Genomic DNA, 71613 nt, shown 5'->3' on the forward strand with positions numbered 1-71613 from the left:
AAACACTACCTTTAGCGGACTGGAATGGGACTCCGTCTTCTAAATTGCTAAATAGCAATCTGGTTGTGTTTTAACAGGTACCACAAAAGGCGAAAGGAGCAGCTGGTTCTAATAAATAGCGATTTTAAAAGTTCCCTCAGCTTTCTCGCAATTCTCAATCTTACTAAACTAGTTTAAATGGGTATAAATGGGAAACACCAAGCTCACATACCGAACAGCTTCGGTGTCTGCGCTGCTCTCACGCGGTGGTTTATCCCTGAGCTAGCCCATCACGATGGCTAGGTTTCGCTGTCTCACCCTTCGAAAGGCGCTCCTCTCCGCTTCCTTTCGGCCGACGCACGGCCGGGATACAGCGGCGTCCGCCGCTCTACGCCGGCCGTGGCCGGTGCTGCTGCTTCTGGACACCGCCCCCGCTAATTCCAAGCAAGGGCTGGCAGAATCTCTGGCTTTACTCTTTGCAGAGCCACGTTTGTGGATTCAAGTGAAGTCGCATGGGTATTTTTTTTTTGGTTGGTGACATTTCACAGCCAACACTTTATTATCAAGAACTTGCATACATCTTAGCATCTTTACGATAACGACAAAGAAGAACGCCTACAGGGAAGCGTATAAAGCACAAGACACCCAGAAGCCAAATCGTGAATCCTCATAAGCAGTTCGTTTTGCAGTCTCTTGGGCGGTTTTCTTTCCACTGCTTCAAACTCCATAGCAAAGTTCAGTACTGAAATCGGGGTATCCTTTCCCGCATATCCTATGAAAAGCGTCCAGGCAATCCTTAGGTATGTTTGTTGCTGCCCACCTCTTTACCCACAACGCACAGACTGCAAGGGAAAGAAACGAAAAGAGAGCCGAACTTGTTGTAAACTGTTGTTACCCCAACAAGTTAGGCAATGCCGAACGCATTTACAGGAATAGAAATATGGAAAGCAAAAAAATGTACGACTTCTGCATTTTGTGTTTTCTGGTCTCGCTTTGATGCTGTGGTTTAGACAAAAAAGTCAAAGCGTACTACATTTCGCCCCGCTTCCCTGTCGGAAAACCCAGCGCGCCGGAACCGGCGCGATCCAGCTAATGCCTGATTATGGGACTAGCAAAAGCTGGAACGCGCCGGAGCACGGAGATGCGCCGGAACACGATGGACGCCGGAATGCGCCGGAACGCGCCGGGCTGTGGACGCCGGAATACGCCGGACTCGCGCCGGAATGCGCCAGGTCCTGCACGCCGGAATGCGCCGGATTCCCCCTGGAATGCGCCGGGTCCTGCACGCCGGAATGCGCCGGACGCACGCTGGAATGAGCCGATTCCTGTACGCCGGACGCCCACAGGAATGCGCCGGACGCCTGCTGGAATGCGCCGGTTACGGCCCTGAAATGTGCCCGACGCGACACTGCCTTGCGCCGGAAAGGTTGCTGGGATACAGCGAACGCGCCCTGCAGGCATGCTCCAGCAAATGGGGGGCCCTAACTTTAAAGCAGCCACTGGGGTCGCTTTTAAATGCATTGATACAGTAAGGCCTCCAAAATGAGCAGCTCCAGTAACTTTTATTTCCGTTTATTTCATTGGTTTCTTGGGTGCCCTTGCTGGTCACTCTGGTGCTGCTGGTGCCTCTGCTGCAGGGGCCTTTGATGCTGGGGCCTCTGCTGCAGGGGGGGCCGCTGCTGCAGGGGGGGGCCCTGCTGCTGGTGCCTCTGTGGCCATCGTGCTGGCCTCCCCAGGAGGCGACTTCTTGGCAGGGAGCTTACGGGCGTGCCGCCCAGCTTCAGCGAACAGGTCGCGCAAGGCCTTACGGCCATTCGCCACCCTCTTTGCAGCCGGCACATCGGTTGGATGCTCATGCACCATGTTCTGGATTACGTCTGCAAAGTAACACCAAATATACTTTGTTTTCCACATGATAAATGGTCAGAATAATAATAAACTACCATGTTTATGCTCATACACACCACCCCTGCATATGAGCTGAACCACGATGCTGCCCCTGGAGGAAAAAAAATATCCCCGACCATTGACAGCATAATACTTTTCAAAATTTTTGCCCGCGCTTTCGGACTAGTCATATTTTTTTCAGTAATGAACACATTGAAACCTGTGGGATGTGTGCAGTGCAACTTGTTCCTCACATACAAATCTTGAAAAACTGGCCCATCACAACTGCAGACTTTACGCTAGCCTAATTCTAGAAACGCATGAGTGGAACAAAAACCAGCGGTAAACACAGGACACAGAAGAAAACGACGGGACAAGCTGGCACTAACAACTGAACAAACAAGGCACTTCAACGCATAGAAATACCTTCCAGCAACAACATGCGCATGTGTGACTAGGCATGGGTCACCAAATGTTAACTATCAACCACAGCGTTTGGAAAGTTCATCTCTTTGCTGGACAGGAGCAATGACATGTCACTGACACAATTGTTACCCCCTTTCATTATATAGAAAGCTTCCAAAATTTCCCTCTGGGTTTTTGTGCTTTCCTGGCCTAATATGGCAGCATTGCTAAAGACATGACTGCACCCGCATTGTCTACAGTGCCTCGGCAGATGAGCACCGTCACTCGTGGAAAGAGAAGCTTGTGCTCTCTGAGGCAATCACTGATACAGCAGCCTGTCTGACCGATGTACGCTTTGCCACACGGTGACAAGGGGATGTGATAAATCACACGTGTAGCGCAAGGCACAAATTTCGAAACATGGTTAGTGCCACACTTAGCCCTTCGTTGCGTATGCCAGTCAATGGGGACAAGGCTAGCTTGTTGTTATGCCTTTGTGCACAAACGTTCACACAATGTCAAAAGGGTGGGTAAATAAACACGGCATACGCTTTGTGTTCTCAGCCCCACAAAAGTTGGGCGGTCTGTGCAGTCGCATCGACCGGCATACGCAAAGAAGGGCTACGTGTGGCACTAACCATGTTTCGAAACTTGTGCCTTGCGCTACACATGTGATTTATCACATCCCCTTATTCCCGTGTGGCAAAGCTTACATAGGTCAAACAGGCCGCTGTATCAATGATCGCCTCAGAGAGCACAAGGCTTCCCTTTCCACGAGCGACGGTGTTCATCTGCTGAGGCACTGTAGACAATGCGGGTGCACTCCTGTCTTTAGCAATGCAACCATATTAGGCCAGGGAAGTACAAAAACCCAAAGGGAAATTTTGGAAGCTTTCCATATAATAAAGTTGGGTAACAATTGCGTCAGTGACACGTCATTGCTCCTGTCTAGCAAAGAGGTGAACTTTCTAAACACTGTGGTTGATTGTTAACATTTGGCGACACATGACTATTCACACATGCGTATGATGTTGCTGGAAGGTATTTCTAGGCGTTGAAGTGCCTTGTTCGTTCAATTGTTAGTGCCAGCTTGTCCCGTCGTTTTCTTCTGGGTCCTGTGTTTACCACTGGTTTTTATTCCATTAAAAATGTAACAACTAGCCCAGTCCAATGCCTTGGTATCTAGAAACGCCTGCATAACATCCTTCTTGAAGTCAGCAAGAGTCGAACTTTCCGCAGCTGCAAGAAACAAGGTGACTCTTTCTATGGTGGCATCTTTGAGTTAGGAATATGCAGCTTTGCAACGCTGTTAGGGGCACCAGGTTCATAAAAGAAGCTGAGCAGCTAATTAGTATCAGCCAGCTGTATGGCAACCTTAAAACAGAAGATGTATTACCTCACCCCAGTAGCTAGGTTAGCAAAGGCTAGCTGTGGTAGACGTGTGCATGACTTACTTTTCAGTGGGGCTGTGCTGCCCGTTTTGGGTTGCTATTTCAATTAGATGCTTTTCATCTGCTTAAGGTAGGTTTCTGCTGCCAAACGTGCCCCAATAAGGTGCAAGCCCCTATGGGATGTGGATTGTAAATACGCAGACAGGCCAGGCTGGCCCGTCTGTCCTCTTTGTCAGGAGGGGCCAGGTGTACTGCAATAAGCACCAAGCCCGGGCACAGATTCCGGCCCGTGCACAGCTCTAGTACAACACTCACTCATTATGGCATCCAGTTTTGCTGGCGTAGCCCGCTCCCTCGTCACTATCGGGCCCTCCGGGTTCCGGGAGGGTAATCCTGAAACGCAGCGCACCTCCATCTGGGCCGGGGTCCAATAGTGACGAGCCAGATCCCGCGCCACCTTCATCTCTTGCCGACTCGCCGTTATGTATTTTAGGCGGGTTTCCTTTATTTTCAGGCCGGAGCCAAGGTGCACCTGCAAAACACACAAAATACACAGAATATTGATACTGGGCACAGAATACACTATAAAGCTTAAAGGCCAACTGCACTCAAATTTTTCTTTGCCCAATTTTGATCCAAACAAGTAGTCTATGCTCTGAACATCCCCATGGCGAAATCCTATGCTTCATAAGCACACAGCACACTAGGTACCATCGCTTAAAGTACCTCTGAGCAGACGACGTTTGCACCTGCGGAGAGACACGAAACAAGTTCTGAGTGGCCAGTGTCGGGAAAGAGGAACCTGCCCTGTGGAGCACACACTTCTCTGGCGACTTGCACGACGCTCTGCATGGCGCTTTGCTACACCACCACGCCGTACCATCATCACCATCACGTTTAAAACTAACCAAATAGGTAGCAATATCTGCTATTTCTTTAAATGCAATAAGAGAGATTACAAGCCTACAAACTATACATGCGCTTGCGAACATTCCAAAGTTGTCGAAAGGTTTTTACTTCAAAAGGATATTTTTACTTCGAAAAATAGTTCAAAATGTTCCCGTTGCATCTACCCCAGAAAAAAGAGGATCTCTTATAAATGCTGACCCCTTGCACTTCCACGTCCAATATTTGCCATATTTGGGCTGGCCGAACCTCACCTTTGTCCCTTACACCTTTCCAAAAGTTTGACGACCTAACTAGAGTTATACGCGCGGGTATAAACATTCGTGCGACTTTTGCCTGACTAGCTAAGTGAACCAAAATCAGCCTTGCTCATGGTGGCAAACATCCGCACAAATATCGGTCATGATCTTCGTGAAAGGCGAAAGTTAACGAAACTGTTCCTCTCCTAAGCGATGAACTATATTTTGTTTTTCAATTTCCAAGTGATGTATTTACTTTAGTAGACAGTTAGATGTAGTTTACTTGAAAGTAAGATGTTTTCAACTGCACATATCTCTGTTGAAAGTAGAAAACGGTGGAAGAGTGGTCACCTTTTTGGGGTTTTAGTGCATCTTCAGCTGTGGAAGCTGACCTATGGTTTCAGACCAATTTTATAATTCGATTCTCGATGTGCAGCGAGGTGAAAAATGCTGGGCCAATACTCATGAAGCTGTCTGCATAATGTATAAAAAAAATAATTAGTGCTTGATTTCCACCTGTGCAAGGTTTTCTCCCCCCCCTCCCCTTCCCCGAAAAGAAAAAAAAAACAGTGACATGACAGCTGAGGCACCAGCTAACCAAAGCTGCTTTTCGATATCATACAAGCGAGTAGCTTTGCGACTAAAAAGCGGGCCCTGATTTGCAATGCCAAGGATTCCTACAACGGAAGTTATTCTGATGCAAAAATAACTGTCAAACGACCTCCTTCATCTCGATTGATAGCAAAGCGATGTCAAAATCACACCCAACTCCATTATCCTGGGCAAACGTTAGTCAGTTTTTCTGTGGAAGTGCGAAACGCAACGCGAACGCACGCATTTGAAGGCGGCTCTGAGCGGCCACCAGTTCTGGCGTGGCCGCTTCAGGTCCATTACATTTATCACCTCTGGCAACCGTCAATGGCTGCATTTTTTATTCAGTTTCGTTTCCGAAAATGCCAATTGTACAAGCCATTTGCGATGTGTGTGTTCATGTTTGAAACGCAGTATTTTGCATTTTGCACTCTCTTTATGTGTACTGTTAGCTGACATCGTTTTCACGCTGTCGAAAATTTGAGTGTAGTAGAGGCTGGCCTGAATGTGGACACACAAGTTTTTAATAAGTTAGGCTTACATGGTTTAAAATTTATTATTTAAATCACGAATGATCTAGCCATTACAACCTAGCCCTTTAACTGATGTGCTTATTGGCCTTTTTTTTCACATTGCTAATCTGTCACAACACAGTTACAGCATGACAATTTTTCCAGCACCACAGCAGCACTGCTAGGTAACAACATAAATAGGCAGGTCTTGTGCCACATCTGTTGTTACAAACATGCTTCCTGCTAAAAAAAAACCTTGGTATAGCAAACTTTTTGCGGTGATTCATTAACTGAGCACAGGTTCATAGCTTTAATGTTTGCAGAGTTACAGTGACATGTACCTTAGCCATCATTATGCCAACAGCCCTGTATACATGGACTCAATGAAAGGCAGTTGAGAAAAAAAAGGTTTTTGACTCAATTCAAGGAAGCAAGGTGAGTCAAAAAGCCGTTGGAGTGAGTCTGTTCAACCCGCAGGCAGGGGGTGGGTCGACTTTCTCATCTGGCTGAGTTGGCGGGCCATGAGGTGCTGATCAGTTCCTTTCTTAGAAACCCTTCAGTCATCTCACCTCAATTCTTTGGATGGAGTTCGTATAAATGCGGGAGGGGTCAAAGTAAGCTAAACCCATCAGTCGACCTTACCCTCCCTCGTCGAGCCGATGTATCTAGGGCTAATGATACCAATTTTCATCATGAAATATGATTAGCACACTACAGAATGGGATGAAAAAACACAAGATAACCACTAGTTTGTGATTCTTCCATTCCAATCCATAGCATGCTAATAATGTTTTGCAATAATTAGAAACTAGCCTACACTGACACACTGACAATTCTCATCGTGGCTGTGATGAGTGGCTCGGAGGGGGCACGGTGAAAGTAGTGAAAGAAGATTTCACATCGCGGGAGACACCAAGCGGCCGCTGGGAAAAAGACACCACCGAGAAGAGGAAGACGAAGGCGTGGTGCGTTCACCAAGGCGAGCCGACGTCTGGGTGTGGCTACCTGCTCGGGCACGAGGGATCACAAGGCCGTGCCGCGTCGTCCCGTTCCGGCTCGAGCCAGGGCTCCTGCTGCTGTGAGACCGACGCTCGTGGTGCGTCAGCGGCCCCATGCTCCTGCTCGGACCGCCGGTTTGTTTGGTCGCGGAGGGTTCCGGAGCGTCTCACACCAGCTCGCTGGTGACCTGCCTGTGAAGTGGTCGGCCAAGTTCTGCGACCCTCACCATCGACGACCACTGCGCTCTAGCAAGACATACCTGTGAGCTGTGCTATACGTAGCTGTTTTGCGGGCCTAGTGCCAGCCAGTGCCGCGGAAAGCTAACTGAACCCGCTTTCTGAACATTAATTTTGAGTTAAAACCATTTTCTTTGAGTGGCTGAATATGTTGTAAATACACTTCGTCCTGTGTGTGCGTCCGGCATTCCTCTCACTGAGTTCTGCACGATCCTAGCGTAACAAAAGTGGCGAGCCTGCCAGGATCGTGCAAAACTCAGTGAGAGGAATGCCGGACACACACACAGCACGAAGTGTATTTACAGCATATTCAGCCACTCAAAGAAAATGGTGGTAACTCAAAATTAATGTTCAGAAAGCGGGTTCAGTTAGCTTTCCGCGGCACTGGCTGGCACTAGGCCCGCAAAACAGTTACGTATAGCACAGCTCACAGGTATGTCTTGTTAGAGCGCAGTGGTCGTTGATGGTGAGGGTCGCAGAACTTGCCCGACCACTTCACAGGCAGGTCACCAGCGAGCTGGTGTGAGACGCTCCGGAACCCTCCGCGACCAACCAAACCGGCGGTCCGAGCAGGAGCATGGGGCCGCTGACGCACCACGAGCGTCGGTCTCACAGCAGCAGGAGCCCTGGCTCGAGCCGGAACGGGACGACGCGGCACGGCCTTGTGATCACTCGTGCCCGAGCAGGTAGCCACACCCAGACGGCGGCTCGCCTAGGTGAACGCACCACGCCTTCGTCGTCCTCTTCTCGGTGGTGTCTTTTTCCCAGCGGCCGCTTGGTGTCTCCCGCGATGTGAAATCTTCTTTCACTACTTTCACCGTGCCCCCTCCAAGCCACTCATCACAGTGGCGCCACTAACACACGAGATAATTTAGGTCTCCAAGCTGGTCGAATACTTTCCTCACTTGTTTTAAGCACCAGTGACCTCCATAATTTTAGTTAATGCAAGCTTCTCTGGTACTTTTCAAACTAATTATGCCCTCTTGTTATTTTCCCACCAGCAAAGGTGCCCACACTATTATCTGAAGTTTTTAATTTTGCTACAGAAACAGAAGTCACACAACAGTTTAATATGCAAGAAGCTATAAAATTATGAGGCTGCTCTCACAGCTTCAGTTAAACTTACCTCTCCATTCACTACAGCAAAAAGAGGCAGGTCCTCCTCTTCTGGTTTGCCAGAGTCCTGGCTGGAACCTGAACACATCAATCACATTAAATGGAACACATGAAGAAACAGTAAAGTTGCACTTATCAATAGTTGATATGTAATGAAAAGTTGAAATTACACACCATACAATTAGCTAAAATGATCTCACCATTCTCAGTGGCCGGGCTGGTATGTCCTGCTTCAGCCCCAACAATGTTTAGGACAGCATTTTCTCCTGAAAATGACACACCACTGTAACACATGATGCAGAAAAACTTTTTACCCCATTCTTACTGTGCGGCATAATACTAACTGCTCAGCAGAACTTCCCTTAAAGGGACACTAAAGGCAGAGTGAAATCTTGACTGAAAAATCATAGGCTTCTTAGCTCTCTCAGCGTTTCTTTGACTAGCGACAATGCGTTATTGGCAGAGAAATAAGTAAGCAAACAAGAAGCACCTGTGACCCGCTTCCCATTCATTTTCTCATGATGTAGCCATTGCATCAAAAACTAAGAGCGAAGCATTGGCAGCGCCAGTGCGGTCCACAGTGTAAACACTCGCAACAGTAGCTTTTACGTCGTCTTTTACGTCGTCTTCAAGCCATAGCGAACTACGGCAGCATTTCTCGGGCCACGAAGGCTGGTCTGGACGTTTACGATTTTTCACCGACAGAATAAGAAACACTTTCACATGCTCGGGCGGCCAGTGTGCCCGCCTACTCCACATTTCCAGACTCCATCGAGCCAGCTGTGAGCATTGAGGGCTGTGGCAAAGCCGCTTTTGAAACAACAAGTGCTGATTCGAATGTCAAGAGCAGTGTCCCCAGCTCCCGGCTGGCGCCAATCAGAAGGGCGCCTTCACTTCACCTCATCTGGAGATCACAGCCATCGCATTCCTTCTCTCGTGCAACGCGAACCTAGCATGAAATAAATGCTATTCACGGAACCCATGTCCAGTAGTCGTTGCCCGTGTTCCCCCTGGCTCAAACATAACAAGGGCAAAGAAACACAAGTTTTACAGATTATTAACGGTGGCTTGACGAGAACAGAAAAGCCCAGGGACAGAAAGGTCAGCTAACCACTCGCAGTAAGCTCATCTCACAGGCGATTATGTTCAAACCAAGCACGTTTTACCGATAGTATGATTTTTTTAAATAAAGTGTTACTTAACCTTTTACTCCTCCTCCCCTGCACGCAAAGAACGGGTGACTACATGGTCAGGCGGGTCGCTTAACCACTGCAGTGCATCTTGTTCCTTTTTCCTGTTGTAATGAAGGGTCTTAGGCTTCTTCCTGCCAGGTATACTGCTTGCATAAGCTAGGGCGCTCTCTGCCGTAGAATATTGACTTTGCTACTTCCGTAGTACCCAAAAGCGTACGGGGCGTTTTCCCCTGTTTTCAATTTTTAAGCATTTTCTGCCTTATTAAGCAATCGCTAGTTGCGAGAATGGTGTATTTTGGCTCTCGGCACCCTAATCCATCAATACAGGCCAAGCTGTTTCCAACAAGTGCCCAAAAGTTACACCCAATTGTTACAGGTTTAGAATATCCAGCAAGTGCCAAGCTTGCTGCTGACTGTTCGAGATTATGTAGCACCCACTTCATATCAGGCACTTATTAAATTTGCAAATCTAAAAAAATCAGCATTACGTTTCTTTAAAAAAAATTTGGAAAGGGCTCTTTGTGAAATTTAATACACTTCACAGTGGTTACGAAAATATGTCACCTATCATCAGCCAACTACAAGCCACAACATAGCCAAAGAAACCACACAAGCATACAGGATTTGCATGATAACCAATACAGAAATACGGAAAATTTATATGAAGTACGCTTGCCTTCTGAGGGGCCATGTGCCAGCACCTCGTAATAGCTCAGCTCAGTACCTGTATAAAAAGAAAATTTCACCAAGTGTTATACATTCTTCGTGAGTGCACTGCTTCTGCGGCTACAGCAAGAACTATGGCATTACCGTGTAAAAGGTAATGCAGGTGAAAAACAAGCACCACTGACTTTCTGTAAGCTTTTCCACCACACGAGAAACAGCCACTGTGAGCTTTGAAGTATCATTTGCATGCTAGGAACTTCCCTTCTGGTGTTACATGCCCTGTTCATTACCAACACTGCTGTCAGTTGCGTGTATTAGGAATAGCCAAAGACGCACTAAGTATGTAAGCATGGTGCTACGCCAAGTAAGAACACTTACACCTGCAGTGACAGTCAGGAGACACCACAGGGTTAGGCAGAACTGTCTTATTGTGAACCCGCAGTGGTTGCTAGCCAGCATGTACCAAAGGCCATCAACTCCATAACCTTTCTACACAGGCTACATGACTACATGCACAGTACAGTGCGGTCCACTGTTAAAGGGAAACAGCGAGTGCGTGGATGCTGCGCTCCACGAAGCGTCGGCGCCGAGAAGTGGAGAGAATCCACTGACCGCACGAGGCGGGAGAAGCCGCTCTGTCATCTGCTGCGGCGCTTCGCCCGGTTGCTCAGATCCTTCGAGTGCGAAATCCCTCAGCTATTCCAAGCTGACCGGCGCAGCGGAGCGCTGTAGCAGACGACAGAGCGGCTGCTCCCGCCTCGTGCGGTCAGTGCACATGTGCCGGCTGTCTCCGATTCTCGCCACTTCTCGGCGCCGACGCTTCGTGGAGCACAGCATCCACGCGCTCGCCGTTTCTAACAGTGGACCGCACTGTACATGACTGCGTTTCCTGGTAAGCAGAGTAGAGCCCGTGGATACCCACTTAGGGAACGCCCCCAAAGTAGAGTAAGCCTCCGCAAAGGAAAACTTGACACGTATTTGAAATGCAGCCGTACAGCTAAAATGGGAAGCTCTGCAGCCTCCTAAGAAAACTTTGCGGATGACCGAAAATTTATCCCGATTTAGAATACAAACCAGGACTAATACATACCTAGGGCAGTCACTCAACCAAACAATACAAGGAGGAAGCTAGCCATTTGTAGCTTGACAACTTAATCGGCCATTCTAACATAGCGCAAAAAAAAATCTGCCGGTTACACTTTGTAGAGTAGTCCACATGCTTAAAAGGTTAAAAACAAGACTTCTGTACTGAAGCCAAAGTGTATCTTTTTGGATGAACAACCTTTGATCTGTGCTTTTTTTTCTTTTTTCTGTGACTCCTAGTCCCTAAAAGACGAAATTTGGTCAAACCTCAGATTTTATTTCATTTAAGTAAAGCACGAATGCTGGTCAGCCAACCTAGGGGAAATTCAAGGCCGGTGAAAGTTCACCTATCTCTTACCTTAAATGACACTTGAATTCAAGCATGCTACATACGGCTAGGTAACTGCCTAGGTTAGCTGGTAGAGTGACTGCCCTAAATACCGGTTGGTCCAAGGCAAATTTTTTTTACAACCTCTGTTTTTTGAGGAAGCTGTATAGGCTTCCTTCTTAGGCATACAGCCATATTTCAGTTGGATGTTATATTTTTATTATGGTTCTTTTTATAAGATTTTTCCCACTTTTCTTAAGCTACACCAAAGTAGCACACTTTTTCCCACTTTTCTTAAGCTACACCAAAGTGTCGTGGCTATAAATCTTATTAACAAAACAACAAAGCACAAAAAAAACACAAAAGGGCACTAACCTGGGGCCACATGTTCGGGAACAAATTCCGCAAGAACTTTATGTGGGGCTGGGTTGGTCCGGGCAACTTCTGCAAAAGCATAAACAAATATAATTGCACTTGTGGCCAACACAAGTTCGTCACATTTCTTCTGCTTTTTTTATGAATGCCTTCTCATACTCACTCGATCATAACATGAACTCAATTTTCACAACCGGAAATCAGAAGACACTGACGGCCACTCTCGACCAGTTCCTGAACACTGAGAACTGGCGAAGTTAGGGGACGGGCAACTCTCACTGAACACAAAGGGAACACACAGCACAGGGTTGCATCCAAGCGACACAAAAGTGTGAAAAGTTTGCCTGCATTGTTAGGTCGGAGTGCTATGCATGAAGGCAAAGCACAGATTTGTCCAATTTAAAATAAGTAATTGCCTTTGGTAACCCACTTGGCCCCACTCCAGCTTTTTCATGGGAACAATGCAAGATATTACATTAAAATTGTGTGCTACAGTCACGTAACATGTGCAGGAATGACATATTATGAGCAAGCATGAAAAGTTATCCCTGGGTTAAGAGCACGTTACCATTTTAATGATATGATTAAACAAAACTAGAGGACCCACTACAAGCACCCACTCATATTTCTTGGCAGTGGCTTAGGTAAGCGGCTGCAAATGCATAAACAAGATTGTGCGACAAGATTGAGAATCCGCCCGAAAATGGCTGGTGAGTCACCATTGCTTTATATTTTTTCCTTTAATATCTTGATTATTTGATGGTACTACTGATGTCAAGACAAAGCAGTCTTTTTAAAAGAACCAAACTTTTATTTCGTCTTCTTGGCCCTTTTAAATTGAGACCTAAAAATTGCATCATTCAGCGTTAATTTAACCCTACTTATTACAAAGACAAACTTTGACTTTCCAAAGCATTACTCCCAATTATCCTACCTCCCTTGACCAGCACAGTGTCAGAGTGGAGTGAGCCGGTGCATTGGACTACGCAGCCTTCCGTTGCTTTTGCCGTGTTTGCTTCGGTGTTGTGAATGTTCTGGTTATTTTGTGAGCGGATATCTGCGGTGAAACAAAGTCCAGACAAATGGGCTGGGTTCTTAGATGCAATAACGGGTACGTAAACTTGTCGGACGCTTCTAAAGTTAGGGTACAGGCTACAATGACATGAGCGCTTTTTGCAGCGATCTACGCTTGGCTCCATCCGATCTGAGTTTGAATAAACATGCTATTATTAGAATTCATTTCTTCTTAAATGCACTAACGGCTACATAAAGTTGTTGGACGCTTCTAAGTTTCGGAATGGGGTACGTTGACATGGGCGCTTTTTGCAGCGCTCTGCGCCTGTCTCTGCGCGATCTGAGTAGAAATAAAACTATTAATATTAGTATTCATTTCTACCGCTTTTAATTATTTTCGCTGGTTGCAATGACTACGGTTTCCACGCCAGCCTTAACGATGGGATACCTTTTATTTGTATTTTATAACAAAATATTTGATATTGTTAGTGCAAACCAAGCGATGTCACTTTCAGCTTTGCTCCTTCAAAAAACATGCAAGCAATGTTGCCACTCACCAATCTTCTCTACAAGCACATCGCACAATCTGTTGTTTCGTTCTTGTGTTTCAGCGAGCTTTTCTTCTAACTTCAGGATTGTATCCTGTTGCTCGTTCAGTTTTTTTTTCATGTTTCCACATTTTTCTTCCAGCTCTTTTATTTGTGTGTTTTTTTTTTGGAGTTCTGACTTCATCTCTCCCAGCTTCGCACTGGCCTCCCTGTCCACCTGAGGAATTGGCTCAGGCAACTGAAATGGAAGTGCATGAATATTTAAATTTCGAAATGTGAATACTTCATTTCGGTTAGTGAACATTTCATACTGGTTAAGTAATGTCTATTTATCACTATTTATCTATTTATCACAAAAAAGAGATTTAAACAAATTGGAAAAGGCTGCAGGTTTTCCTTCTTTGGGATACATACTACCGTGCCCCCCTTTCTCATTTTTTATCTAAGCCGCAAGTTGTGCATGGCTCTTACTGGCTAGCTACTAAGGCCGCTGCCTAACGATGGGCCATGTTTCTGGTGATCCAGAAGCAAGCCAGGTGTAATGCGCAATCCCTTCCACAGCAAGAAGTAGGTCGTCACATCGCTCCCTGTTTCACTTGCAAAATCTCACCATATGGTTGGAACTTTACATTTTGAGTTACTTTTATATAATGGCACACAGCTTCGAAACGTAACACTGCAGAACCGAAGCAAACCAGAAAATGAACATATGTACTGTCCGGGGGCAAAAACGGTACTCAACTCACCAGCTCTGCACCATCGCATCCCTTAAAGGCTTTGATTATGCTTCCAAGCTCCTTTCTAGAAGCCTTCCTCTTCTTCATCCTGCTTTCTCTTTCGGAAAGGCTTTGGGGTGCCTTAAAAAATAAATGCAGTTAACATTAGCCACAATGCAATCTTTACATATTGAAGTGGAAGTTTCCCTCAGCTGAGAACTGCGTCTCGTACAGTCAGGGTCAAAAATTGCCAGGACGTGCAAGCAGCGGGTCAAGCGAATCACCATTACCTGGTAGTGGTGGCTTGCCTGATTTCGATACCGCAGAAAAGGGAATTCACATCTTAGGTTTACTGCCATGTTATAGTGCACCCTTATGCGAAGGACTTGTTGGCCAAGAAACTAGCTGACAAGCAGCTGATCAAACAGATGTAGTAACTTTCACATATTTTGTTTTGTTTTTTTTCCTAATGTTTTTCCCGAGTTCTGGGTTAGTTTCACATTACAGTACGCTGCTTCAAGTATTGAATTTAGGTATTGAAAGGAAGAGGTAGAAAGAAAGCAAAGCATAAACAAAAAAAAGGTTCCTTCAGTTCACAAATTTACTCGCATGATGCAGCTGAAAGCCTATAAAATTTTCATTAACACCCATAACTTGTTGTAGTACCTGCAGCATGGACTCAAAAAACCCTGAAATAACTTTCAGGCGTGCCTCAAAAAATTCCCACTCTGCTTCATGGCTACCTGAATAGTGTCTGCAATGACACTGCTGACTTATTTCCAGTAGGGGCACTGCCATTGTGTTGTACACCCGCCGAATTTTGAGTGTCGACCATTCTTTTCATCGGCGCCGTATGACGGAGTGAAATGGCTAACTCAGCGAGAGTAGCCGCATGCACACAAAGCACTGGCTGCGGCAGCCGTTATCTGCTAGGCTGTTCCAAGAGCAGAACGCTGGCCCTGATTTTTTCCTTCGCTTATCACACTGCCTGCAAAGCAGCTGCTACCCGTGCAAAGAGGGCAGGTGAAAGTTACTGATAGCAGCAGACTAAGCATTCGATGAACAAGTCTCAAAATCTCCATTATTGGTGATTTACGAAGTATTGGCACAACGGGCCTTCTCGTGAACAAAATGGCCAGTATGCAAATCACTGTGATGAGTAAACAAAACGATTTCGGACTGTGCTCAGCTGCTGGACTGTAGAAGCAAACATCGGCTTATGCTGCATAACATGACACAAAATTAGGAAAGAAGGAATCTCACCGCGGCAGTCTTGCTCAGCTTTGCCATGATGATCCTTGGAACAGCCGACCTCGAGCTTTTGAGTTGTTTCGTTATGCCCTGCAGTGAGTCTAGTAGACGAAGTAAAGCAGATGTTTCTCAGTAAACAGGTGACACATACAAAAAAAGCATAATTCATTGCATAACTTCTTCCTAACGAATTACAAGTTAGGCGGGCTGGAATCTAATGGCAGGCTGTACTATCCAGTGTGTAACAGACAAGCGTGTGCGCTAAGGTCCCAAACCTGGAAAAATGGCAGGGCAATTATGCTCAAACTTTGCACGAAGGTCGCATTACGTGATATATATATTTTTATTTTTTAATGCAAGCCACAGCAATGTCCCTTTTTTTTTTTTTTTTGCAAACGAATAAAAACCTGGTGTTGTCCCTCGGTGCTGAATCGGCCTGTTTTAATTTTTACATGGGTGCGCATTTAAGAATATCATTCAGGGTAGACAAAAAGTTTTTAAATTTGCTGCTAGACACACAGGACGTTGCTGCCACTTCTGTTTTTTTCAAACAGAAGAAACGATAAAATGCGACCTTTACACAGGAATTTTGAACTTTTTGTGCCTTACATGCGGATTCTCCAATACAATGATTTAAATAAGATCATTTATTGTTGTAACACCATGTACGCCACATGAGTGAATTTCTGGGCTTGTACTGCATGCCGAGCACGACGCCGACATCCACTGCTGGATCGTTCCAGAGCTTTAGGCAATGTTACAGACAAACATAAGAAACGACGTCAACCACAAACGCTACGTAAATCCTACGGTGCACCCAGAAATGCTACGTAAGATGCTGGTACTCTCACCTGATAGGGCTGTGACGTTGGCGGGGTAAAAATTTTCACAGTCCCCGGTTTCGCTAATCCAGTATGCCTGTACGACTGTCTGTCGTCTAAAGTCCTGCACGCTCTTCGGATTGAAATCCTTTATTAGGGTGACTGGCAAGACAGCACGCTGTTGATCTTGCTGATACTGTACGCAGGCGTACATTTCGTGCGCGTCGACAAAAAGCACGTTTTCACACTGACATAGCCTTCACAGGCGTCAACAAAGCACGACACAAACGATGCACAAAAAGGGACAAAACCAATAAAGAAGTCCAGGTCTGGCACTACGCTACAAAAATTGCACCCTGCGGCGCTACAAGCTAGTCATTTACCAGATTTATTAACCAAGTTTTATGGTTTTAACTTCGGTACAGAAGAAGTTTAAACTTCGAGCCGTTCCTCACATTACTTGGTTCTATTTTTTTCTCTTTAATTGTACTAAACAACGTAAAGAAATGAAGACCTGCATATGTGGTCTGATGCATCATTAGGCCTACTTATTTAGATTTTTATGTCGGCAGCCGAATATTGACATACATTTTTAGTTACATTTTTCTGAAGGCGAGCACAGTAAGGAACTTTACTGGAAAAGCACGAAATTTACTACATTTGTGTGTGCTTTCTACGAATTAACTTCATTTGTAAGTGTAGTGTATGCGTCATTCTTCGATTCTGTCTCTGTACCATAATTTTGTTCTAAAGCGGTATATTTTTGCGTCTGCACTACGTGTTTTCTCTTCCAGCACTTATTTTTCTGACCAGGAGGATGGTGTTCACGCCGGCTGTACGCTCTGCTGTCTTAATATGTCATGACTGAGGTTGATACAGGTTTTGAAATCAGCATGGAATGACGCCTAGGTTTTAGCAGCCTCACCTAAACCCGGTCCTGTTCCCACAAACGGAAACGAGCCCGCCTTTGGAATTCGGTTGAGCAGCCAGGGTTAACGTGCTCGAACTTTATCACTGAAGGGAGGTAGATAGATGTCACACGGACGTATTGGACTTGTAAATTTTAAAGCTTATGAAAAGGACTCTCTTATGAAAAGAACTTCCTGTGGGCGTACGTGGACCACAGGAATTTCATGGATCGATAAAAGGTCGGGCTATAAAACATATATCTCTGTTAGGTTCTGTTATAACACCGCGAACTGTTTGTAGTACACGTCCATAACTACGCATTCGTGCACCGAGCGATTTAAAACCGCGGCCGTTCTTATCGCGGGCATCACTGCGCAAGCTTGCATGGCCAGAAAATGCAATGGTTCCGAATCTCCTGGGCAGCTTCAACAAAGAAGTTGTGCCTTCAGTATAAAAATAGTGCAGCCGGGGCACACACTCTGGGAAAAGAGACGTAAATTTCGGGAGGAAAGCTAGCTAAGGTACAGTCGTCCACTGTGGCAGTGCTTCAAATTCACTTATCGTGTCTTCCTGCTTTGGTGTAATGAAGCTAATTAATTTATTCCGTAATTCTGCATTTCTTCCAAGTGTAAGGGGCACTTAAGTCCCCCCAATCGCTTGAATTATTTTTTCCTGGAACTTCAGATATTCCACACCAAGGTCGAACCTGATGTGCCGGATAAGCCTGTGGACGACTGTGAATGAGTTTACTAAAGCTGCGGTGGAAAGTAAGGCAAAGAAAAAAAGTACCACACAGTCAGACGCACGAGACACGTAGGGGCACTATAATACACTTGTTTGCCTGCATTGTGTGAGCGATTTTGCTCATTTTAGCTTGTAGTTAGAGCCACAGAGTAAAAATTAGTGTCCGTAGTCATTGCGCCGTGATGCACACGAATGAAATAAATACATCGCGCCCAGCGCAGTATCTACATAAAATGTCATAGCGCATTTTATTGCTTATTTTACATACCACTGAATTTGCACTGTGTTCTTTTTCTTTCTCATGAAGATATTACATCATCACTTAACGCAAGGTGGTAGCACAGCACACACCAATACGAAGAAGTTACATTCTGCTGCTCGTATTTGTCTGCAGTCAAGACTCAAGGGCAGAGTTTTATATAATTATAGCTCTATGCAGTCTAGGATAAGAAAAAACCACAGAAAAAACCAATGGGAGGCATTGGAAAAAACGCAGTGCCAAATATTACGCCACCCGGCGTAACCGAAACTGTTTATTAAATTTACGTCTGACACCCTTTCCCACAATTAAAGATACGTCCGCCGCAACCCGAAAATGAAATTGGAGCTGCATTATACAGTAAAAAATTAGCTACGACCAGCAGAACCGAGAACTAGTTCTAGAAATTAGTATCAGATTTTTTTCATATGAATGGTAGCATCCACTTTTCTAGGTTTCGTCCGACATAATTTCTAACCTAGATATTAAAGTTACGCGCGACGGAACTTTTACCTATGTTTTGAGTTACGTTAGACTACTCCGTGCGTGAGAACATCGTAACCTGAAATTGAAAACGCTATTAAGACGGTACGAACTGCGGTAAATTAGTGTGCGCCCCGTCTATCGATGCAGCTTGAGTCAACGTTTATGGCTTGAGTAGGCACCGTGGCACGGCACCGCCTCCTAGCCACGCTTTACTTTTACTGTTCTCTGGGCACCCCAATCCAGGTGATAATGAAAGCCTAGCGTTTTCCTGGTTTTCCCACGCGACAACTTTCACGGAGTTGCCCTCGCCATAGTCGACGCTCCGGATATGGCGAGCGCTCCCAAACGAAAGTCGCGCAAAAAGTACTTGCACGAAAACAGTGAGTTCACTGTGCCCAAGTCGACTTGGTATGCGCGCTCGAAGAAGCAGCGGCTGCAGCACGCCCTGGAAACTGCGCCAACTGACGATTCGGGGCCATCTACCGTTGCCGCAAGCGATGTGGCACGATCGGCCACTTCCCGGGATGATCTCTCCGCACGGCTGGACGATGCATCTGAAGATTCCACAAATCGTGCCTTTGACGACACGATGCAAAATTTTCGTGATGACGGCGAGAATCCGCACTGCGACGACCTCGACGATCAGGGACTGGAACACGGTCATTCGGACTACGAGAGCCCCGACGGCGAGAATCCCCACTGCGACGATGTCGACGATCAGGGATTTGAACTCGGTGAACCGGACTACGAGAGCCCCGACGGCGAGGATCCGCACTGCTACGATTTCGACGATCAGGGACTCGAACACGGTCATTCGGACTACAAGAGCCCCGACGGCGAGAATCCGCATTGCGACGATGTCGACGATCAGGGATTAGAACACGGTGATCCGGACTACGAGAGCCTCGACGACGAGGATCTTGACGATGCAGATTGGCACTTCAGCAGCGGTACCGCCGGCGCCTCACTACCACCTCTAACCGAGGAAGAAATCCTTTCATCGTCGTTCTCTAAGCTAAGCACTGAAAAGCTGCCTAACCTTGGCACTTCAAAAGCAGGTGCTGCCGCTATGGCCATGTCGTTCGCGATTGCGCACGGCTTAACGTGGTCGGCATTGGGTGACCTGGCAAAACTAGTCAACAGTATTGCAGGAATGGAGGTGTTACCACTGAGCGAATATATGTTCCGAAAGCTGTGGTCAGCACAAAAGGAGGATGTAGTTCGCTACTGGTATCGCTGTGAGCAGTGTGGAGACGTGCTGAAAGTTGAGAACGGTGATGGACTCTGCGAAGTTTGTGACAGAAAAGTTTCGGTGGCCAGTGCCCGTAACAAATCAAACTTTTTCATCACTTTGAACGTGCGAAAGCAGCTGAGTACATTGGTGCAAAACACCAAGGACAGCCTCGCAGAAGGCCTTGCATTGCGAAGTGAACAATGCGGCGATGAAGTCACAGACATTGTAAGTGGTGCAGCATTCCGTGAGTTGAGGGAAAATGAAAAATTAGGTGTGGATGATCTCACCCTTACTATCAACACTGATGGAAGCCCTGTCTTCAAGTCCTCAAAAACATCCATGTGGCCCCTACAGTTCACTCTAAATGAACTCCCACCGAGTGTGCGATTTAAACATCCCGTGCTGGCTGGACTTTGGTTTGGGCCCGGACACCCCGAAATGCAAACCTTTCTGTCAAGGTTCACGGACGAAATCTCAGCCATGACACCGATTGTGTGGGAGCACGAAGGTTCTGTGCACTGTTCTAGAGTGTTCGTACTGTGTTGTGCTGTGGATGCACCGGCACGGGCAGCTGTAATGAATATGATTCTTCACAACGGTTGCCACGGCTGCCCTCGGTGCTTCACGTCGACTACCCGCAGTGGAGGTAATTGGTTTGCCAGCATTCATTACTTAGTTCCAAGTGTGGTATTGTCGTGGCACTCAAATTTATCACAATGTTGTGTAAATTTCATTGCAGGTTAACTACAGACCTGCATTGCTGAATCTTATTTCACTCTAAAGGGGTAACCACACGCAGCTACGGCGATGAGCAATGCAAAAAACACACAACTCAGTGGGTACAGCCAACACCAATCGGTACAGCAAACAAGCAGTGTTGGCAAGTGGTGAGCTAGAAAATTATGCAAAGGGCACTGGGGGTGACGACAGCGACGTTTAGCCTGCCAGAAGCAGCCCACAAATGAGCAACAGTGACAGAGAGCATTAGCAGAACTGTGTTAATTCTTTTCACTTGGTGCTGTCGCCCACACTGCCTGTGTGCTGTACCTATTGAGTTACATTTTTCACGGTGCTCGTCGCTGTCGCTTCATCTGGTTACCCTTTAAAGGTGATCCGCTACACCGTTTGAGAAAGCTAAAAAGGAAATGGGGTTAGACAGAATACTGTTGCAGTAACCTTTGCTTGCAGAAATTTTGTTCAGATATGAAGTAGGGCCAGAGTATTTAAATAATAAAGCCGTTTTTTGATTTCCCATTTAGATTTTGCGTGGCGCTACCTTTTTGTTTTACTGTGGTGAATTGCCATGAAAACAGCTGACAGTAATACTCAATGCTAAAAGGCCACTAAACTCAGTGCAGCATGGAATGTGACTGTGCCAGGAGAAGTTTTTTTTTTTTTTTAAATTTGCTAAGTGTGAGTTCTCTAAACCTTCAATTAGGGAGCGCAAGTCGTTGTAACACTACAGTCTCCATTTTCGCTATTGAAATTGGTCCTGCTCTACTGAAAAACACAACTTAGGAGGGGTAGCTGAACTGCCACATTGCATTGGCAGGCATGTTTGCATAAGCAAAGTAATGTGGCTAGTTGGAATGTGTTTAATATGAGGAGCACAATGAAGCTACAAATACGAGCACAAGTCAGGGTGAGTAAATCACTCGTACAGAGGGCTTCTCTCATTTTTACTTCAGCTTACATTTGTTGTTTGGTTGCATTCTTCACTACAAATGCTATTGCAAAATCAACTGGTACATGCAGGGCCGTAGCCCGAATATTCTTTTCGCAGGGGCTTACGAGTTATTGGAAAATTGGAATAGCGGAGTTTTGCCGAAGAAACTCCAAGCCTAGCTTACACCCTGCGTGGAAAAAAATTACAAAGGGGGTTCAAAACCCCCCTCTGGCTGCGTCCCAAGCTATACTATAGATCTGACATTAGCAGAGCAGCCCCTGAGAGCAGGTGAATTTTGCTACTTTCCAGAAGTGTAAAAAGGGGTCTTTTATACAGGTATGTGTTTTCAGCAGCTACTGTTGCTGGGAACTATACACTCCCAGTACATGCTTGTTCACTTTTCCCCACTTTCTCCTGTTGCCTATATGCCATGCGTTTTTGCAAGTAGCTATCAACACTGAAATGCAATTTGAAATGTGTCAAGCAAATTATTCTCACTTCCAGGCAGCTTGCGCTACACCAGCCAACAAACAGAACCTAGAACACATCTTGGAGTTGTGCGCGACATGCACATGGCCTTTGTTCAAGATGAAAGGTTCAACGGCTTCAATGGACCATCAGCCTTGATGAATCTGCGAGGTGAGTGCTGTACCGGGTGTTTTGTGAAATTGTCTACTGTATGGAGCTTCCTGCAGACTTGGCTGGATCACATTTAAAAATGTTTAGCCTCATTAGTTAATTCCTTTAGTCGATTACTCCACCAATAAATCCGTAATGTTCACTGATTGAACATCATCTAAAAAGAAACCAAAGGTACATGCTAGAGTGCAATTGCATTTTTACTGTCCTGTCATCGACATGGGGTGATTAAATCATTCCAGACGTTTAAAAAAATATTCATATACGAAGGCAAATAATTTTACTCCCAATTTCCAGTAGCACTGTGCATCTAGATGCAACTACACTTTTAAGACTTTTGCGTGGCACATCTGTGGGGCAAAAGCATATCACCATCTTCAAAACTTGGCCCATTTCTGGGTGCAAGGAGTGTAGTGATCCCTGTTATTGCTGTGGATCTGTATAATTTTTGACTGCTTTTTGTGCTGAAAAGCTAGTGTCTGCAAATGTGCATTTCCACATTTTCCTTATGTTGTAATCTTGCGGTGGTATGGACAAAGAAATATTGTCCACCTTTTTCCCCCTTCTTTGCTTGCATAACAAGCTAAGAATTTTCCATGAACATGTTTCAAATATTTGGCCTTAAATTTATTCTAGGGATGGAAGGCAAATTACTTAGGGACAATGAAGCAACATATATTGTTGTTTTATTTGAACAAACTAGCCTTTTTAAACTCACTGAAGTACATTCAGGCTTCTAAAGACATTCTCACCATAAAGGGATTTTAATTATTGACCAACTTTCAAATCTCCAATTACATCATGTCAGCAGTGATGTCGCGACGTACGAATAGTAGTCTGATCAGTGATCAATGAGTAATCAGAGCATTGAAAGGATGCTGATGTCGAGTAGTCAAAATCATATTTGTGGCTGCATTCCGCAGTTTTTCTCATTTACTTCATTATTTTACTAATGAGTGCACGTTTACCCTGTTTACTGGGAAAACAGAGAACGTTGAGTCACTTACAGCCACTGGCCCAACTATTGTAATGATGTTACACTGACTTGCGATGCGTTTTTATTCTATCCCAGCTTTCAAAATTGTGATTTTCACCCATTTCATGGTTGCCATCGTCTTTTTTTTTGTTCACTGAAGGGATGTACAGGTTAATCGTGCCAACATTTCGCCGATTTAGTCTTGTGGACTCGCCAAGGAGTTGTTGTAGTCGATAGCATATCAACAGGGAAAATAGTAGGAGGGAAATGGCATTTTTGATTGCATTTTTCTTGTTGATAAATAATATCGGAAAAATCAAATCAGTCAAAAGATAAAATTGTTGAGCTGTTAGTGCCATTTTAAAGTAATTTTTTCAAGTTAGTATAGGTATAACTGGTTAAGGGTTTTTTTTGTCAGGGCCTACCCAGGCCACTGAGAAATGCAGACAGCAGACTAAGAAGAGCGTAGACTTCTTGATAATTAAATGAATGCAAGCCTTCTTGTGTCTGGGCTGTTTCCCCTTCTCTCCATGTTGCAAAATGAGGTGCCAATAAATTACTAATAAAAATCACTTCTCATTTCCCATTTCTGTATGAAGTAAACTGCAAGCCCACTTAAAGGGTCCATGAAGAGAAAATACAACTTTGTTTAACTTTAAGGCGCTAGGCTTCAGTACCTCACTCAGCTCCATTCCAGCCACGAAAGACGTTTTTTAACCGATAAAAATGCAAGAAATACTTAAGAACTTTCAAATTTCGCGCCACAGTGACGTGTATTCGGCGCGAGTGACGTCATATGGGCCAGCACTAAAAACATAATTTTCAGTGGGTTAGGTGCACGTTAGCATTCGAGTGATTCGATCAAACGGAACTGACGGCCCCACTACAATCGTCCAGTCACGTGTCCTGGCGATTGATTAGTTCGGCCGCCGTCAATCGCCCAAACAAGATTCTGTGACGTCATAGAAAAGTTGCTGGAAACCGGCTAGCGAGTCGCCACAGCTCCACACGTTTTCTTTAATATCTCCGTTATTTTTTGGAAGTTTGCGATGAAATCGGTATCATTTTTATCAGGACAAAGCAGCCTTTCTAATAAACCAAACTTGTATTTTGTCTTCATGGCTCCTTTAATGGCACCTTGCTAAACATTCATTTGTTTCTTCTCTGGTATTTAGTATTGATCTATTTCTTGGAGGGAACAAGTTGCCTTCGCAAACAGTTGGGTCACACTTCTTGACTCCAATGTTTTGTTCCTATGCTTGACATTTTATAGGTTTCAATTTGGTCCATGGTGTAAGTGTCGAATACATGCACTGTGTGCTGCAAGGAGTGTGCAAGCAAGTGACGGAACTGATGTTCTACAACCCGATGAAGGGGAACCCCACTAGCATACCAGCATACTACATTGGTATGTACCATGCATGGGTTCAACATATGGTAGCATGAAGTGCAATCTGCATAGGCAGAAAAAATATTCGAATGCTATTTATAGGCACCGGACACTGCCGCAATTGCAGCGCCGCCTCTTTGGGTCAGTGGAGGTCGCGACCAGCCGTTCAGTGCATGTGAAAACACGCACGCTGCGTTCGGTTCTGCACTCTGTGGCGGACGTTTTTTAAAAAAACATTGTGATAATGGCAAGCTGCAGTGTCCGAAAGGATCAAAATGCTGCAGGAAAGAATTCGTGGCAGCGCCCCATCTGCTGCGTGAAGGACCGCCAAAATCATGAAGGGCAGCCCGGGTTTCCCGGGCAGCCGTAGGAGAATGAGCGTCACAAGAAATGGCTTTCTGCAGTACGAAAAACTAAAACGTTTGCTTTCAGTGGTTCATACATATCGCAGACTGCAGTATTTGTGAATCGCATGCAGTAGTATTCACGGAACACAAGGTATTACGGCTTCCGCCACTATTGTTTTTTCAGCAGTAACCCTTTTTTTAGCGACATTCACGGCACCGAATGGAGGCCAGAAGGCGGCACAGGAATATGCTCACAGCAATTCCCGGGTGGTGCTAAATCAATGTCAACAAGCGTCCCGTCTACTGCCTTACTTGGTTCCCGAAATAGCACAGTGTTCGGCCACGCATTCCAAGCGAGAGCGTGGCAAGATATCAAACGCGTTATTTGACTCCTTTAATGCGTTCGGGTACTCTGAAAGTTCAGATTATTTTTTTAAGCAGAGGAGGGAGAGGAGGAGGAAATACTTTTATGGGGAATACGTAATGGCCGGAACAAATTGAATCACATTTACTGCTAAGACGACTAACATACTCTAAGAAAGAAGCCGAAACTAAACGGAATCTTCGTAAGACAACACGCAGCTCTGCTGTATCAGCAGGTTGCACACTGGGTGAAACTGGATTAACTTTGTGTCATCAGCTAATAACGTTTAGAATGCGTTGTTAATCACTGACAACACCAACCGAGCTGGAGAAGGGCCACAGAAAAAGTAACAGTAGTGTGGGTGCGCCAAAACAGCTACAACACAAACACGCCCCTGTCGTGAAGCGCCTTTGTATACGCTGGAGCCGTGGTACACGAAAACCTGGAAAGAAGCGCTGTAGATACGCTTCCCTTGCTGAAAATGTCAGTTCGCTACGATGTCTCTCTCGTCAATTTCTTTCACGGCGTACTTGCGCCTGGCAACGTACAATGTCTGCCTCTTCTCGCGCACGTGAGGCCGAAACTAGTAGTCTAGCCCTGTAATTGTGCAGAAACCGCACAGAAGCACTTGAGGTGTGGGGAAACTATTTGCCAGAACAGTTTTCGAGCACGAGACACCTTTCAAAAACAGTCGCAGAATCGCAAAAACAAACAACCGAGAGGTGTCGAACATATGAACGCGCACCCGCCGTCTGGCTCCCACTGACCCTAAGTTTGCTCAAGATTCCGAGGGGTGGCGCTGGGTGCACTTATTCGTCACGCCCTGTGAGCAGTGACTGGTCCCTATAAACAGATTTGTTCCCAGCTTTACATTAGTAGCATCAAACATTTAATCTATGGCAATACATGTATTGTGACTTCTGTTCTTTTTTTTTTCATAACAAGCACGAAGCCTAGCCAGTTGTTTTAAGCGGTGTATTGGAACGAAATTTATTCATAGTTTTGATGCACTCATTGGTCAGGATTTTATAAGAAGCAGTTATAATGTCAATGAAAGCGATTACAAATAGTACTTATCTCAACTTTTCAATGCAGGTGACCCGCCAACCTTGAAGAAAGTCAATCAGCGATTGCTCAGCATTCACCCTCCTCATTGTGTGACAAGGCTACCCCGACCGATCGGTGTGCGCATTCAGTGGAAGGCAACGGAATGGAGGAATTGGCTCCTGTACTACGCACTTCCTTGCCTTGATGGTGTGCTTCCACTGGAGTATTGGCGCCACCTGTCGAAGTTGTCGGAAGCAGTGCACATTCTTCTTCAGGAAGCAATCAGCCCAGGAGAAATTGACCGTGCAGGTAATTGCTCGCTGAACACTGTGATGCTTTTACATAACAAAATTTGCACTGTGTTAAATTTTTAAAAATTCACATCCAGGCTTTGTTAGCTGAGACAAGATCCCCCTTATTGTCCTGGGCATTTTATAAAAACACTTACCATTCATGGTTGTCAATACTGCCCCAGCAGTGGCAGCTAAGGTTACGATGCTGTTTTTGTGAACACAAGCATGAGTTCAATTTTTAGCCAAAGCAGCTTTTCTGTTTCTGATGAAGGGGAAATGTAATCATGACCTACTTCCTCTTAGCGAGAGACTCAATCACACCTCAATTGATGAGCAGTACCATGACCCTACTATGCATAAGAGAATGTGGTGGTTGTGCAGAGAGCAGAGTACAGTCGCATGCCATTGATTACCTTCAAGGAGGGGTATTGCGATTCTTCTTTTCATGGGGGGTCGTGATGTGTTGTGAAAAGAATCGGTAATTGGAATTATGTTCTCTCAAAAACAGAGATTTATTATCTGTCTTATGTTTATGAAAAGAAGTTTCAGTGCATCTGCACATGCATGTACAGTTGCCGTCACACGTAATTGGAGCAAGGGAGCTGTGGCCAAACCGCATAGGAGTACAATGTAGCTGCACCGGCAGCAAACGAATGGACGACACACGCATCCGTGCCTGCCGACACCGATAGCCCCTCTATACTTCTCAACCCACTTCTTTTAACGTGGCTTCCAGCGTTGTTCGCAGCGTACTGGTCTCGGCAATGACGCGTTGTTAGCAAACCGATGTAAAAATATTAGAAAAGAAAAATTGTCACTTGCGACTGCGACACTTTTCCAGCAGCTTGCGTGGGCTGAAAGTGTGTGAGCGACGCTGCCAAATACCGCCTCTGCTATCAGTGCCATTGTTGGGACCAGTATGCTGCGGACAACGCTGGAAGCCATGTTAAAATAAGTGGGTTGAGAAGTTTAGATGAGCTATCGGCGTCGGCAGCCACGCATGCGTGTTGTCGTCCATTCGTTTGCCGCCGGTGTAGCTACACGGCGCTCCTATGCAGTTCGGCCACAGCTCCCATGCTCCAATTACTTTTGACGGTACCTGTACACTCACTAGCTGTCATTGTATTCTGGGTTGTTACCAAACTTTTTGAAGGAGATACGAGCTTGGAGTTCGAAATTTTTGGCCAATTTCTTGAATAAAAAATGAAAACAGTAACAATGAAAACCCTTAGTGCAGCAATGAAAATTTCCACTATGGTGGTGTCGACAGAGGCAGCATAGATTTTGGCAACTGATGGTTCAACTCCCCATCAGCAGCTGCCACTTAGGCATGTAGAGTAAACCCATCTTCAAGGGGGTTTACTGCCAATTTCTATGTCGGTTGAGCTTGGTCAGCCACAGAAGTACAGGAACAAGGCAGGTGCGCAGAGGCCTAAAATGCCAGCTGAAGCCCGAATGCTTTCATCTTTAATCCACTTAGGCAGACAAAGGTGTCTCCAGGATTTTTTTTTCTTTTAACCGCATAATGTCCTTTTCAAGTGCTGTCACCTTGACTGTTGTGCCTATAAGAAGTTATCTTAGTGAAATATTAAGCGCACCAATTTAGTGCTTACTCTTTATGACTGATTTCAGATGTTTTTATAAATATGTGCTGGCATTAATGTTGTTTGATGCAGATGTGACATGCTACCCACTAGCATCCATTTTTTTCGTGTGGGTGAATTGCAACTCCCATGGTTCTTGTAACATTGTTCCCTGGTTGTTATGCTTTATCAATTTCAGAGTGCCTCCTGTTTGCCTTTGTGGAGCGGTGCGCACCACCATTGTTCGAGCCCACGGCAGCGACATTCAACGTGCATTCCCTGCTGCATCTTGGTGACAGCGTCCGGGACCTGGGACCATTGTGGGCCAATTCCTGTTTCACGTTTGAAGGTGGAAACGGCAAACTTGTAAAGTCCATTACAGCAGCGAATGGACTACCTCACCAGGTTGTGGGGCGTGTTGTAATGGAGCAGTGCCTGGATAGCTGCTTAGCAGTTGGATGCATGCTTACCGAAGATGAGAAGAGCATTTGCAAGGAGTTCTTGGAACATGCACAAGTTTCCAGTGCAGTTCAGGAGGGTGATGCCACGTTGCTTGGGCGCAACAAGCATGCCATTCTTAGCACCCCTGAAAGGGATGCTTTGAATGAGCTTGGCTATGAGAAGGTTGAGTGTTACGAGAAACTGATAGTTAAGCATCAAATCTATCACAGCACCCTGTATAAGAGGCCCACAAAGAGTGACACCACGTTTGTGGAAACGTGCAAAGGCTGCTTTAGGATAGAAAAAATAGTGCTGGCATCACGCTGCGGATGCAGCAAGTGCTTTTTGCTGTGCCGAGAGGTTTTATTTTTGGATTCTTCTTCATTTCCTCGGCACATAAAACCATGTTTTTTGTCTGGAAGCGATGTTCCTACAGTTCTCGAACCAAGTGACATTATCAGGAGCTGCATTTACATTGAGTTCAATCAAGAAAAGAAGGCATTTTTATGCCTGATGCCGAACATGATTGAACGGGACTGATGAAACCCATTCTGTTGCCATTCACACTCACCCGCCGCGGTAGCTCAGTGGCTAAGGCGTTCTGCTGCTGAGCACGAGTACACATGTTCGGTTCCTGGCCACAGCGGCCGCTTTTCTGATGGAGGCAAAAAGCAAAAACGCCCGTGTGTTCGAGATTTCAACGCACGTAACAGATCCCCAGGTGGTCAAAATTAATCCGGAGCCCTCCACCACAGCACGCCTCATCGCCTGAGTTGCGTCGGTGCGTTAAACCCTACAATCAATCAATCAAATGCCATTCACACTTGTATTTCAGCATTGTGATCTGAAACCTAACAAAGTCATGTAACAAGAAAGGGCCATAACAAGTAACCCTCATGGGGGTAAAGGCTTGTAACTTTGTAACCTCAACGTCAACAACTGCCTTTTTAAAGCAAAGCTTTCTACCTCTACCAGCCAACGGTTCTTTCATGGTGTGCAAGACGACAAACTCCCAACACGGCGAAGACAGTGGCGAAGGGAGGAGGGGGAGGGGGGGGGGGCAAAGGTTTCACTCACGGAGCACACTGTAGATGGCGCGGTGAATTCACCCACCCAGCGTTCCCTGTGTAGAGGAGCCTCCTCATGAGCACGTCGGTGAGACGGCTATGTCGTCTGCTTTAGCGATGGTTGTTTTGGGCTTGTTTTGGATCATCTTCGTGTCTATTGCACGCTTCCCTCACATGGCTTGATTAACTTGTTTGAAAGCACCTCCTGAGTAACCGAGACCCAATGGAATTAAGTGGTCGTATGGCAAAGGTACGTTAAGGATTGGTTTAGCAGGGTGGGAAAACAAAATGTAGAGACTACATGCAGACATCTGGCTGCTAGAAAAACACTACCTTTTGCGCACTGCTTGCCACGAATAAGTCTTCGTTTTCTAAATCGGTGAATACCAATTCGGTTGTGTTTTAAGTGGTATTACAAAATGCAAAAGGAGCAAGTAGTTCTGATAAATATTGATCATAAAAGTTCCCTCAGCTTTCTTGCAATTCTCAAACTTACTAAACTAACTAGTTTAAATCTGTGTAAATGGGAATCGCTAAGCTCACATGCCGAATTGTTTGGTGTCTGCGCTTTTGTCCTGTGTTGCAGCCCTTAGGTAGCACATCAGGATGGCTAGGTTCCGCTGTCTCATTTTTGGAAAGACGCTCCTCTCTGTTTTCTGTCGACGCACGGCCGGGCTACAGCGGCGGCATCTGCTGCTCTAGCCCGGCCGGGGCTAACGCTGCTGGTGCGTTTGGGACCCCCCCCCCCGCGAATTCCAGGTAATGGCTGGCAGAATCTCTGATTTCACTGTGTGTAGAGTTATGTTTGTGAATTCAAGTGAAGTCGCATGACCAATTGTTGTGGGTGCCGTTTAAAGCTTTGCTTTCCAACCACCTTGACAACGTGGATTGGACCCATTTTTTATTCTTAAAGCCAGCTCTCTTTGTCATAACCTTTAGTGAATGGTTTATATGTATGCATTTTTGTATATCTGTATATGTGTGTACAAATATGTGTATGTGTATATCTATGTGTGTATGTGTATATGTATATATGCTGTGTCTCTATTGTCTATGGTGGCGTAGTGAAAGTTGGTAAGCCGATCCATCATTACTTTCACACGTATGTTGTATTTTGTTGTATGGCTTTTTGGTTCAATGCTTGAACTTATTGGCATCCATGGTTTCTTCTTGTTATTTTCATTCCACTCCTGTAAAATCCCGAACAGGGCTGATATGAAGGAATGAATAAATGAATGAATGCAAAACTTGTTTTAAAATGCTTTGGGGAATTCTTATCGCGAGGTATTTGGTTTTGGATGGATGCTGACAAACATCTTACAAGTCGAATAGCAACAGAAATGTACTTAACACCCCGAATGTGTTGGGCTATTAGTTACATTAACCACTAGTTCGGAATTAGAAAATTATGCTAACATTGAAAAATTAGCGTAATGGCTGCCCAGTTGAGTTGTCAATGTTGAATAAGGTATCTAAGTCTTTTTTTATATGTAACCGTCAACCAGGCATATAACAAACGGCGATTACGAGAGGATTTGCAGTTACCGTAAAGTTACGAAGAACGCCCACCCAAATCACCCTAAGAAATCGGCGCAGGTGGGCTTGACGACAACGCCCCAGAACGACCATTCAGCGTGCTAAAATGTGCGAATTTGGCGAATAACGAGGCCCGCATGCGATTAAAGTAAAAACTAGGATCTGCCCTAGGACAACTGTGCAAGGCGTGCGTGTGCGCTGTTGTCTCAGCGCAGATCCTATTTTTTACTTCAATCGCATGCTGGGCCTCGTCATTCGCCAAATTTAAACATTTAAGCACGCTGAATGGTCGTTCTGGGGCGTTGTCGTGAAGTCCACCTGCGCCGATTTCTTAGAGTGATTAGAGCTATCTAGTGAAAAAAAAATACGGGATGGGCGAACTTTCGGGTGAGGTACGAAAACTACAAAAAAGTAGCCGCACCGCCAACCAAAACTGCGGAGATATCAAGTAGAAAAGCCGGAAAGTTTGTGTCTATTTTGTTCGAAATCGAGACATCGGCGGTGTTCGCTAACGCGGGACGGTTTCGCGAAGGGAGCACCCCGGGCTTTCGAAAGCGTCGAAGCTAGTTCAATCTTTGGGATCTTGAATATTTCACCCCTAACGGGGGTGGGCGATGTGTCGGAGGAGGCCGTTCTCTCGGAACTTCACGGTAGGCGAATTACACTTTCCACTCGCACGAAGCTATTCCTAGTAATTCTACCGTTCCGCGCACGCTAAGCAATTGCGACTTATCAGCAAGACATTCGCCGCTAACACCCGAGGGATCCCGGAGCATCAGTGGCGTTCGCGGCGCTTAACGTTGGCTTGAGACAACGTCGAGCGTCGCAACAGAAGTAGTGCACTAGCGCGCGGCCTTCCCGCGTGTCCAGCCTTGCAGTGGCGCTCCAGCGCCCATTGGACCCCGTTCCAGCGAGGATTCTTGCTATCCGGCGCGCCCGCGTGGGAGCCCTGCCCCCAGCGTGTCCTTCCCGCGTTGCTCCCGGCGTGATCGGCGTGTTCCGGCGTTTTCCATTCCCTCCGGCGTGTTCCAGCGTTTTTTTCAACGCCGGAAAACGCCGGGTTTTCCGATAGGGTTTGTGAACAAGGTTGATTGATTGGCTTGCATTCATTCGTACACTGTAAATAATTTAGGAAGCGGTACGTACAATTGACCAGTGTAATAGGTCTCCCATTAACGTTAATACAAATGCGTAATGAGAGACGACCATTATTGAGTAAGTGTAGGTCAAGGCGAAGTTTGTGCTTAACAGTCATAGCTCATATTATTCGCGGTAAAAGCATAAAATTGGCTATGGCTGTTTTAACGGGTATGTTTTGTACCTTCTGGCTGAGTGAGTTAAAAGCACAGAATAACATTCTCACTCGTGTCGCGTGAACATGAATCACTACAAGTCTTTCCCGAAATATTGCTACTGCTAGTTCAGCGCACTGAAGGTCAGCATTGGCGTGCTAGGTGAGGGGTAACCCACACTTGCACGACATAGCTTTTTGTCCGAGAGATTGGCTATGCCAAAGGGCATTTTGGACATTGCGTGCTTGTGCCATAGAAAGATCCAGCCCTAACTCTAAATAGCCCAATCAAAAGTACAATGGCGCTACGCCTCACATTAAGGTGCTAAAAAAAAACAATCTATATCCTGGAAACTGCAAGATTTGAAAATATATATACGAGTAAGTCCAACATTTTTGTGAAGCGGTTGTGCAGTTGTACATTGTTTTGGTATTGCTAAAAGGGAAGTATTGTGATTCTGCTTTGTTTGGGTATCTTACACGCTTTTGCAAGCGTTGGACGTCGGTCTAAAGATACTCTTCTGGAGAAGCGCTCGGTTTGTTGTTCATCAGTTGAGTTTATTTTGTAATTTTTGTGGAGTCGCCTGACACTGCAGGAAGCTGAGGTTAGAGAAAATTTTATTTCTGTTGTCCAGCAGATCTTATCTCTGGCCTAAACGAGAAATCTTAGTATCTTCCCTCCAGATGCTACGGAGAAATGTAGCTTTTTTAAATGCGGAGCATTTCTTTGGCTCGCGATGTCACTCGTCGATGTTGTCGGTGCCGTCCACACGCTCACTGCGCATGCGCGTCGCGTCGAGGAGCAGGTGCGCGTCTCTCCCCCGTACCCTCCTCGCTCTCAACAACAGGTGCGGCGGTGCGGGAGGAGCGCGAGTACCCCGTGCGCTCCGTCGCTCTCAACAACAGCTGCGGCGGTGCGGGGGGAGCGCGTCTGTGCGCGCATGCGTCGTAGCTACCCGTGCGCTGCGTCGCGCTCAACAGTAACGGCGGCAGGGCGTGTACACGGGATAACGGCGTGGTGGGTGCGTGGAAAGTTCGCGCGCTTGTGTACGGAAGTGTGCGCATGCGCGTCTCTCCCCCGTACTCCTCTCCCTCGAACGCGGGCGGTGTGTATATAAGCGGTGGAGCGCGCGTTCGGAATTGAGTCAAGGGCGTCTTTGCTTGGCTTTCGCTTGACTTTACGCTTTGCTTGAGGGCACCAAGCAATAAATACAGACTTTAACTTTACACTCCTTGCCTTCGCTTCTCCTTCATTCAATAAATAAGAATAATAAAGACGAAATAACAATTAAGTATTCCCAAACCATACCCAATTACGCAACATTCACGCGATACCCCCACCACTCTGCGACGCATTCACTCGAGTTCCCCCCGTGGAAAGATGCGGGCGGGTTTTTTTCATTTAATTGTTGCTGTAAGTGGAAGTAAACCTATTGACATTTTATCCCGCTTTTTTTAACTGGCAATTGTGCTAGGTTTAATAAATAATACTGCACTGAGAAAGCGCATGAAAAACTTTCTTACGGGTGTCCGGTGGTAAAGGACAAATTCCGAACATGCAGGTGCTGTAGTCGCTGTAGGACACCTCACCGGTATAGTTGTGACAAGTGTCTGAAAACCAAACACAACCCAGGCAAAAAATAAAGCGTTCCTTCGAGACTTAGGGTTCAAAACAACGCGCCATTATAATGCAGAAAAGCAATGAGACGATATCTGTCGAAAGCGTAAACAAATGGGTTGAGATACCTTTCAGATTGAGAGCATTAGGAAAACCCGGTTATAAATATTTATTGAGGCGAAAGTTCACTTATTCAACACGTTGAATTAGAAGCGCTGTCCTTATTACTTACGCTTGATTAAGGCAGCTTACAAAGCCGTGCCGAGCAGCCCGCATTCAGTGCACACACTGTGATGCATGCTGGTGATAGACGCAGCGCACACCTTCTCAAGTCTTGAAGAAGCTACGTCTTACTTCGTAGCACTTTTAAGCGACAGGTTTACACCTACTTAGAAAAATACGAGGTTTCTGTCGTCACTTTGGTGAGGTCCCTGCTTCTTTTGGCATACCAGCAGCCACGGGGACGCTGCGTGCCTCTTCAGGTGTTCGGGGAGGCATTCGGGCATGTTAAATATTTGCGGTGTCAGAGGTATGTATTCGACCGTGCAGTAAATAACGTGCTGGAAAGGGTGGGTTCTCGGTTCCTCCACAGGCCTTACAGGCACTCACGCTTGGCGAAACGACGCTTGGCGATGCAAGCAGCCGCACACGTTTATAAAATAGCGCGTGATTTCTCCTAGAGATACTTCTGCTTCAATGCTTCAGCTTGCCAGGTGGTAGACCGCAGCAATCATTTTAGTGCACATTTTGTGCTTAAGGTCTTGAGACGTTCTTTTAGGCGAAATATTTAGGCAAAGCAATTCCGTTGTTCTTAAAGCAAGTCCTAGCAAAACAGCCGGAAGTTGATAATTTTACAATGCGCCGATTGCAATCCCTAACACTTCTGCGTAGCTAAGCTGGAAAATGAAACTGAGGCACGCGTACCAACATGCGTTGCAGCTGTGTTGTGAAACACAGGTGTTCTGAAACACAGCCATCCTAGACAGGTAATATGAGAGGTATTGTCACATTGAAAACATGCGAACCTCTTTTTGCTTAATTAGGAATAGACATAACGAAGTAAAGGCAGTTTTTTTTTAAATTTCCGGTTAATAGCCACTTTACTTTCCTTTGTTAGCTAAGTAAGAGTACACTAAAATCTGCGCAGTTCAATACTGGTCATTTATGAAAACTGGGGAGTTTTTTTATCATACGAAAATACTAGGGTGACTAGTAGTTCACATTGTAGAAATGCAAATTTTGAATGCGTATTCCTACGCATGGGCGGCGATTAAGCACTGTTTAGCTATGCCGTCCACAAAACGTTGTGATGCATCTTTTAAAAGTGGGAAACCAAATCACTTCCTGATGTGTGCTAAAGCAAAATCAAAAAATTACTTAGGTACATGGTTCATTTTGCGATGACATAGGGCCTAGTTGCCAGCCACTATCAGCCACATCGGTCCGTGACGGAGGCGGCAAATACGGAGCCGGTATTTTGATGTATCTTACCACCATCAATGTAGTACCAGGGCTTGTCCAAGGAGTCTCCAAAATGGATGTCGAAGCTGGTGGCTTTCCTGCAATGGCAAGTTTTGCCCAGATGAAGCTCTTTAATTCATTCAAAATTGGTGAGGACCGTGACGTAACGCAATGCGTTAGCGGGGACACTCGAGGCTTCTTGCGATTGTCACATGCCATAGCCTCATGGCCGGATTATATCCAATGGGTATGTGATAACTGCCGGCCTCTATGTAACGCAAAGCAAACTGGAATCGGTAATATTCGGTTAGCTTCTCGGTATTGCGACTGGCCTATTCCGTGTAATGTGTATGCGAGAATTGTGTTCCGCAATTATATCACAGTCGCATTACAAGTGCCAAGTGAGCCATGAGATTTGACGGTAGCCTCAATCGAAACTCAGCAATCCTCTTGAGCGGCTACATGTGAATTCAAGGTAGGTACATTGACACAGGAGCCAAGGTGGAATTATTAAAGCAGTCGCGAATTTCTCACAATAGTGTTTTCGTAGGTAGAATATTTCTTGAGTGAGTATGTTGTCGACTTCAGGTTCACTCCCTCGTTCCCAAGTAAGTTTGCATTGAATTTCCTATTTATGTTGACTAATAATAATATATTGAGCACTATAACCGTATATAATACCTTTTTCTATAGAATGACTTATTCACAAAAAAGTGCATTTTTGAAGGACCACGTTACTGAATGAGTTGCTAGACAAGTTAGTTCCTAGCGTGAGTCTGAGTAAATGTGAACCAGTTATTGAAAAAATGGCGTACATGTCCATTTCTCCAAGTAAAAACAAATAAATTTTGAACACACCCCTCATACCACCATTCTCTCTGAAGGGAATTTTTTAAACATTCTTGGTTGTGGATCCCAAACAAAGGAATAAAGCAATTGGTCACCATTATTTTTACGCTAATTAAAAATTATTATTTGGGCGCAGGGCAGTTAGACTTCCGCCTCTACCTGTTCGTCTTGTTGCATACAAATCTATGGTGCTGCATCACTTCATAACTCTGCAATCATCTAGGATTCTTTTCCTCAAGCTGACATGAATCTTATATGAATGTAAGAAACTGTCTTTCGCTTTTAAAAAGCGCCTATGAACGAGCCTCGGAAACTATGTTCCTTATCGCGAACTGTACCTTACTCTAAGATAGAAACCTTCTACCACACGTGACATAGTTACATCAAACAATTATGGATGTTCAGAAATACACATTCAAAAAATTATATTTTCTGCAGGCAATGCCAATACACTACGCCGTGGTCGTGCACGAGTAGCCTCAAGTATTGCTTTTCCTTGAACTGCAAATGATTAGACGACTTTAAATAACAAACACGTCACTAAACATTCTTTAATGTTACTTGCTTCAAGCTTAGGTTCAAAACAAAGCAAGGCTATATTTTCTTTGTGCATATTTGTTTCGTTTACTTTTGCCGAACGTGAGTTGTTGTTTTCTTCTCCGTGCTTTTTTTATTTGTAAGCCTTTCAGTTGTGCTCTTGTGGTAAACTACCTCTAAGAATATTCTGTATGAATAAATACATTTTGCTAATGTCTGCCCGTACCCGATAATCTAAAGATTGCCGAAATTAAGTATACGTTTTTGGTATGCACTAGTCACCGTGTTTTTTCGCATTACCCTAGTTTGTGCAAGCGTTCGTGTGGCTTCATTTCAAGCTTTCTAGTTTTCGGAATGGAAAACAGCAGTTGATTGCATAATTGTTGTGTTCTTATTTCTGTATCACTATTAATTTGCGGAGGGGAATAACTCATAATTGGCCACAAAGCGAATGCTGTATACGACGATTTTTTGGATGCGAAGCAGCTTATGGTCGAGCCTGTTCCCTCCGCCGTTGTGTGGGCACCGTTGTGCGGCGTCCACACCCCCACTGCGCATGCCTAGCCAGGCACCGCCGATGATGATTGTGGCAGTATGGATTGGCCAACCAAAGTATCCATCACGAGATAGCTTTGCGTTCAACCACCGTCGTCATCTTCCCGTAGGGGAACCCTGAGTAGTATGCGAGGCATTCCTCCTCTCCTCTCCGGCATTCCTTCTCTCCTCTCAGAAGCTCCTCTCTGAAGCTCCTCTCTGAAGCTCCTCTCCTCTCCGGGATTGCGCAACGAATGGCAACACCTACGGCTCCATGCGCGATAATGCGAAGCAGCTTAGGGTTAGAGACGCGACGGTAGCCTCTGCATACTCCGCTGGGGGCGCCACTGTAGCTCCGCGGTATAAATGACACGCGCGCGCTCCGCTCCCATCATCATTCTCCTACCGCAACGACGCGATCGAACTGACAACTAATGGGAACTTGAGTCAACCCCATAGCTGCTTCGCATACTACTCAGGGTTCCCCTACGGGAAGATAGTGAAGTTTTTCATGTGGACGCTCTTGCAGTGCCATTGAAAAAAGGGGGAAATAAATTGAGGTCGCTGGAGGCGTTTAATCACGTTTAGAGAATTCGTGCTGTTCACTTTCAGTTTGAGCTTTTTACGCTGGATTGCCCGATTATTTGCCACCCCAAATAAAGAGTTAACATATATAAAGCATGCATACTGTGTTCTGGTCGAGCCTAGGAATATACGCATTTTTGTAGGGCCATGGAACCAGTTAGAACTGCGTTCAAAAATATTTTTAGGCTATGCGGTTTAACGCGCCTAGGCTTCACCGGAGCGGCGAGGCACGCCCTAGCGTAAGGCTGTGAAGTAATCTTAACCAGCTTGGAATCTTTGCCGTGCATCAAAATCTCGATTCACGGGAGTTTTTGTTTTTCGGCTCCACCTGAAAAGCAGCTACCTCGGCGGGGCGGCTACCGCGGGGGCTACCATGACGGCTGCGGTAGCACGATTTTCTCATGTATCTTATGAAATAAAGTATGTGAATAGCAGAGCTAGGCCGACACAAATCTGTCGGACATAAACAGAAAGCACAAAGCGCACATGAGCACGTACCTTGCAACTCACGCTCGACGTCCCCGGCGCGAAGCGCCGGGCACTAGGTTTGCGCCGTTGTTTTAGCAACAAAAACCGAGCGCACGTCAGCGGAGCCTCGCGAATACCGTCCCGCATCGTACGGCGCAGTCATGTGGTGTCATCCAGACGGCGCGTGTGGTGTCATCCAGATGACGAGCTCCCACCTTCGTCGTCATCGCGTGTAGCGACCAGCGCGCCACGAGTCCACCGCTCCGAAGACGACAATGACAAATCTGTCAAGCCATCCCTTGACATTTGACACGTAGAGGCGGCCACCGAAAAGCTAACGAAGAAGTGGAGGTCTAGTGAGGCGAGGACGTACTACAACAGGATGTGCCCTACGCAGATGTGCCGTCCGAAGACGGCTACGAAAGAGATGACGATTGCTATAGTATATATACTGAATGAAACACTGTTCATACTTTATTGGTTTTCGTTTTGAGTGCCGTCCAAAACGGCTTCGCACTGCTGGGTTCCGGCTGTTCCCTGTTTCCTGAGATCCGCTGTAAGTGTGGGAAGATGCTAGGTCACCCCCAGCTCTGCTGTTTATCAAGCCTTGCACCACTGTGCAAGTCAAGCTGCGTCAATATGCCAGCACCCTTGGGTTCAGCAGAAGAACGCGGTAACCACTGCACCACCGCGGCGGGTGTAAAATATAACTTGCTTTATTGTTCTTCTTACAGGTCTTTACCCCCCTTGCAATTTGCAAAAGTTTTATAAACTGTGGAACTTCATTGCTCATCTATCATAAACATACAAAACTATTTTGTACCTCTGTCGAATTCTCTACGCACTTCTTAGAACTCTGATACTTACTCATCCCACCGATTGCGGTACACAAGCACTAAACATACTCACTTTCTTGTCCCATTGAGTCCCTCGAAGTACCACATGTACTGCACGTGCTTTTTCTGTCTATCATAGAGCGTTCGGGACGCGTTGAGGCATAGGTAGGTCGCACAGTTGCTCGATGTGTACGCCGCAACAACTTCAGGTAGCTTGCCAAACGCCTGCGGAAAAATCAACTTCGTTTAGTTGCAAGGTAACCGTGCCAAACCAATAAAAACATCAAGTGAGAATCAGAGATGCTAATAGGCAGATATTTTCCTCGTCTGTTGCTTGAGGGTGTCTTATCAAGCGATCCCCATGAACAGACTCTCGATAATGAAGAAACAATGTGGTCGTGTGCGTCTGCCCTACAACACTATCACCTGCAGGGACATCTGTAATGCGTCAATTGCGGTGTTGACATTAGGTATGCATTAGTTTGCGGTCATGCTACATTACGATCGGCGTGGTTCTAAGATTCGCTGGGAAGCTACACCGCTGGTGTCGCAGCCGTTACAATAGTTACTAATATTCCCAAAACATTTCACGTGATACGTTGGTACATATCCTGGTTGTGGTAAGCTCCGGATTTTTAATCCAAAAACCTAGGCATTGAGACGAGTTATCTCTACTGAGTGGCCTGCAATTATCATCTAAACTTCAAGTCGCCAAAAATCATATGCGCCCGCAAATTGATATGATGCTTTACAGCGGAGAATAGGAGACCGTACGTATAATAATTCACCGTTTGTCTATCTCCTTGACGCTCGGTTGCACGCCTATTCATATCATCATACGTATACATGTTCAGCCCTCCACAGGCGACAATAGTCAACTTTCAAAAAAATGTTAAGCCCATTCTGCTTCCCAGAAAAGGAATTTCCATTTATTTTTTGTTGAATATTCTTCCGTGGTTTTCAAATGCAGCCGTCTTGCAACACAATTCATGGGGAGCACCCCGTGGTAGGATGCGCTCTCATTCGTACCATGACACATTTAGCTCTGCCCAGTGTATTCACATAACATCTACACCGGCCGTCCTCGAGACAGACAACAAGCCTATGTTGTGAAGTGGTACTTCTACTGCACAAGGTGTCAAAGCTGTTCCCAGAAAAACTTCCTTGCTCTATGAAAGACATGTCTGGTGGTGCGGCTTCACTCTTCCCTAATCTACTTATATTGTGCCTAGAAGGCGGCCTTCGGTGACATTATTGGTAAAAATCAAGGATGTAGGCACCGCGACTGCCGTGAAGACCTGAGGGAGTTTTGTGCGCTTTTAAATGCAGGTTATTTCGGCGACGAGCGCATGTGCACTTTCACAATGGCACCACAATTCCACGACTATGTTGAAGCCGACAGCTGCTGCCTTATTTTATGACGTTGGAGCAGCACTGTGAGGACCCTCACGAGTTAGCTTTTTTACTGCAAAGAGCGCAAGTTCTTGGCCTTTCGATCATTCCATTCATAATGGTCTGGCCGTACACTTAAGAGAAAGCTGCCACGCGGGTCCTCACTTGGCGTACAACGTTTATACGGTTTCCAGCTCAGGTCACTTTATGCGTTCCCTTGGTCTATGAAAGGTCAAAGCAATGTGGCGTAAAGCTTGAGTGATACGTAAACGTCTGTGTTGGTTTGGCGTGTTACAAGCGCAAAATTTGATGATTGAGTTTAATCGACTGACTCAGTCTCCATCTGGTTTTCGGTATGTTGAGCTGCTATGCTAAAAACGATAACTTACTCTTCAAACTATACTCATTACTACGGCTTTGTAACACTGCTGGTGAGAGTATATTTCTCAAGAGGCTTTATTGCTGAGAAAACATGTCAAGTTAAACACTGGGCCACCTAAAGTAGACCCAGCAAGGCATCGAGAGACGTATTTTTTGTTTTGAAATCATTGTGCTTAAATCCTGACGACGACATTCGAAAGTTCCGTCGCAATTCTCCAACCTGAAGCGTTCACACCTTCATCTCAAGAAGTCAACCCTGGGCCCAAATGAAAAGCTGGATGCGTCGAGAAGAAACCAGCTGAAGCACAAGGCGAAAGGCGACAATAGAAGGCGCCCGTAGGTGGTTTAAGCGAAAGTGGACATGGCCATGGTAATAATAAATTTAATTGGTGTGACACTTCGTCGATGAAACATTATTAGGTGCAAGTCGATGAGTATACCACAATGACTAGCACTACAGGCGCCACGTACTTCTTTAAAGCAGTACCCCCAGCTCCAGTAAACAGGTACAAATACCCTGTGTTCAGACTACTTACAATCTTTTATGGTAAACGCACGTTGAACATATTACGATTAACTAAAATCTCAGGCATGATTTTCTTTACCGAAACTTTTCACTTCGACATAACTACCTAAAACTGCTGTTTTAGAAAGCACTAGTTCCGTACCACTTAGAGTACGCCTTATTCATGTGGGATCCGCAGACAGCCTCTTTAGTCCACAACCTCTAGAAGTACAGAATCGCGCGACATGATTTCTTTTATCCAAAAAAACCTGAAGAGCTAGTTCATCACTCATAAAAACAACTATAACTCTTCCTATTTTAACTATGCGACGCCACATTTCCCGGTTATTCCTTTCTTACAAAATATTTGACAACAAAACTCTAAAAAAATCTTTTTTCAGCCTTCCTGCATGCATTGCTTTCCGTGCTGACAACCATTCAAAAATAGGTGCGCCAAGTAGCAACACCAACCTTTATTTCCGCTCATTCGTCTCAAAAATTTGTGGAATAACCTTCCTGCCGCCATCGTTGCTGCAAATGAACTGCGACAAATAAATTCCGCCCCCGCCAATCGCTTTTATCGATCCCTTTATTATTTCTTCTGTCCGTTTCTTTTTTTCTTACTCCTCTCCTCTCTGTAACACCTGAACAATCCTGAGAGTACAATGAACGAAATGAAATCAAAAGTAAGTTTCTTGGATGTTCCTGTGTTTTTCGCATTTTTTTTTATCCGCAACTCTATGCATTTCCAGTCTTTGTAAATAAAAAGGTGCACAGTATTCACTCATATATAATATTTCTTTCTTAAAAGTGTTTGTTTTTGGCAGGTTTTCAAAATAAACCTCAAATAACTCACTCAGTTGGCTCTACTGCAGGCAGTGTGCAGGTTGAGCAATATTATCTAGGCACCTTATAAAACATTATCAGGTATATGTGTCCCTCTGTACAGGATCCATCGCTGAGGGCCAAACTTCTTTTTGTCTTCAAAAATAGGTGGACCGGACCTGACACAATGCTTTCTGCGGTCTTAGTTGAATAGTTCTTTGTATAAAAAGGACCTCATTTACACTTGTTAACTCCCCAGTTACGTTGCGAACAACTTGCATGCTTTCAAGCTCTTCAGAATTCCTACCCATCTGAAATTACTACAGGGTTCCAAATACGGTTGGCATTGTTATGATCTTACAAAGGCAGCTTAAACAGCGCAATGAACGGGCCAGGGAAGGACGACAGGACGATGCGCTGACTAACAACCAAATGCTTTATTTCTGCGAACGGCTTATGAAGGCATGAAGAGGGGTAACACAAATAAACACCTTGCAAACTATACGAGGCAAGGGACTCCGATAGATATCTGTCCATCGGATTCCCTCGACAGATGTCTGTCAAGCAAATATGTATCGGATTATCTCGCCGTGTAAAGTTTATGAGTTGTTTGTGTGTCGCTCCGTCTTGATGCCTTTATAAGCCGTTCGGTGAAATAAAGCATAAGGTTGTTAGTCAGCGCATCGTCCTGTTGTCCTTCCTTGGCCCGTCCATTGCGCGGTTTATGCTGTCTTTTAAAATGCACCAACCAGTTAAAATTTCTGCTTAGATGTTGTGCTCTTGACAGGGCGCATTTAGGTTTAAACTTTTTAAGTTCGTTCTTCGTGTCTCAAGGCTTTCAGGCGTATTCTGTGCATTCCTTCATCAGTCTCCTTATTCTTCGCGTATCGTCTGTTCCCTTATTCATTCAGCCTTTTAAAACCCAATTACGCCAGTGGTTTCTTCGTTACGGTGCTTCATTGCTCAGGTAAGGTACCATAAAGTCTTAAAAAGGGCTGACACAGCTCACTCATGATGTCTTGCAACCATTTGAAATAGGGGCCTTCCAGCAGCCAAAAGACACTTCCTTTCAAATGTGTAGGTTCCCTCTATCTGCTAAGTCATGTCATCATCTCGATTACCTGCGACAGTATGCGTACCATAATCGTACATGCACCCTGTTTCGCCCACAACTGCGCACGACGTAACCGACTCAAAACATTTCTGTATTTTGCTACCGCCGTGCAGTTGACTGCAAGGACGCCCTTGAGCAAAGCATAAAATACATAAAAGAAAACGGCGTTGCTTAGGCTTAGGAAGACGGGAAAAAGGAGTACACAGAGGAAATACGCACACGGAACACAAAAATAGCACACAAAGCAGCGAGGTTTTGATCTGCCCCGATATTTACTCCGCCTTCTCAATATCTGCCGCATGCGCCAGCCAGCCGTTCATGCTTCCCAAGAAAGAGATTCGTGGGAAAGAGAAGTGCCTGTGTAACTTTACAAAAATTTTTAAGATTTCTTAAAACCTCTCTCTAATCATTGTTTAAGAGAGTGATTCGTGCACCTGAACCCATGACGTGTGGCTTGTTCCACGCCAGCACACGAATTATATTCCACAATTCTACACCGAATTCTATCCGAATTCTACCGAAATCTATATTCTACAAATCTATATTCGACACCGAATGCCTTTCATTCTGAATAGCTTGAAGTAGAGCATTCGCCCTAACACACTTTGTAGAGGGCGATTGCACGATTATTTTATTCTGTAATCGTAGTGTCTTACCCAATTTTTCTCTATAGTGTGCCCTTTGTTGATGCTGGTATCATTTTGGTCTCGACGCATTACACGCCTTCGACGCAGGTGTGCAGATTTCTGTTCTCTGCCGATTTTTCCTTGCAGTCTATGCGCATTTCGTATTGCGGAAGTGATTGTAACTTGTACGAGTGGGAACGTGTTTTTCTTCAAAGAAACCTTCATGCAAAGTGTTACTGTATTTGTAGATGTTTTCACTGATGTGTGTGCATCGTTAGATTTGTTTTTTAATTTGATCGAGCACCACTTTCATGTTTCTGTTCCTTCACATGTCTCGCTGCCTCTACGGGCCCACAAGCACATTCACGCGATCAATAACCGCTTTTCGCCAGGGGAACCCCAACAAATTTTGTTGGAAAGAATAACGGCTTGACTTGATTTCACTAAGGCTAAGTACGAAATTATAGATATCAAGAGGACGGCGTACATTTTCACGGGCTGATCAAAACCCCGCTTTGCTCTGGTTTTGTTTTTCTTTCCCCGTTTTCCGGAATGCTGGAAGAACAACCGCATTCTTTTGCGTTTCTGTGTTCATGATTCGCCTTCGTGTATATGAAAAACGGCGTCGGGTCAAAACTAACGGTAGTTGTATTCCCCACTTGAAATGTTCATACCAAACCTTAATGAAGATATTAGGTTATTTGCGCTTAATAGAGTAAACAAAATGACATTCTCCGCAAAAGTACAAAGCCGCCCGTGGTCAATAAATTTTTTCGCCACTTTTAATGCTGTTTGCCACTGTCACAGGCCCTGCCGCTAAATACAGATAACTTACAGGGGTACTTCATTGCTCCAGTTTCCACTTTTAGTTAGTTCCATTTTGGGTAACTGGTGATTCGCGTGCGTATAGTCTGCTCAGACAGGATACTGCCATCCCTGGAATAAAAACGCACTACCGAGTGGTTAACGTTCTGTCCTCAGAAAAACAGGAGATTGGATTCGATCCTGGCTACTTCCAAGCTCAAAACGATATTTTGTTGTCTGCGGGGTTCAGCCCACCCTGAGAGCTGTAACTGTTGACGTGCTCGCCACCTTTCACATCTGGTGCCAGACTCACCAACAGAAAAGGCGTCCCATTTATGAAGCTCTTCACAGCTATCCACTAATTGTGCAGAATCATGTCCCTTTTAGGTTTGACAGCTCTGCATTGCCTAATAGGCGCAAGATGACCCCGCATTTTCGCACAACTCACCCAAAATCTTAAGGGGCCTGATCACAAGCCAATAAAGCAACCCACGATCAATTCTTTTTCTGTTCGTGCCACCGGACATTCGTCGTTCTTATTTTATTTACACGCTTTCCGAACAAGAAGTTAAGAGTTGTGATTCCCGTGTTCTGTAGAGCAGCCCGCATATTACTCCTCCGATATGGTATTACAAGAAATATCAGGTGCTAATCTTGTTTTCCTAAACAGCCTGTTCACGTGCCAACTCTTCTATTACGTTTTTTTCTGGCGTTGCTTCACAATGCGGCAATTTCCTGCCCTATAACCATTTTTTGTGTTGCTTAGCTACGAGCAAAATGATTTAGTGCGTCGTTCAACTTACCTTGAATCCATCTACCGTTTGATTGACGGGCGGAGGTAGCGGAGGCTCCGGGACGCAAAAGTAAAGCCATGGAAATATAACGCACACTTGTTCGAACACATAGACCATGTTCAACAAATCGCTGACTTAAGTAATTTATTGTAGTGATGCTAAATACTGAACCTTACACTTCGCAGATATGACTGAATAACTGTGTCCATGGGTTTGCTTTTATGTTCGCTCCGTTCGGCAGATTCCTTTTATTCAGAAATGCGGCAGACATCCTGCCGCCATTGTGTTATTGAAGATGACTCACAGCGGTCAACAGCATTGCCAAAAAAGACGAGTATAAACTTATTTTTATACGCCTAGCTCACACGGGAAATTTTGTGTTAGTAAAGAGCCCTGCGATTACATCCTGCCCTGTAATTATATCGCTTTGCTGTTATGGGCGGGGCAACGACAGGAAAAGGAATCAATGTGCAGCTGTTAACATATCTGGCACTGACGTTTTGGAATACTTCCGATGGTGTACGTACGTGGAAAGCGGCGATCGGGGCAATGGCATTAGTTATTGCAATGCTTATTATATGGGAAGCTGTGACCCCGAGGTGCCTCATGAAGGGGCGAGAAAGGACTCAGAAATTAGCAAAAAGTAATTCCTGAAATAAAGTAAAAATAAGCACAGCATGTTTTTCGAACCTGAATGTTTTTATTGCGCGCCAGGAAACCTTTTTTTAATGTTAACTACCTCAAGAATGACAATTAATGAGATCACCCTAGTCGTGAAAATGCTGAGGAGGTCCCCACTGAAAATAGTTGCAACCAGTAAGAAATAGATAAGAACACAACATCTGATGGGAACAAATTGGTGTAGTCAAAAATACAAACGAACGCTTTACAACACCCACATGCACGTACATACACGTACATCCAAGGGACAGCCAACCGCTATTTGAAGAGTTCGTGCCCTTTAGCAACATAAATTCAATGTTTTGCATAGTTCAGTAACCACAAGTATTTTGCACGCAAATTCCCGAAAGTATGTTAATTTAGCACTAAACTTACTGAAATTTGAAAAATGGCACCATGCAGTTTTTTAACATGACACTACCGTTTGTTTCTAAACAGTCCCTTCGGTTTCACTGCGTAATCCAACGCACGGTTAAACGCGTGTTGCGGCGCGGTTCACTGTCCTGGTCGCCAGGATTCATTTCGACCATAGACCAAAGGCTGACAGATCTAAAAATTCTGCTCACAAACGTCTAAGGGCCCCGCTATAAAAATCCTTCTCCTCCAAAGTGTTTTGAGGGATCCTCTATCATGTTTTGTAGAAGCATGTACTCGAGTAGAAACGGTTGGTTGCCATTTCAACAAAACTTCTAACAAGACTGCAGACATCCATGCCGACATTACTGCAGAAATCGATAAAGAATAAAATGCGGTAAATCGATAAAGAATAAAACAACCAGGAGGACGCTTGCCATTGACAGATCGCAATAATTGCGTTTAGTGATGCAAACGGCCGTGTACCAAAAATTGATGATATAAAATCAATTTCGGAAACGTTTTCTGCAACTTTGTACTCTTGCAGCACTGACGCCGAAAACAGCCTTAAAATTACTGATATCAGGGAGGTTCTGAATGTACCGCCAAATGGAGGAGCACCGGCGCTCGAAGTACTGAAAAGGCAAAGCTGCAAGTGTTTACAAATACAAAGCCACTTTGCTGTACCAAGATGGCCATGATGTGGTTCCAAAGTTTGTTAGTTACTCTCACACTATCTGAGGTCGTTATAGGGACCGCAGAAATAAACAAGAACGCGAACATTGTTCTATTACAGGAGAAAGATGATTTCAAAGAGCTTAGTAAATACAAGCATACTAGCCCTCTGTCAGATACAAGTTATTTAAAAAGTTTTGCTCCTGCGCACCCTGTGCTTCTTCCAGCGAAACGAAAAGGCCCTGGCAAGAACAGAACTATTAAAAGTATAGATTAGATTCACACCTTTACGGACATTTTTCAAAACTGTTTACAATTTAACACACCTTTGAATATGGCAATTATAAGATATGAAAAGCATTTGACTGTCGGCTCATTTCTGCATTGAAAAGCGGTACGATATCTGTGAATTGAGAAGCCCTGCATTGCACTGTTCCGTGACAGCAACTATATTTTCGCAGGCACTATAAGGCCGACTATAAGCAACTTACCATAGGGGAAATGTACTGTACCACAGAAGAATATTAGGTTCCCTATAATAAGCTTGCCAGAGAAGGGGATACAGTCGCTGCAAAATTTTTTACAGCTTGTATATATGTTTTGTTAAACTGGTGTACAGTTGAAATGCGAGCACGCAAACAGCCGAAGGTTAGCGACGATATAAATCGCAGAGCTTGATTGGACAAATTCTACGCAGAACGTGTAGTTGCACAAAGAAATATAAACACACAAATTCATAGGTGTGTTTAATACGCATGTGAAATAGGGAGTATTGAGGGTAGATACCAAAATATGAGAAAGGTGCGTGAGTGAAAAAAATTGAAAAAATTAAAAAAAAAATAACTGTGGCGGAAATTGGTTCTTGTTTCTTATGTCCTAAACAGATCGTCTCTTTTCCCAATAAAAAAAAGTGGAATACAACAATGACATGAAGTGCAGAAAACTATGGTTTCACTAAGCGCTTAAAAAAGATTAGATCATTCGAACGGGGCACGGAAAATTCCATGCTAGGCGTCACACTTCGCCCTAAAGAAACGGCTGCGTATATTATGGAACGAATGCTGGTGGAAGACGCTCTAGCCAAATTAAACGAGAGAAGAAGCGACGGGCAGGGCGAATCAGCGTATGAGTGACAGCCGGACGGCTATCCGTTTAAAGGCCTGGCTGCCAATAGACCATATCACAAATTGTGGGCAGAACAACGCCTGGATGGAAGGATAAAAACGGAGAAATTCGGGGCAAATAGTTCACTTGACTCGCTCAGGATACACGTTGCTGGACATCTTTGGTTGAAGAATTCGAATTGAAGTTAACACAAACGAGCTGCTCATGATGATGGTGATTCATGTATATATACCTTTAAACATACACAACAGCATGAGGGCTGATGTGCACCAAAAAGGACGCTTCGCTTCATATTTGCATTTTACCTGAATGCGTACTGGAAAAAATAACATTCCAATGAATAGAAACGTATCACCCAAACACAACGCTCATTAAATTGTTGGCCAGTATCTAGCCAAAATTGTCGTTAAAACGTAAGTTTTGCCCAAAGAACGTTTGACATCCACCTCAATGCAGCCAAACGGCTACAAAGGAAAGCTATGCAGCTTTCTCAGAAACTTCACTGAAACTTACTCCGCCTTGGCGATTTCCCGTAAATCAGGGAGATTAAAACTTAAGTTTTATTGTGAGATCGTCCGATTTAAAAGCGAGAAGTCGATTATGTTTATTGTTTCTAAACGCGTAAACAGTGCATTTGATTTGTGAGTGAGTTATGAGCTGGGGCGTATTCAGTGAAATTTTGTAAGAAACAGAGGAAACGAAGGCGATACTTCTTCGTTGTTCAAAAAAGGAATGTTTGTAAAGCAAACATTGCTACTGCTTATTGATGGCGTATGTCGCGTCCAAAATGCACTGCCGGAAAGCCAACTTTTTTTGACGATAACGATGATCGTGCGCGAAGTGAAAAAACCCGCGGTCGGTGTCATACCTGATTACACCGCTTTATCAAGCCCACGTCAATCGGAATGCGACATTTCGACACCGCCAAAGCAGCTTATATTTGTTGCGAGATGCATAGACACCCAGAATTACGGGGAATTATCACGCAGCCCTCCGGAAAAGGAGGACGATAGTTGAACGCGAAGTTTTCTTCTTGCGTAATCACATGCCGAAGGATCAAAGTCGAAGCGGCTGCGACTAAAATTGTGTCTGCGTGGCATTACAAATCGTAGCCTAAAGCGTCCAAGTCCAAACTGACTGTGAAATAAAGTGCAAACGGATACGACCACCAAGGAATTCCTGGCGAGAAAGCTTCGCGCCAAACTATCGTCGCCTTTAGATGGAGGGGTGCGTGATTTTTTAGGGCGATAAATCCGGCACAGATATGATCAATATGTTTGGACAGAAATACACTTCGCAGCATCGTTATAATTCTCGACTGCTTTTCAACTATTTTTGCTTTGTACGGAGAGAGAAAGAGAGAGTAAACGCTTATTTCGCAACCCATGTCCAGGATGCGCTCAGTGAGGTTGAGATCAAACGATCTCCCCTTTCGAGATGGCGAGCAATGGTCAAGGAGGGCTGTCCACAACGAGGTTGTCTTGCCAAGGTGGCCAACCCAGGCCTCGGAGGTGGAGATGTGGTGGGGCAGTGAGCGACGCTGCGGTGTGGGATCCGAGGCCGGTCCAGCAAGCGTGTGTGGGTGCGGGTATGGAGGCGCATACACGGCAATGCCGTCTGTTTGCGGTGTTCCGTATTCGGCGTAGAACGTAGTCGTTTGATATGGAGTGCGTTTGTGCTTGTCTTGGTAGCGCCATGTATATCCTCGGAAGAGCGTGAGGTGGTCTGGGCCTGTTTTCTTCGGGCTACTCGAAGTGCCTGTCGCCATGTAGGCCCCTGTTCCCCGTGGCGTTCTTTCTTGTCCTCTGAACCAAAGTATGTCTAAAGAGGTTTTGCGCAGCGCTTTCATCTCCTTGCTTGTGTTGTCTTAACAAAAATTTGTGAGAAATACAGCGCTTGACGGAGAATTTGGAAGTTCCTGCCACAAAAAAGGTATTTTACTAAAACCGGATGATGAAGCGGCGTCTATGCGTAAGTTGCTTGATGCCTTTTGTAGGTGTCACGGGAGATATTTGTGCCTGACAACCTGTACCCGTAGCGAGATTTGACTTCGTATACAAATTCATTTCAAAATCTTTTACGTGTTGCGCAGCAATAAGCCCTCATCCAAGTTTGTTTTTTGACCTTGTGAATAATGATTATGAATGGCATCGTTATTTTATTTTATAGGAATAATCAATGCTATAAATTTTCAAACATTTCAACTTTGACATTATATAAAGTTACGACTGCATTATAACTTTTTAATCAAATAAAAAACAACTGTGGTAGAAGCCGGGCGCGGCCGTTTTAGCGTGGACTCCCCTCTCATGTTATAAGCGCCTAAAGCCCGTTGAGCGGTTCTACATGGTGCGAATTTGTCTGCGAATTCGCTGCTGCGACACCGCCTAGGCAGCGAAACGACCTATTTTTGACGCTGCGGGAATATATCGTTTCGGCGCATGAACGGCTCCGCAGCCGCAAAGTCGCAGTTAAATTCGGACAATGTAGAACCGTTCAACGGGCTTTAGGCGCTTAGAACCTGAGATAAGAAACCGCGGTAAACCGGCCCCACCCGGTTACTTTCATGCCGGTCAAAGCTTTCGGGGTGGACAGCCAGAGGGCCGGCTCAACGGGACCACGCAGCCGAGCAAGCGGCCGCCCTGCGAGGCTTCTAATCTCGTGGGTTCGTGGGGTATTTGTGAGAAAATAATGGCCGCGTATCTGCTCCTTTCCTTGAAAATGTCGACGAAAGACGATAGTCGACTGGCGCCCCTCCCTTCTCTTTCTCGCTCACCTTTCATGCTGTTCCTCTACCGTCTCGTTCCTCCCAAGATAACACGCTAGAGCTTTGCTAAAGTTATTTTAACTTTACCGCGTTCCACTGCTCCTAGTCGGGTGTACCGATGGCAGCGCTGCCGTATGGCGGAGACACGCATGGATTGAGGCACCCTTCTACAATGTTTACAGAACCACGTTTGCCTACTCCACGAGCGTTCCAAGCGGAACGTGGGACCTATTTAGTGGAACCTTTCGTTGGTGTCGCCGTTTGATTTCTTAAACGCCGCCAGGAGTTGTAGTAGCGCGGGCAACAGCAGGCAACGGTTTTCTGCGTTGATGTAGTATTACATGTTCTATCTCAAACACCAAGCATTTATGACTTGTTTAATAAAGAAACATTGCGAATATCACTTATGTGTTGATTTCCTGCTTTATATTTGCGTAATGTATTCTTCTTGTTCAACAGTGTTCACAAGTATGCACATTGACACCGGACTTAGACGTTTAGAATTTGGTGTGGGTACATAAGACTATTGCGCAGCTTCTCCAGATCACTTTGGCAAGTCACTTCTGCCGGGTGACTGAATGGAGTCACAGACAGACAGACGTACAGACAGACCAAAATTTATGCGAAAAAGTAGCCCAAGTAAGACTATCGTCTTTAAAAAAAAGCACCGCACATTGGAGACAGCATTCCCTACTGGAAAGATTGGCCCCACCTTTGAACGAAATTACGGCAAACGTTTTCAAAAAGGGCTCGTGAAAGCAACTAGAAATAAGCGTGGAGGCTAAGTGCGAAGTGGTTAGCGAACTGGCTTCCGGCGTCGTCTCTGCTTCCATGGACGTACTGAAACAGCCACGCCTGCAGTTTCGCCCGCGAATATCCCCCACTTTATTCCGAGCAGACACTCCCCGTTATAGTTAACTAGAACCAGAGTCCTTCAATGCTTTACTGGTCACGAAACTCCTCCGTAACTCAATGGGAGAGCTTCATATGCTGCGTTTTGCCGCCGCGCGGTGGCGCCACCCTCTCACTGAGGTCACTCCTCGGGCTGCGTTGCGCTGGCTCAAACGGCGGAGCCGCGGCGAGTTGTGTTTGTTTTGTGCGAGAAAAAAATGTAGCGTGCATATCGCGCTCTTGTGATGCGACTTAAGTAGTGCAACGACGATGCCGAACATGTGTTGCGTACCGGGATGTCGTTCCTTGTACAACGATACCACAGAAAATGTTTCGTTGTTCTGTTGACCGAGCCACGGGCAGCTGTGTGAGAAATGGAGGGGCGTCATTCCAAGGCAAGCAACGGGACATTTAAGCTTCGATTATAAGTGTGCGACTGTGTTTGGAAATGCATTGTGTGTGAGAATGGAAAAAGCAATGTACCCTTTTCAGAGCATCGTGGACCTACAGTTGTACAAGGCTAACTTAAAGCCGGATTTTTGTCAGGTCAGTCAGGTAGTAGCGGTGCTTCATTACCTGTTTGCAAACTTGTATTACCTTGCGCTCAGGCTCGCGTATAAAAAAAGGTTTGGGACGTCCTTGTGCTTTTACTTTTCATATTTCCGCGAATTATCCCTTAGGGTTCGTTTTGTTTGTTTTGTAACCGCGCGTGGCCGATTCCGGTTTTTTATGTGGCGTTTCAACCGTATTGCCCGTTTGCTCTTTTTGTCGTACGTCCCGTCGGGCAATATTGTTCGATATGGAAAGGGTGCCACATTGTCGCTAACTTGATTTTTTGTTTCTTCGGCAATGTTCTCGATCCTATTTCCATGGATCTGAAATTAATAACGTTCCAAGAGTATAGCATTCATAGCAAACGCCGCGCAACTCATTTTATCGAGACAGAGAGAGAGAGAGAGAGAGAGAGAGAGAGAGAGAGAGAGAGAGAGAGATAACATTTATTGAAAGAGCTCCCCCTTATGGGGCGGTGGCGGCTGCCCACAAGGCTGCAGCGACCTGGAGGCCTAGGGAGGTGACTAGCACCTGGTCCGAAACCTCGGAGCTCCGACGTTCATCTGTTCACGTCACACTGCGGACTGCCTCTTCGACGTTTGTGTTTCATTCTAGTCTTTTGTAGTGTAGGAGATCGCTAGCTCGCTGCGTTCTGAAAAGGTTTGCGTCGTTCTTGGCTACGTGGCAATATTCTGTTTCCTCCGTGTGCTGCACATCGCAGCGCGAAAAAATAAATTTTTGTACGCTGGACCACGCTCTTTTGTCTCCTTTCGTAACATTTAAATTTTTTGTTGCGTGGGATAAAATCAGTTTCATTGTTTCGCTTCCTGTTTTTGCATGGATTGCAAAGCGTGGAAGCAGAAAGACACATGGTGCAACATATATCTCTTCGTGTTCAAGTTGATCCTTCGCGTTTCTGCAGCATTTTTAGATGTTCACAAGTATGTACCCACTCATCGAAACGACAATACTATTGGGCTATCTCTTTTATCGTTCTGTGCATTCCAGAGCAATCAGCGGATTCATTAAGCGTAGTCGGAACGACGCGTACTTGGTTTCTTTCAGTTTTTTTTTTATTGTATTATCGATAGGCCCGCAGCAGTCCGTGACTACACAGCTACCGTATATGTGGTAATTACAACTTTTGCTTTAAGAAAAGAAGCAATATAGATTTAAAATCCGTAAACGCGACGGCGCAGCGTTTGTGCCAGAGCAAACAGAAGCCGTTGCCGTTCGCGGCCGAAGTCTACGGTAACTTACTTCTAAAAATAAAACCCCATTGAAGTCAGGTGATAAACACAACTACTGGACTATTCATCGCTAACTACTACAAAAAAAAACACACTTAATCAGCGCGCAGACACCAAAAGCAGCGAGCTTTTGCACTCCAAGAGCTGGCCAATACGCCGCACGCGTGGCGGCTGGATGACCTTTGTGCGGCGGTGGCGCCTGTAGTGGCGCGCGCGGTCCCTATATGAAGCGAGCGCCGAAAATTCGTGACCAGTAAAGCATTGAAGGACTCTGCTAGAACCTAGTTGACTCTAGTGCCCATAGAGTCCCGTAGCACGCGTTCGGTGAGTACTCCCAGGGATGAGTGCACGTTACCCTGCCAATTCAGAGGGATACGGGCCACCAAGGGAGATAATGCGGCATTTCCAGACGGGATTCCTGGCGTTCTAGGCAAAGCCCTAGGAGGGTTTCTGGAGCAAGTGTTCGCTTTGGTCGCCGTGCATGATAGCGTGACAAAGTTTCGCCGGTGCGGGGGGGGGAGGGGGGGCGGGGGGGGGGGGGGGGCTAATGACCTGTAACTCCCGATGTCTCTACGCCTGTGAGGAGGAGGAAAGGGGCCCATTAAAAAGGAGTAGTGATTCTGCCAGCGACCTTGGCTTGCTAATCCTAAGGACATGAGAGCGGCGAAAATGAGCTAAAATAGCGACTAGACAGAAACTCGCATAAGACGTAAGAAATACCAATGGGCGCAGAAAAACTACCATGCTCATGAGCAGCGCACGCTTGGGAGTAGACCGTTCACGGAACTTCGTCCAGGCAGGAGTCATCGAGAAATGACCCTTGGGCCAATGACATCGCAAAAATCTGAGGTGTGCGTTAGCACGCAGCCACAAAGATACCTTCATGTTGATCCATACCGCAAACTGTTCACGTTGCTAATCTTTATGGTAGAGTATGAAAACGCGGACACACACACAGTACATGTTCAATGTCCTTACGGATACTGCGGGTGTTACAGTGAGGGAAGGCAACTCGGCGCGTCCTGTGCAAGTAGTCGCTGGCGAATGTGACGTTCAGGCGAATGCGGCGAAACATTGCTTCGCCGCGCTCTGCTGGGCCACGCAAGACTCGAAAAGGGAGGTACACTCAGCTGGGAGCTAACAAAGAAATGCGTTCTCCAAAAGCGAAAGTGAGGCAACCTGCGGCTGTGTAGGTGGAAACGAGCAGCTGTCTCACAAACATGATGTCTGGTTCCCTCTAGAACCATGGCACCCTACAGTACAGGATACCATAGATAGAACACGGAGGGCTAGAAACCCCGAACACTGCTTAAGTTGCCAGGCCACCGACTTCACTGCGTCTCCTGTGGCGCGAACACTTCGATGAAGGATCGTATCGAGCACCTTTTTCCTCCGATTTCTTGATCCTGCGTCCTGATCTTCCAGCCTAATATTCTGCACTGGACCCTCTAGCTCCGTTTCTGTTATCATTTACAATAGCAAAGCAAGCTATCACAGCGTATCCGCCAAAGCCGCAGCTTCACTGCATCGAAAAAGTTTTGCGCCCAGTGGCCAGCGCTGTGCTCACACCTTCGTTCGACTTCGATTGATTGATTTTAGGGTTCAACGCGCCGACGCAACCCAGGCGAAGAGGCGCGCCGTAGTGGATTGCTCCGGATTAATTTTGACCACCTCGGGTTCATTAACGTGCGCCGAAATCTGGTACACGCGGGCGTTTTTGCTTTTCGCCTCCATCAGAAAAGCGGCCGCCGCGGCCGGGAATCGAACCCGCGTCCTCGTGCTCAGCAGCACAATGCCTTAGCGCTTGAGCCACCGCGGCGGGTCCTTCGTTCGACTTCGCGGTGATCAAATCGATGAGTGCCCAAATAACGTACCATCGTGGGCAAGTTGGTGACTAGAAGGTGAAGACTGAACAGAGCCCATTTTTGACAGGGACCAAGGATCGAACTACGCAACACATTCGCTGTGCTGTTCACTCGTATGCTTCATCCTTGTGAACAAAACAAGGCCCCCTGCTTAACAGAAAGATGGTTAAAAAGCGAAGCTTTCTCAATGCAAACTGAGTGCAATCTAAGCAAGGAATCTACCCCCTAAATCCCAAAATCAAAAATGCCAATGCCCGAAGACAAAGTCCACATTAACTCAGCCAAATACCAAAGCCGGTGCCCGCGTTTCAAACCCAAAGAAAATGCTGAGCGCTCCGAATGCAATAACACGATTGGATAGACACCGGTTTCACGGCGCGAGGTCTCCAAATGTTTTTCGACCGCGGGAAGCGTTTTTTGGGGGGCGAAGCACCTTAAAGGGACACTGAAGTGATATGTAAACATTGCGGGATTACTAGCGCAAATTGTAGTCCGGAGTCCCCAGGCCATGTTTCGACCACTCTAGGCGCGTTTACGCGATTTTATTTAGTAGAAAAACTAATTCGAAAATGCTGTCCTCCTCTCTTTACGCTCGCCCATTTTCTGTGGCGTTTTCGTGTGACGTCAGGAGAGGATGAGCTGGCAATTGGCTGCGCCACGGCTGCGCTACTGCACGGCTCCCCGGCCGACAGAGTCAGTCGGCCCAGCGTTTCGTCCGCCGGCCGCCGACGGGTCGTCGCAATTCGTTCGCTCAGTTGAAACCAGGACACGTTTGTGAATGGAAGAATGTGCCTTTCTTTACTTGGTTAGTTTGTACACTGTATCTAGCTCCAAGTCAAGGTCGCTTCACACAAGCGCGCGCTGCACAAGCGCACATGCGACGCTTCGCTGGCTGGTACGCCAGTAGGAAAATATAAGGCCTCTTGAAGGCGGGAGAAGAGTCAGCGAAGTCAATATAGGTACTAAGGAAATAAAATCAACTGATATGTTTACCGTACAGCGTAAAACTAGGGCGCGGGAAGCACTTTTTTGCGCTGGGCGAACAAGCACAGCCATCAGCAGCACGACTACGCATCTGCGAACGCTTTTCCGTCTACGAAATGCAATTGCTAGACGTGAGCTACTGTGGAAACTCGGGCGACGCTTACTGCACGAGCGCAGTACAACAAATAGTCACCTAAGCTGCTTGAAATGCCAAAACTAAATAAAAGTGTAAACCGGTTGTACAATATATACCCTATATTAGCCATTCCTTCGCGTCCCGCTCCGTGGCTTAGTTGTCTGAGGCCCTAGGTATGTCACCGCAAGTGTTTTGCAAGTCACGTGTTCAAATCCCCGCGGGTGCGGGCTTTTTTTTTTTTTGTAAGTTAACTTTTTTGTTTTCCGCCGACGTTTTCTATATTGAGTTCACCTTTTTTTGGGCCGCAACGTTCATGGCTACACGAACTAGTTCACAAAACGCGCGCAGGCTGGCACTGGCGCGCTAGCGAGTTCTCGTACGTGCTGTTGCCATAAGCACCGACTGCTTGCAGGCAGTGGGCACAGCAGCGCACAGGCCAGAATGAACAGACCCTTGGCCTGGTGCGAACACGCTTTTTACGATACAGGCATGAGGGAGGCAAGCTCCAAATATGGGGGAAAAGCGCATGACATTTGGGCGTCTGCGGGTACGCGGAGGGCGTTCATGCACTGCGTAGGTCTCGGCTAGTGAATGCTACGACTACAAGCCGTCCTGGGAGGCTTATCTTGTGCATTTTACAGCCGACAACATGGCAGAAGCGCGGTATGATAATTTACTGAGATATTAAGAATACCCATCCAACAACGCCATTGGTTATGTTTTACAAAACCGAAACCGAAACCGAAACTTGTGTGATTGCTAACCTTGGGCATCGTCCAATCGCGGCGCCCCTCCTCTCAACGTCACAACCTTAGTTGGCGCGGCCGCCGCAAACCGCGCGTGGTAGTTCTTCTTCTTTCGCGCTTTGTAAAATAATTACCGATTTGTCAACCGGATAAACGATGAAAAGTGTGCTAATTTGAGCCAGTCTACGCAGTGCAAGCAAAAACGGGAGCTTGACAAATTCACTTCAGTGTCCCTTTAAGGCCGAGGCTTTTCCGGCGTCCGGCGCCCGTGCTCATGCCGCAGCACCGTGTAAATCGAAACACCTCTGAACAAAAGGTTCACAAAAGGTTAACAAGAACAAACATTACTCCCACCTCCCCTCGCGGAAACCCCTGTGTAGATGCGACGCATAGGGGGTTCCGTCGTTGTTACCGTTAGGTTGATTCTCCCATCGCGTGAAACGTGCCGTGAACCCCCTGCCGCGGCTATGACGCATCGTGGCGCGGCTATGACGCAACACAATCCAACACAATCCACTTTAATCCAATCCAATCCAAGCCAAGCCAAGCCAATCGAATACAATCCAATGCCCCTCGCGAGAGAGTGTTCGCTATCGGAGAGGAGAGGGGGTGAGCGGCGGAGAGCGCAGCTCACGCGGCGAGGAGAATGGGGGAGGTGTTGGACGGACAACAACAACGCCGTATGGAGGGACAAGGCGAGTGAATGAGATGCAGTCGCATCTAAAATAAAAGGTTCGCAAAAGGTTAGAGAGAAAGGGAGAGAAAGAGTGCTCCTGGAGAGCCGTGCTGCGCATGCGCGAGTAGAATTAGATTGGATTGTATTGAATTAGATTCCGATTGAATTGGATTGGGATTGGATTGGATTAGATTAAAGTGAATTTTATTGTATTGGATTGGATTGGCGATCGTTTTACCAGCAGTAAGCACTCTCACGGGTGATTTACGGTACCAACAACCCTCAGTGTTTCGCCCACCCTTAATGATTCACTTCATCCAGATGCGTGAATTTTTTTTTTCAGGCGCATACTTCCCAATCCTGCTCGTCAGCTCCTAGCCTCCTCGCCGCTTTATCTCACACTTCGTGTCATAGCAATTTCCAACTCCCTACTTTGCCGCATTCAGCTTTCGGCGACCCCAGGCACAGATGGAACTTAAGCTTAAAAACAGATCCGCTGTTAAAAATGTGCACTGTTCGATCTTCAGATCGAAACTTGGTAGGCTGCTACGAGTAAGCCACCGTACATAGCTTTCGAAGGACCACAGCAAGCTGCTAAGCATCGGTTTTCTTCGTCTCGGGCGTGGCCAATATGTCTGTCGCCTTGATACACAAAAAGAACTGTGGTTCATTCCTCTGTCATAGAAAACAGTGAAACACGAAAGTGAAATGTGCAGCAAAATCTGCTGCTGAGCATGATTTGCGGGTCACCGGCTATCTTGTGGGTGTGCTTGGCGAGCGACTTCCTGCTGGTGGGTCGCTTCGGCAAAGGTCTACTGGCGTCATTTCCGCGACGGATATGACGTCAGTGAAATCTTGGGGTATCGCGGCATAAAGTACTTTTGGGTTAAAATATAAAACCCGAAAACGAGCAACTCTTTAGTACTAAAGATCCCCGCAAGAAGACCCTGTGTGCAGGGGAGCAGCCTTTACAGGCCGCTTGCTTCGCTATAATGGTGTCACTTCCGTGACGGACATGACGTCAGCAAAACCTTCTTGTATAGGGAATAAAACACTTTCATGTTAAAACGCAAAGACCAACTCAGCTTTTCTGCAGCCCCCTCCGGCAGCGCAAATGGGACTAACGAGCAGTGTGAAACATACTCACCAAGCTCACACATTATGTAAAAAGCTCTTTAACACGGCGTGCCGACCAAATATGTTGCATTGACCTTGCCAGGGACCAGGCAGCAAGCCAGAAGAATTCTGATTTCTCAAACGTGGAAGGACTATTTTTAACGATGCAGTTCATGATACACATAGGACATGAAATATCACATGGGTGCTGTAGTAAGCATGGTAAATATAGCGTTGGCTGAGTACAATGCGGAGTTCGTCAAGGTAGAGTTTATTAAAACGTCTGTGAGCGAGGGCTCACGTAAAGGTGCTAATAAGGAAACGATCTCACGTTCTATTGCAGCGAGATTCTTCGCCCTCGTAGCTGAAAGCTTACAGAGTGGCATTCGAAGGTTTGCCAGTCATAAATTGGCTATATACATTTACACAAACGCGAAAAAGGTGTTCCGGTGCTCCGCAAGCAGGATCCCGCGATTTAGAAAACGCCAGAGCCCTGCACAGAGACTAAGTGCGGCTCGGGGAATCAGCAGCATGGTGATGACACCTGAAGGATCCTCGAACATTGGCGGCGGTTGGCCGAGGCCTTGCGTCCGTGTGGCCAGAGAGATAGGATCCCATCGCGGTAGCTGCAGCTGCTGTGCCCTACGCTGGCTACGTTGCTTCTGGTCGGCCCTTGTTCCAGCTATGGTGGCCCTCGTTCTCTGCGTAGAACCACTCGTCTTTCAACTTTCCAAGCAGGAGCTGCTTCGTTGCTGCGACATTCTATTTTTAGGCCACTGCACGACGGGGCTTCCTGTAAACCTATCACCGCCTGGTGGCTAGCTTCGTACACTTCCTCAATCTTTTGATTAACTGCTAAAACTAGTTTGTTGTTCGGCCTCTTCGGTGTGTAAAAAATTGTAAGGAGGACATACTGTTTTCAGTTGTGCTCCAAATAACTCTTGGGAAGGTTTTGGACGTGTAGTTAGCCGGCCAGCGACCTTCGAAGGGTACGTGCAATGGCTCGTGATTTTTTTCACGTGATTTTTTTACCATCCACCTTCACAGAGTAAAATTTCTCATTATTTTCAGTTTCATATTCATATTCTTATTATTTTCAATTTCAATTTCATTTCATTTTCAATTTCATTCTACCGCAATATCGGTGTGAAATCAGTAAGTGGTTGTCATTAATTGAGTTATTGTATGGGCAATGACTTTATCACAGTTTGTTACTTTGTGTGCGGGTTAATTGGTCCAATAAGAGGGATTCAGGCTTCTTGGTACTGGTCCGGCATCCTGTTGGGTAGAAGCTTGATGTAAGGTTGAGTCCTGGTACAGGCCGTTGAAATCAGCGTTCGGGTCGTAAATACTTGGCGAACGTACCTTGCCCGAACGTGTGGTGCTTGTGGGAGGTAAACGGTAAAATAAAAGCGTTGTGTTAGCTAATAAAGCAACATTAATCGAGCATGAAATCAAACAAACTGTCTCTAGAACACGTGCTTCACACTAATACGTAACGATTTCCGTTGACAGCGGGGTCAACCGGATACTTTCCACTGCCGGGTTAAAGGCCTTCTAAAAAGTACAGTTTCATTGCCCTTGTGGCTCCGAGGTACATTTATTGCGGGGCGTTTGATATCCCCGTCACTAGCAGATATGACCTCTCCCCTTCCCGTCAAAGCGCGTCCTCTCTTCGTCCCTCCCTTTCTCTATCTTCCTTCCTCTCTCCCTCCCCCTATCTTTTCTGGCTTTAGTGCGATATCCGTATTGCATGATATAAAAGTGCATCACATCACAGAGAAGTGACGTACATAGAGCTTAACGTATCTTGTTAAACTGTCTACTGATTATGTTCTGATTGAAAGGGTAAAGCTGCCGCTGAGCCCATGCCTTCTAAGATTCACGCAGTCGGGCCCGCAATCACATGTCTGATCCCAATTGCTTCGCTCATAAAGCAGCATCTTTGTTCTACAGCAAACTACGCCACACTGAATCAGGAGTTTGATGCCTCGAAAAACGTGACAAATAACATTGCATTTAAATTTGAGCCTGTTGCGTAAGTGAGATGAGGCGAAAGAGCTGCAGAGAACCGGACAAGCGTGCCATGGTAAAATTGCTTTTTTTTTCTTGGAGGGGGAACAAAATCAAGTAGTAGCTCTCGCATGCAGTAGAAGAAAATGCTTATTAAGCAGTTTAAGTACGTAATGACCGTGCGCTCGCTGACTTCGAGACATAACATTAGGATTATCACCCTCCTCCAGAGAGTCTTCTTGATGCACATTTTATAACGGGTGCTCAGCACCGCTTCAGGCCCGGATTACAGCGGCCTGAATGCGTTTCAGTTCAGTTACAGTGTGACTGAATCCCGTACCGAACCGTTTTATCAACTACTAGAATACGTACATTGATAAACAAATTTTAGCTATTTCAATGCCAACAAAGACAAATAAAAATACAAGTTGCGTTTATTCCGAAGACTGCTTTGTCTCTACACAAGTATTAGCATTTTAGCGGCAACTTCAAGCAGGTACGCCATATATTCGAAAAAAACACAAGTATCCAGCTTTCGTCCGCCGCTTTTTCCCCAGCCTTCATATCATCACATACACTAGTTAATACGACCGACAGCATTAAATAAAGTCACCACCACAAAACATCGCTCTCCAATGTTCATACCTCTCCATTGGTGCCCCTACCATCTTTTTAGAGCAGAGCTCTTTAGGCCGACACAAATTCGTTCATCGTAGACAGGAAACCCCGAAGTCTCAAGAAAAAAATCTTGTTTAGAAGGTTCCGGCATTCGAACACAAACTTTACACCGTGAAACCGTTAATCTGGCCACTGGGCCACCCCAAAGGCCCGAGGGGTGCATTTTAGCAGCGGTAGGGAACAATAACGTGTGCAGCCAATTCGAAAGAAAAAAACCCTTCCCGCAGTCATATTTGACACTTGGTCCCTCGGGTTATCAAACCGCGTTTATCCGATTGAACTATTGTCTTTCCGCATGGTATTTATTGCACTACAAGGAAAGTCGTCCGCATAGGAAGCGTACTCAAGTTTGGAGATAGCACCGAGCTGTTGGGGAAAGCAGCGTGCGATAGCAGCGAGTTTGGGGACAGCAGCGAGCTGTCCTGAGAATTGATTAAAGGTTTTAATAAATAGAAGACGTGAGATCACGGTGTCCATCTGGGCGGTGAACAGAAAGTTCAGACTGAAGTGCGCCGATACTAACGGTTGGAGTGCGGTTCTTTAGAAACACCGGACGAGGTTGTATGTGGCCGCCCCGCAACTGGTTGTTCAGAGGCTTTGCAGGATTGTCATTTGCATGGAATAGTAAAAGGCTCCATGTACATCTAATGCAAGCATGGAACTGGGGTGCGTTTGGTTGAATTGTCAAAAATTTCTCTTTAAGTTCCAAAAGGAAGTCTTGGGTAGGTAGGTGTGCTCAAAACCAAAACATGGTGTGATGGTGGTGGTGATCGTCCTCCAGGAATGCCGGGAGTTGGTAGTGAAAATGGGCTCATAGAGCTTCCGCGGGCATGCGTGAGCGTTCGAAGGTAGGCAATGGAAATGTGTTTGTGCTGCTTCGGTGTGAGGGTTATATCCGCATTGTACTATTGAGAAGGGAGTGTTCCTGTTCCCAACTGCTTGTTGAAGAGGGTGTCTTCGTCAAGCTGAGGGTGTCTTCGTCAAGATTTTCTGAGATCTTGTTGGTTGTTCGATATTTTGAGGGGTGTTATTGCGTGTAAAGCGGGAAAGGGCCTGCTGCAATCTTTTAATCGTGAAGGGGGCATCGAATGCAGGGTTTGCCGCCCAAAAGTAGTCATCAGACAGAGAAGGTAGCGGGGTTTGCGGGGGACCGAACAACTTGTATGGTGTCTGAAGGTGGGCCTTGGGAAGGGGGTACTTGTGAATCACACGCCCAATGCTGTGTTCTGTAGCAGTCGCGCAGTTTTGAGTCCTGCAGATGTCTAAGCATATGCCACGCACGCTTACTTGCTGAGCGTGCCCTCCAGCTTGTCACAGAAGGAGCGCCAATTTTGAGTTTATGTAGGGTGTTTTCACGAAAGATCAGCCAGGCGTATCCGGTCTACATCTCTGATTTTGACGACAATTTTATATATACGTAGCTTCTTGAGCCCAGGGGACAAGATATCTGAAGTTCTTTTGCGGGGAAAAGGAAAAAAATTCACTTCCTCAAAAAAATTCCAAAGTCGCCTCGGGTCACTGGCGCGTTGAGCGCCTCGTGGAAAAACTGCTGTATCTATTGTCCTAGTTCTTTTTATGTAAAGTCTTTGCGTACTCTCAGATGATTTGCGGTATTCGTGTTTCGCATGAAGAGCGATATTTTTAAATGAAAAGTGCCAACTTGAAATTTTTTTTGGAAATGGCCCAAATGTGGGGCCGTTTTCATCTGCAAATAAACGAGATAGGTAACGCAAATTTTTTTCGTGTTCATTCTTCTATTCTCATTCAATTTTTGTGGCGATTTTATTTAATGTGCTCAAGGCGATTATATTTCTAAAAGGCACCCTAGCGGAGCCACTGATGCATCTTGGTATATTTTGAAAGTCAATTAGAAAAGGCCATTTCTGATTTCTTTAAAACTTTCCCAAATTAACGCCAAGGGTGCTTCCTGTGACCTACTTAAAAAATGTGTTGCACTTTTTTTCAGCCACGAAGCCCCAAATATGGCCTTGTTAGCAGTATTGCGGTGGCATACTCAAGTGTTCCGTAAGAAGCTTACGACGGCAATTTAAAGAAAATGGAAGTTACAAAGAGAAAGTCGGCATTAGACTTGGCGTTTGCAGAACCGGGTCTGGTTTCTGCTTGGTCTGCGGTAGACTGTGCAACATCTAGCGATCATCTACCCGTGGTTTTTGATATCAGTGTAAGGAAAAACGTTATCCGTAGGGCACGCTCCTTTGTAAATATGCCTCGGTTTGGAAACCTTATGCGTTCAGCCCTGCCTTCGATACCCACTCAAGATAATGCGCGCCAAGGAGCTAGTATCATTGATACACGATTCGGCCACGCGAGCTAAATTTCCTATTACTTCGGTCCAAGGGAAGCCTTGCAGTCCATGGTGGAGTGAATAATGTACGAGGGACTACCGTCGAAGAAAAGCAGCGTGGAAAAAATTGCGGTATAATCAGTGTCCTAGTAATTGGAGCAACTTTAAGTATTTTCGCGCTGTGTTTAAACGCACAGTTCCACGGGCAAAAGAGATGTACAACACAAACCGATTCTCTATTCTCTCAGAAGCTTGTAATAGGCGGGCGCTCTTCAGCTTCTAACGGATAAGGAAAAACGGCGTTACTGCATCAAACCTTGACTCCTTCATTCATACGCCAACTGCCTTAAAAATTCTTCTTGAAAAATTGGCTTTAGGACTGCAGGCTCGGTTCACATCTCAATATTCTGTACTGGCCCCCCAGGTGACTGACTCTGAGCTCGGCTGTAAATTTTGAGGAGGTTACAAGGGGTGAGTTATATGACGTGTTGCAGCGTGTACCTGATGCAGCACCAGGGCCAGATGGAATTACAGCTCCAATGATAAAGGTGTTGTGCAGTGAGTCACCCGAAGACCTCCTGCATATTGTCAACCACTCTTTGTGTGCCTCCTGGATCCCTTTGGATTGGCGGCTGTCTAAAATTATCCCCTTGCCTAAGAAACCCGGATTGGGATATGCACCGGATAACATAAGACCGATAAGCTTAACGTCTAACCTTGTCAAAATTGTTGAAAGAATTTTATTGGCCAGAATTGAGAAGTTTTTAACCAGTTCTAACATACTGAGCCCTCGGCAGGTGGGATTTAGGCCAGGCTGTTCGATATGGTCGGCGCACATAGACCTAGAGAGCCGCCTTCATCTGGCTCGACGTTCTAAAGAGGTCGCAGCACTGGTGACATTGGATGTGGCTAAAGCGTAGGATTGCGTTGAACATGGCATACTTTTAGAAAAGATGGTGCGCTTATCTTTCCCGGAATATATTATTTCCTGGGTCAGGTTGTTTTTAACAGGCCGCAAATTCTTTATTGCCCAGCACGGAGTCACCTCCTCGAGTTACAGTCAATCGCAAGGTCTACCATAAGGATCCGTCCTGTCTCCGGTGTTATTTAATGTGTTGCTGAGCGAGGTGCCCGTTATTGCGGGCATTCAATCATATTTGTATGCTGATGATTTAGCCTTTTTTGCATCGTCAAGGAATATACATTCTTTGCACCAGTCCCTGCAGCTGTACCTCTCGATCTTAGGATCGTGGCTAGACGGGCTCTTTCTATCCTTAAACGTCGGAAAGTGTGCCCTCCTGGCATTCCCGGTTCAAGACCCTGTTTCCATTTGTCTGACATACCGACAGAAAATAATTCCACAAGTTACTTCCCTGAAATATCTAGGTGTGATATATGAGAGCAATCTAAACTGGCGTCCTCATATTGATTATACTGCAGCCAAAACGGGGGGGGGGCGGTTTCGGTGTTAAAAAGATTTTGCAACAAGAAGTCGGGTATGCGGAAAGACATTCTCCTCATGCTCTACCGCCTATACGGTCGACCTATTCTAGAATTCGGATCCATCCTTTTTTCAAGTTATCCGTTTTATAAGCTACGTCCATTGATTACACTAGAACGACAAGCTTTGCGCTTGTGTTCGGGTTTACCGAAGTACGTCCCTATTTGGGTATTGTACTGGGAGGCTCGCATCCTTCCCCTGATTCCCCGATTCAAAGTGTTGACAGTAGAGGCATACCTTCGTGTAATGGAATTGCCTATTTCAAGGTCGCAAATGGTCTTCGTTCGCTCCCCAACGCCTTTTTTCGCTCAGCCATGGCCCAGGTACAAACGCCCGCAGGTGGTGTTTGTACAGTCTCAGTCTCTATTAGCCCCATTAAACGTCAACATTCTCTCGATTCCTTCCTTTGAACCTCGAAATGCGATGGTAGAAATTGATTTTGATAATATTTTCCCCTCCAATTCCAAATATTTGCCGGAGAATACTATAGCTGGTCTTCTAATCACCCATTTAGAGAAGTTTGCAACCCATGTGGTTGTAGCCACAGATGCGTCGGTTCAGGAAATAAAGGCTGGTATTGGTATCTTTTCATCTGCACTTGACTGGGCATTTTCTTTGCGGCTACCCAATTTCACAACAATATTCTTGGCAGAATTTTTGGCGATTGCCCTTGCTATTACAAAACTCAATGAAGTCAATTCGAAAGTGATTATTGTGACGGACTCGCTTTCAGTCTGCTCCACCCTATCTAATCCAAGATTTACCCCTCTATGCCGAACGCTCTCAATGCTCCTACCACCGTATGTACAAGAAATCCGCCTGGTCTGGGTTCCAGGACACAGGGGTATCCACCTTAATGAAACCGCTGATTATCTGGCAGGTGTGGCATTGAATGGACCGCTGGTTGATGCTGTGCCCCCCATAGCCCAAGTTGTTGCATCCCGGTTTCGCAGGTATAGCTCGTTGGACAGCCTGCACCCAGACAGTATCTCTGGATGCCCCGAAATTGAGCACCTCCGGTATGCGTGGAAGAGTAATGTTGTGCAGTCACGATTGTGCGAGGTCACATTGACCAGCTTTCGCTGCCGAGTGCCCAATTTGAATTTATACCTTCACCGTGCACGCATAGCGCCTTCGGCCCAATGCGAGTTTTGTCAAGAGGAGGAGACAATCGAACATTTTCTGCTGTCTTCCCGGCGGTTCTGCGTTGCGCCAACGGTCATCGTTTGAAAGGCAAAAAGTCACAATATTCAGCGATTCAAAGTCAGCCCTTCACCTATTGCAGCGGGGTATACCTGTTGAAAAGACCTGTCAGCGATCCCTACTTCTACTAAGGCGGCTTAACCATGAAGGCTTCACCGTGCAATTCCAGTGGATCCCGTCGCACGTCGGTGTAGCGGGAAACGAACATGCTGACAGCTTAGCCAAGGACGCCTTATCTTCTACAAGGACGGTGCAAATGCGGTGCGATTTCCAACGCATACAGAAACAGACCGTTCGCGAGCACTTTAGGCAGCTGTGGCGACCAGTCGTGACGAAGGGCCTGAAAAGAGCCGACGCCTGTCTGCTTCACCGAGTAAGAACAGACTCAGCCCGTACACCAGCTTGGCTACATAAAATCAACATTGTTTCATCCCCTTTGTGCCCCTCGTGCAGTGTGACTGGTGACATTGATCACTTCATTATGAACTGCTCCAAAACCAACCCTGAGCGGACGAACTTTTTTCGTGATCTCCAGAAGTTAGGAGTGCCCCATGCTACATCGGAGGACATTATTTTTTCTAGGGACCACTGGATTGTGCGAAGAGATGTGTCTCATCTCCTACTCGGATTCTTGCAGTCCACAGGACTAAGTGAGGTGTGGTGACATTGCGTGTCTGTTATTTTAGGACTAAGTGAGGTGTTATGACTTTGAGAGATTTGTTATGGTATTGGGGACGATTAGGCGGAGCAATTGCCGGCAGCTATGCAAGGCTAAGTCCGCCTTCTTCAACAATACATACTACTACTACTACTACTACTCCTCTATCCGAAATCGATTCCTGGAGGTTCCCCTCCGGCGCCTGCGTCTTTCCTTGTCTGTATCGAATTTACTGTCATTTGGGGCATCAGGTTTAGGTTTCTGCCACGGGGATGTTTGTCGCGCCCTTCACGCATTTATTTCACAATCCGGTCGCCTACCCTGTTAAAAGACACTTCGTACTTTCTTTCTCTGGTACGTGAAGTATGTTTTTACTTCAGTATGTTATAGTTTTTTTTCCCTCAAAATTGCTAACATCACTTCCCTCACACTCCACAGCTCTATTTTACCCTTAGTTTGAATTCTTGACCAGTTCCCCCAATCTGACCTGGCCAATCCCCCAGAGTGGGTACACGCCACTGATTGTTGGTTCCAGCCAACCAACAAACCGACCCCAGCCAGGGAACAAGGCGGACGGAACGGGGCACGGCTCTGTGTGACCTCACAGCAAGACGTCCGGCCTACGTGCCACAGTGAGGCAAGGCCTTCGCCAGTCTCCGCTACGGTTCCGGGCGTCGCCGCCAAGGCCCGGGACATCGTCGCCAGCACAGGTCACCGTCGACCGGGCTCCGGCGTTCCGAACGGCGCGTGACCGGGCGCGAGTTTGGAGCAAGCCCGACAGCGGGCCCGGCTGCGAGTCTTCTGACTTCGGAACCTGTGGTACCAACCTCGACCACGCGGACACCGCTACGAGGGCGACGTCGGCACCCGCGTTCCATGAAACCGACTGTGAGCATTCCTGCCCTCGGGACGTTTACGCGGGGACGGTCGCGGACTTTGTAGTTGCGGGCGCTGGAGCGGGCCGCGTGGGCTGTTCCATTAGCTGAGTGTCTCTCTAACGTTTAGTGAATTCCTTCCGTCGGTGCTTAAAACCTCTGTGGTGTTAAGTCTGTAAATATAATGTCATTTCCTCATCCGCACCAAGGGCGTTCCCTTCGTTTCAGGTGATCCGGCCGATTTCATTACAGTGATAACTGTGTAAGCCGAACAAGCATGTGTCTCCATCCTAAAGAGATTACGTATCTGCGTGTGCCGTGATTGTAACATGCGTACATCTACTTGTGGTATCAACGTGACCTTTGCAAACTTGTTTCGCCCGTCCGCATTGTCTTTTTATTACTTTATTGTTTGTGTTCAGTATTTATATTTACCCTTTCTGATATTAAAATTTAGTTGTTAGACCAGCGGCTGTCCTTGTGGTACACTCCCTTCGTCTTCGTCTGAGTTCGCGCTGGTTTTATCCAAGAATGTCTTTCCAGCTAGCCCAGCTTGCAACCCTCCTGCTTACCATTTTGACCGAAGTCATCATTTCCAAACAAAGTCAGAATACTCACTTATACACAATCAGTGCGTATTTTAATTTCAAAAGTAGAGGTAACCCTGGAAATTTTCATGTATACAACTGTTGCTTGTTGAGCTTACGGTATAAGTCTGAAAAAGTGTGTTAGTGTGGGCTTGTTCGTACATAACTGAATATGGAAAAAACAGCGCTAAAACGGGACAAAGAACGTGACAAGACTGGGCGCTGACTAACAACAACGAGTTTTATTTTGCCGTGGCGGAATATATACCCTCGGAAAACACGAAAAGAAGATAAAGGGAGACACAGAATCAACTAATATACAATGTGCATATGCGAAAATAACATTCATTTATCAAGGTATCTATGTTGTTTTTCTAACAATTCAATGAATGCCTTACTGACAGACGATTCACCCCGCTTGTGGATGACATGTGCTTCGTAGATTTCTCTGGCACTTTTTCCTTTATACTTTCTTAGCACACGTGTCAGCTCGAAAAGAGGAGTACATTTACGATCTGCACAATCCGCACAATGGAGAGCCAAATTACTGCCAGTTCTATTTTTCACTGTCTTCGCATGTTCTCGCAGCCTATCGTTCAGACACCGCCCTGTTTGGCCCGTGTATGATTTACCACAGGACAACGGAATGTCATAGACTACACCAGACGAGCATTCAACGAAACGCTGGGCATGGTTCTTCAAGCAGAACTTGGTGCCAGTTCCTTCCCCGTTTACTCTGGCGCACAACCCACTTAGTTTGTTTGGTGCACTAAACACAACGGTCACTCCGGCTCGTGCTTCAGCTTTTTTAGCCGGTGGCAAACACCGTGAACGTAGAGGGTCACTGTCAACTTCTTCCGGTCAATCACTTGGCGTTCTTTTGTAGGGGTTCTGGCTGCGTTTTTCCTTCAGGAGGGTCTCACACACATTGAACAACATATGTTCAGGAAAACCAGCCCTTGTCAACTTCTCAGCTTGTGCGGAAAAGCTTACCCCCATTTGATGAGAGCACGACCTAATGACGGCGTTCCTGAGTGCCGAGGTGGCAACGCCTCTTTTTGCGATTTTTGAGTGGGCAGACGTGAAGGGCAATAAATTCTTCTTCGAGCGGGGACAATATTTCCAGCAGACGTGGTCCGGATGCAGGGTCAATTCTATGTCCAGAAACCTGAGGCAATCATGACAGGGCTCCTCCGTCCTACACGTAAAGCCCCAAGCGTTGAAGAAAACATTCTCACAATGCTCTGGACTTGTTCCTAACTGTCCAACGATAAAGAACACTTGAAAATCACAAAAAAATTACCGACATAGCCGAAGACCCGCACAACCTGACTACTTGCGAGGTTCGCCTCAAGCCTCCTGTCATAACGCGCTAGTAAAAGGTCACTAAGCAACGGAGCAAGGCAAGCGCCAATGCAGAAATCTTTGCTCTGGACATAGTAGTCTCCTTGAAAAGCCATAACAGACGACTCCAGGTAGAACCTCAGGAGTTGCAGAAACTTGCCTATGGTCGTCCCCGTACGTTTTGGAACCGAACACCTCCATATCCATCTATGCCTTCTTCCACAACATCTATGAGCGCGTCATGCGGAAACGAAAAACACAAGTCCTTGACGTCGATAGAAAACGCATTCACTTCTGTAGGACTCCGATCTTGCAGGCACTCAGACACCTCCGCTCGACTTCGAGCAAGGAAAGGATCCTCGATAGTGAGCAAAGACAAGGAAGTCTGCTAGAACCGTCCAATGTGACGCTGCCATGTTCCCCGCTCGGTGATTATTAGTCGAAAGGGGACGCCTTCTTTATGCGTTTTGGCGGAAAAAAACGGTTGCAAACATAGTCTGTCGGCATCCTTGACAGACCCCGCAAGTTTTGTAAGGCCCGCTTCCTCACATCTCTTCACGGCTTAAATCCTGATTTTCTTCGGTGCATGTTCCGTGGGGCGGAAGTGAACAAATACTGCTTGACCCGCTATTTCATTGAACGTGCCTGTGGATGCAACCACGAAGCAGCCCTCTTTGCCTGACAACATCAATTTCTGTTCAGCCTGTCGGAGAGTGGTAGCGACCTGCGCTAATGTTTTGCCATGTGCCTTACTGGTTCTTGTCGGGAGGCTGT

The 71613-nt window shown here is 46.0% G+C and overlaps 2 protein-coding genes and 1 long non-coding RNA gene across 4 annotated transcripts; all 3 read right to left on the bottom strand.

Moving 5' to 3' along the window:
- Window positions 1-537: 537 nt before the first annotated feature.
- Window positions 538-46080, bottom strand: LOC144157643 (uncharacterized). Of its 2 annotated transcripts, XM_077688463.1 has the most exons (5): window positions 45867-46080; window positions 39490-39641; window positions 35638-35705; window positions 34053-34139; window positions 538-821 (listed from the first exon to the last, which is right to left on the bottom strand). In XM_077688463.1, the coding sequence occupies exons 1-5, from the start codon at window positions 45972-45974 to the stop codon at window positions 697-699; spliced, it is 540 nt and encodes a 179-aa protein (XP_077544589.1). In that variant the 5' UTR covers window positions 45975-46080; the 3' UTR covers window positions 538-696. The 2 variants fall into 2 exon arrangements, with proteins under 2 accessions (XP_077544589.1, XP_077544590.1); XM_077688464.1 differs by lacking the exon at window positions 34053-34139.
- Window positions 1541-8952, bottom strand: LOC144158268 (uncharacterized). Its single transcript, XM_077689037.1, has 4 exons — window positions 8462-8952; window positions 8272-8339; window positions 3978-4194; window positions 1541-1856 (listed from the first exon to the last, which is right to left on the bottom strand). The coding sequence occupies exons 1-4, from the start codon at window positions 8553-8555 to the stop codon at window positions 1585-1587; spliced, it is 651 nt and encodes a 216-aa protein (XP_077545163.1). The 5' UTR covers window positions 8556-8952; the 3' UTR covers window positions 1541-1584.
- On the bottom strand, window positions 13568-17328 carry LOC144157642 (uncharacterized). The gene is made up of 4 exons (XR_013319809.1): window positions 16287-17328; window positions 15448-15536; window positions 14215-14325; window positions 13568-13706 (listed from the first exon to the last, which is right to left on the bottom strand). It is a non-coding gene; the product is annotated as an uncharacterized LOC144157642 (long non-coding RNA).
- Window positions 46081-71613: the final 25533 nt, after the last annotated feature.

Source organism: Haemaphysalis longicornis, unplaced genomic scaffold (assembly GCF_048455015.1).
Source record: "Haemaphysalis longicornis isolate Haplotype H1 unplaced genomic scaffold, Haemaphysalis longicornis Haplotype H1 scaffold_10, whole genome shotgun sequence".
Taxonomy (NCBI): Eukaryota; Metazoa; Arthropoda; class Arachnida; order Ixodida; family Ixodidae; genus Haemaphysalis; species Haemaphysalis longicornis.

Bases quoted from the DNA above. Each gene is read 5' to 3' on its own strand.
- LOC144157643 (XM_077688463.1), bottom strand. From the start codon at position 45,974: ATGGTCTATGTGTTCGAACAAGTGTGCGTTATATTTCCATGGCTTTAC. The intron at 34,140-35,637 runs GTAAGATACATC...TTTGGTTTTCAG, and splicing joins CTGGTACTACATTGATGGTG to ACACTTGTCACAACTATACC. The intron at 822-34,052 runs GTAAGAAAGTTT...TTTCCCTTGCAG, and splicing joins TCCTTTACCACCGGACACCC to TCTGTGCGTTGTGGGTAAAG.
- LOC144158268 (XM_077689037.1), bottom strand. From the start codon at position 8,555: ATGTGTTACAGTGGTGTGTCATTTTCAGGAGAAAATGCTGTCCTAAAC. The intron at 8,340-8,461 runs GTGAGATCATTT...TGATGTGTTCAG, and splicing joins CAGCCCGGCCACTGAGAATG to GTTCCAGCCAGGACTCTGGC. The intron at 1,857-3,977 runs GTGAGTGTTGTA...GTTACTTTGCAG, and splicing joins AAAACTGGATGCCATAATGA to ACGTAATCCAGAACATGGTG.